The 72,089-nt window shown below is 41.1% G+C and overlaps 1 protein-coding gene across 5 annotated transcripts; it reads right to left on the bottom strand.

The window, feature by feature from the left end:
• Positions 1-38,997: 38,997 nt before the first annotated feature.
• tra2a (transformer 2 alpha homolog) lies at positions 38,998-59,550 on the bottom strand. Of its 5 annotated transcripts, XM_073024596.1 has the most exons (10): positions 59,365-59,543; positions 51,038-51,379; positions 50,598-50,731; positions 48,417-48,585; positions 47,596-47,745; positions 44,936-45,124; positions 44,151-44,266; positions 43,955-44,062; positions 42,865-42,938; positions 38,998-39,714 (listed from the first exon to the last, which is right to left on the bottom strand). In XM_073024596.1, the coding sequence occupies exons 2-10, from the start codon at positions 51,056-51,058 to the stop codon at positions 39,704-39,706; spliced, it is 972 nt and encodes a 323-aa protein (XP_072880697.1). In that variant the 5' UTR covers positions 51,059-51,379; positions 59,365-59,543; the 3' UTR covers positions 38,998-39,703. The 5 variants fall into 5 exon arrangements, with proteins under 5 accessions (XP_072880697.1, XP_072880693.1, XP_072880695.1 ...); XM_073024592.1 differs by lacking the exon at positions 51,038-51,379 and having other exon boundaries at positions 59,365-59,550; XM_073024594.1 differs by lacking the exon at positions 51,038-51,379 and having other exon boundaries at positions 42,865-42,935; positions 59,365-59,550.
• Between the last annotated feature and the right edge of the window lie 12,539 nt (positions 59,551-72,089).

Genomic DNA, 72,089 nt, shown 5'->3' with positions numbered 1-72,089 from the left:
CAGGTGCCAGAGGATTGGAGGATAGCTCATGTTGTTCCATGGTTTAAAAAAGGCTCAAAAAGTAAGCCGGGAAATTATAGGCCAGTAAGTTTGACATCGGTAGTAGGTAAATTATTGGAAGGAATACTAAGAGATAGGATCTACAAGTATTTGGATAGACAGGGACTTATTAGAAAAAGTCAGCATGGTTTTGTGCATGGTAGGTCATGTTTAACCAATCTATTAGAGTTTTTTGAGGAAGTTACCGGGAAAGTGGATGAAGGGAAGGCAGTGGATGTTGTCTACATGGACTTCAGTAAGGCCTTTGACAAGCATGGAAGGTTAGTTAGGAAGATTCAATTGCTAGGTATACATGGTGAGATAGTAAATTGGATTAGACAATGGCTCAATGGAAGAAGCCAGAGAGTGGTAGTGGAGGATTGCTACTTTGAGTGGAGGCCTGTGATGAGTGGTGTGCCACAGGGATCAGTGCTGGGTCCATTGTAATTTGTCATCTATATCAATGATCTGGATGATAATATGGCAAATTGGATCAGCAAATTTGCTGATGATACAAAGATTGGAGGTGTAGTGGACAGTGAGTAAGGTTTTCAAAGCTTGCAGAGGGATTTGGACCAGTTGGAGGAATGGGCTGAAAAATGGCAGATGGAGTTTAATGCGGACAAGTGTGAGGTATTGCACTTCGGAAGGTCAAACCAAGGTAGAACATACAAGGTAAATGGTAGGACACTGAAGAGTGCAATAGAACAGAGGGATCTGGGAGTACAGATACATAATTCCCTAAAAGTGGCGTCACAGGTGGATAGGGTCGTAAAGAGAGCTTTTGGTATATTGGCCTTTATAAATCAAAGTATTGTGTATAAGAGTTGGAATGTAATGGTGAGGTTATGTAAGACATTGGTGAGGCAGAATTTGGAGTATTGTGTGCAGTTTTGGTCACAGAATTACAGGAAGGATATTAATAAGGTTGAAAGAGTGCAGAGAAGGTTTACAAGGATGTTGCCGGGACTTGAGAAACTGAGTTACAGAGAAAGGTTGAATAGGTTAGGACTTTATTCCCCAGAGCGTAGGAGAATGAGGGGTGATTTGATAGAGGTGTATAAAATTATGATGGGTACAGATAGAGTGAATGCAAGCAGGCTTTTTCCACTGAGGCTAGGGGAGAAAAAAACAGAGGTCATGGGTTAAGGGTGAAGGGGAAAAGATTAAAGGGAACATGGGGGGGGGGCTTCTTCACGCAGAGAGTGGTGGGATTGTGGAATGAGCTGCCAGATGAAGTGGTGAATGCGGGCTCACTTTTGACATTTAAGAAAAACTTGGACAGGTATATGGATGAGAGGGGTTTGGAAGGATATGGCCCAGGTGCAGGTCAGTGGAACTAGGCAGAAAAATGGTTCAGCACAGCCAAGAAGGGCCAAAAGACCTGTTTCTGTGCTGTAATATTCTCTGGTTCTATGGTTCTACGGCTGATCTGGCCATAGACTCCCCTGTCCATGTCAATACATACAATACCTGCTTACCAGTATACCCTTAACTAGTACAGTAATTTTTATATCACACCACATCAAATGCCCTCTGGAGTTTCAAATACACTTCATTTATTGCTTACACTTCCTCCACCCTTTGTATTATATTCCCAAAAACCTTGAGAAAATACTTGTCAAATGTGATTTCACTCTCATAAATCCATGTTAATGTACAGTCAAATAAACTTCTTCAGAGGAAAGAGCATCAGGCAATTGTGTGTCTAATTCAAGGAATTATTCTTTAAAACAGTTATTAGTAGTTGTTTTGAAATATTGTTATTATTCCTACCCAATATTATTTCTAGAAAACTTATTCGATGAAACCACACATGAAAGTTGAAATTCAAAGTAAATTTATTATCAGCATACATATATGTCACAATATACGACCCTGAGATTTGTTTTCTTGCAGGCATTCACAGTAAAACAAAGAAATACAATAGAATCAATGAAAAACTACATGCAAAGACAGACAAACAAAAGAATGTGTGAAAGAAGACAAACTGGGCACATACAATAAAAACAGTGATTTAAACATTGGTTTAGAGAATCCTTGAAAGTGAGTCTGTAGGTTGTGGAATCAGCACCGAGTTTAGATGAGTGAAGTATCCAGGCTGGGTGAGGAGTACCTTTCACATGTTTGGTCTCCTGACACAAAACAGGACATGGTAACATTGGAGATTCAAGGAAATTCTCCTGGTTAATTCCTCCAATGGAAGGGTTGCCCTGTAGAGAGAGGCTGAACAGGTTGGGTCAATGTTCTTTTGAGGTTTGAAGAATGAGGACTGATCTTACTGAAATACTTACAACCTTTAAGGGGGCCATGACAGTGTAGATGTCTAGAATATTTCATTTCTGCAACAAAGTTGAACATGAGAACAGAATTTCAATATAAATGGATAAGGCATTTAAAACTGAGCTTCAGAGAAGATTCTTCCTGCATAAAATAGTAAACCTCTGGAAATCTCCACCCCTCAGGGTTTTGGATTCTCAATCATTACAGTATGTGAACTGGAAGAAGATAATATTTGAAAGATTAGGGGACTGTGGACCATGTGGATCTGACACAGATAATATGGAATAGAGGGACTGGTTAGGGGGCTCTGGACGGTGTGGATTTGAGACAGATCATATGGAATGAAGGGTCTGTTTAGGACTGTGGATGGTGGGAATCTGAGACAGATCATATGGAATGAAGGGACTGGCTAGGGAACTGTGGATGGTGGGGATCTGACACAGATAATATGGAATGAAGGAACTGTGGATGGTGGGAATCTGAGACAGATCATATGGAATGAAGGGACTGGCTAGGGAACTGTGGATGGTGGGGATCTGACACAGATCATGGAATGAAGGGACAGTTTTGGGAACTGTGGATAGGAAGATCTGACGTGGATCATATGGAATGAAGGGACTGGCTAGGGAACTGTGGATGGTGGGGATCTGACACAGATAATATGGAATGAAGGAACTGTGGACGGTGTGGATCTGACACAGATCATATGGAATGAAGGGACTGTTTAGGGGTCTGTGGATGGTGGGATCTGACACAGGTCATATGGAATGAAGGGACTGGTTACGGGACTGCGGATCGGAGGATCTGACACAGATCATATGGAATGAAGAGACTGGTTAGGGGACTATGGACAGTGGGATCTGACACAGATCATAAGGTATGAAGGAACTGTGGATGGTGGGGATCTGACTCAGATAATATGGAATGAAGGGACAGTTTTGGGAACTGTGGATAGGAAGATCTGACACAGATCATATGGAATGAAGAGACTGGTTAGGGGACTGTGGATGGGAGGATCTGACACAGATAATATGGAATGAAGGAACTGTGGACTGTTGGGATCTGACACAGATCATATAGAATGAAGGAACTATGGATGAAATGGAATTATGGCACATGGATGAAAGAAAAATGAAAGAAAAATGGAGGGTTATGGGGTAGTGTGGGTTTAGTACTTTTTTTAAAAGGATTATTTGGGTCAGCACAAAATGGAGGGCTGAAGGACCTATACTGTGCTGTAGTGTTCTATGGTTCTATGGACAGCGGTATCTGACACAGATCACATGGAATGAAGGGACCAGTTGACCTATTCCTGCTTCTGTTTTCTGGGTTTCATTCCTGTGGAGTTATTTTCTGGAAAATCTTGAATCTCTCTTTTATCACAGCATCAACATAACCAAGGGACTTCAGGAAGGCAAGATCAGCAGAATGTGCCCACGTCCTGATGGGGTGGTCAGCTGGAAATGGTGAGGAGCTTCATGCTTCTGAATACCAGCATCTCTGATGCTCAGTCCTGGGCCCAACTCATTGATGCAATCAGGAAGAAGGCAGGACAGAGGCTCTACTGCATTAGGACTTTGAGGAGATTTGGTCTGTCACCAACGACTGTTGTGAATTTCTACTGATATACCATGGAGAGCATTCTGACTGCTTCCTTTACCATCTCAAATGGAGGCACCAATACACAGGATCAGAAAATGCTGCTGAGAGTTGTAGACTCAACCATTTCTATCATGGGCACAACTCTCCAGACCATCAAGAACATCCTGAAGAGGCAGTGCCTACTAAAATGGCATCCAGGATGAAGGATCCTCACCACCTGGAACATTCTCTCTTCTTATTATTACTTCCAGGGAGGAGATACCTACACTCAACATTTTTGGAACAGCTTCTTCGCTTTCACCATCAGATTTCTGAATGGTCCATGAACAGGACCTCACTATTCCTTTATGGTCCATTAGATCTGCTGCACTAGCCTCTGCAGGGGGAGAAAAGAGGTTTGACTTGAGCCTGTGGAATCACTAACTGTAATTATTTGCCGATGGAACACTCCTCCGCCCCCTGTACATGAGCTACTCCGAGCAGAAGGGCTGTCACCTCAGCAAAGAGTTTCTCTTCTTAGAACAGAGATGAGGAGGCATTTCTTTAGCCAGAGGGTGGTAACGAATCAGATGAATTCATTGCCACAGAGACCTGTGAGGGCAAAGTCATTCAAAGTAAGAGGAGAGGGTAGTGCTGAGGAAACAGAGAGCATGCAGAAAGACTTAGATAGTTTAGGGGAAGTGGCAAATGAAATACAGTGTTGGAAAGTGTATGGTCATGCACTTTGGTGGAAGAAATAAATGGGTAGTCTATTATTTAGATGGAGAGAGAATTCAAAACGCAGAGATGCAAAGGGATTTGGGAGACCTTGTGCAGGATACCCTAAAGGTTAATCTCCAGGTTGAGTCGATGGTGAAGAAGGCGAATGTAATGTTGGCATTCATTTCTAGAGGTATAGAATACAAGAGCAGGGATGTGATGTTGAGGCTCTATAAGGCACTCGTGAGACCACACGGAGTATTGTGTGCAGTTCTGGGCTCCTTTTTTTTAGAAAGGATATTGAAGAGGGTTCAGAGAAGATTCATGAGAATAATTCCAGGAATGAAAGGGATACTGTATGAGGAATGTCTGGTAGCTCTTGGGCTGTATTCCTTGGAGTTCAGGAGAATGAGGGGGGGATTTCATAGAAACATTCCGAATGTTAAAAGGCCTTAACAGATTAGATATGGCAAAATTATTTCCCATGGTAGGGGAGTCTAAGACAAAAGAGCATGACTTCAGGATTGAAGGACGTCCATTTAGAATAGAGATGTGGAGAAATTACTTTAGTCAGAGGGTGGTAAATCTGTGGAATTTATTGCCACGAGTGGCTGTGGAAGCCTTGTCAACACATACAAACAAGCTGGATGAACTCAGCAGGTCGGGCAGCATCCATTGAAGTGAGCAGTCAACGTTTCAGGCTGAGACCCTTCGTCAGGACTGAAGAAAAAGGGGGCAGGGGCCCCATAAAGAAGGTGGGGGGAGGGTGGAAAACCAATCAGAGGAAAGATCAAAGGGTGGGGGAGGGGAAGCAGGGAGAGGATAGGCAGGAGAGGTGAAGAAGGAATGTAAGGGGAAAGCACTATGGGTAGTAGAAGAAGGCAGAATCATGAGAGAGGTGATAGGCAGCTAGAAGAGGAGACAGAGTGAAAGTGGGATGGGGAAGGGAGAGGGAGGGAATTACTGGAAGTTGGAGAATTCGATGTTCATACCAAGGGGCTGGAGACTACCCAGATGGTATATGAGGTGTTGCTCCTCCAACCTGAGTTTGGCCTCATCATTGCAGTAGAGGAGGCCACGTATGGACCTATCCAAATGGGAATGTGAAGCAGAGTTGAAGTGGGTGGCAACCGGGAGATCCTGTCTGTTGTGTCTGTTGTGAGGTGCTCGACGAAGCGGTCTCCCAATCTGTGTCGGGTCTTGCTGATGTAGAGGAGGCCACACCGGGAGCACCAGATACAATAGATTACCCCAACAGACTCACAAGTGAAGTGTTGCCTCACCTGGAAGGACTGTTTGGGGCCTGAATGGTGGTAAGAGAGGTGGTGTAGGGACAGGTGTAGCACTTGCACTTACAGGGATAAGTACCAGGTGGGAGATCTGTGGGGAGAGACGTGTGAACCAGGCAGTCATGGAGAGAACGATCCCTGCGAAAAGCAGAGAGGGGTAGAGAGGGAGAGATGTCCTTAGTGGTGGGGTTCTGTTGAAGGTGGCAGAAGTTATGGAGGATAATATGCTGGATCCGGAGGCTGGTGGGGTGGTAGGTGAGGACAAGGGGAACACGGTCCCTGTTGTGGTGACAGGAGGATGGGGTGAGGGCCGAAGTGTGGGAAATGGAGGAGATGCGGGTAAGGGCATCATTGAGAGGCCATGTCATTGGGTGCAATTAAGGCAGAGACAGATAGGTTCTTGATTAGCCAGGGCATCAAATGGTATGGGGAGAAGGTAGGGGAGTTGAGATGACTGGAAGAATTAGATCAGCCCATGATTGAATGGCAGAGCAGACTCGATGGGTCTTATGGTCTTGTGGTCTTACTCTCTGTTGTTCCCAGGTGGCACTCTGCCGACAGAGCTGTGTGTACCCTGCTTCAGGGCTGACCAGACCATCGCATTAAGGCTCAGTATCGCCTATTTGTATCTGGCTATCAAGTTCCTGAATCATATAAAGTTAACCTGAACCGTCCCCACCCGAACCATCTGGAGAAGAAGAGGCAGAGTTAGCAAATCCTGTAAGAGACTTGTACCCTTTATTTCGGATAAGAACTGCAGAGTTTCATGTGTAAGAAAGGGAGACTGGAGATCTGATCCATTTGGGGAAGAATTAACTTTTGTTTTTAAAGTATGACAAACATTTTGTATCAAATTAACAAGTTGAGGTTTGATGTTACATTTTTGTTTACAAACAGCATGAAACTATTGTACCATTGTTTTACAAAAGCATGGTAATTAAGTTCATAAGAACATAAGAAATAGAAGCAGGAGTAGGCCATATCACCTGTCGAGCCTGCTCCACCATTCAATAAAATCATGGCTGATCTGATCATGGATTCATCTCCACCTACCTGCCTTTTCCCCATGACCCTTAATTCCCCCACTATGCAAAGACCTTCTCTTAAATACATTTACTGAGGTAGCCTCCACTGCTTCATTGGGCAGAGAATTCCATAGGTTCACCATTCTCTTTGGGAAAAGCAGTTCCTCCTCATCACCATCTTAAATTTACTCCCCTAAATCTTGAGGCCATGTCTCCTAGTTCTAGACTCACGTATTAGTCCTGCCTCTATCTTATCTAGCCCTTTCATAATTTTATGTTTCTATAAGATCTCCTCTCATCTTTCTGAATTCCAGTGAGTACAGTCCCAGGAGACTCAATCTCTCCTCATAGACTAACCCCCTCATTCTGGAGTCAACCTGGTGAACCTCCTCTGCACCATCTCCAAAGCCATTATATCCTTCCTCAAGTAAGAAGACCAGAACTGCACGTAGTACTCCAGGTGTGGCCTCACCAGTACACTGTACAGTTGCAGCATAACCTCCCTGCTCTTAAATTCAATTCCTCTAGCAATGAAGGCCAACATTCCATTTGCCTTCTTGATAGCCTGCTGCACCCGCACTCCCAAGTCCCTCAGCACAGCAGCATGCTGCAATCTTTTACTATGTGAAGAGAAAGAAGATAGTTAAGAACAATGTTGGGCACTTGAAGAATGAATTGGGTGAAATTGTTATGGGAAACAGAGAAATGGCAGAAGAATTTAATGAGTACTTTAGATCTGTTTTCACTAAGGAAGACACAAGCAATCTCCCAGATGTATGGATGGGCCAAGGACTGAAGGCTGACAAATCCCCAGGTCCAGATGGTCTGCAACCTAGGGTACTAAAGGAGGTGGCCCTGGAAATTGCAGATGCATTGGTAATCATTTTCCAATGTTCCTTAGATTCAGGATCAGTTCCTGAGGATTGGAGAATGGCTAATGTTATCCCACTTTTTAAGAAAGGAGGGAGGGAGAAAACAGAGAACTATCGACCTGTCAGCCTGACATCGGTGGTGGGAAAGATGCTAGAGTCCATTATTAAGGATGAAATAGTGGCATATCTAGATAGCAGTGATAGGATTGGGCCGAGCCAGCATGGATTTACCAAGGGTAAATCATGCTTGACTAATCTGTTGGAGTTTTTCGAGGATGTAACCAGGAAGTTAGACGGGGGCGATCCAGTGGATGTAGTGCACCTCAATTTTCAGAAGGCATTTGATAAGGTCCCACATAGAAGATTGGTGGGTAAAATCAAAGCTCAGGGCATCGGGGGGAGGGCATTGACATGGATAGAAAACTGGTTGGCAGATAGAAAGCAAAGGGTAGCGGTGAATGGGTGTTTCTCGGAATGGCAGGTGGTGAGTAGTGGGGTGCCACAGGGCTCGGTATTGGGACCACAGCTGTTTACAATTTACGTCAACGATTTAGATGAAGGCATTGAGAATAACATCAGCAAATTTGCTGATGGTACTAAGCTGGGTGGCAGTGTGACATGTGATGAGGATGTTAGGAGAATTCAGGGTGACTTGGATAGGCTGGGTGAGTGGGCAGATACTTGGCAGATGACGTTTAATGTGAATAAGTGTGAGGTTATCCACTTTGGGAGTAAGAACAGGAAGGCAGATTATTATCTGAACGGTGTAGAGTTAGGTAAGGGAGAAATACAAAGAGATCTAGGAGTCCTTGTTCATCAGTCACTGAAGGTGAATGAGCAAGTGCAGCAGGCAGTGAAGAAGGCTAATGGAATGTTGGCCTTTATTACAAAGGGAATTGAGTACAAGAGCAAGGAAATCCTCTTGCATTTGTACAGAGCCCTGGTGAGACCACACCTGGAGTATTGTGTACAGTTTTGGTCTCCAGGGTTAAGGAAGGACATCCTGGCTGTAGAGGAAGTGCAGCGTAGATTCACGAGGTTAATTCCTGGGATGTCTGGACTGTCTTACGCAGAGAGGTTAGAGAGACTGGGCTTGTACACACTGGAATTAAGGAGATTGAGAGGGGATCTGATTGAAACATATAAGATTATTAAGGGATTGGACAAGATAGAGGCAGGAAATATGTTCCAGATGCTGGGAGAGTCCAGTACCAGAGGGCATGGTTTGAGAATAAGGGGTAGGTCATTTAGGACAGAGTTAAGGAAAAACTTCTTCTCCCAGAGAGTTGTGGGGGTCTGGAATGCACTGCCTCGGAAGGTAGTGGAGGCCAATTCTCTGGATGCTTTCAAGAAGGAGCTAGATAGGTATCTTATGGATAGGGGAATCAAGGGATATGGGGACAAGGCAGGAACCGGGTATTGATAGTAGATGATCAGCCATGATCTCAAAATGGCAGTGCAGTCTTGAAGGGCCGAATGGTCTACTTCTGCACCTATTGTCTATTGTCTATTGTCTATATTTGTAGTAAGCACAGGGTTGAGATTGTGGGAGATTTTAATTTTCTACATATAGACTGGGAAGCCCATATTGTAAAAGCGAGTTTGTAAAATGTGTGCAGGATAGTTTTTTGCAGCAATACATAGAGGTACCAACTAGAGAAGGGGCAGTGTTGGATCTTCTGCTAGGGAATGAAATAGGTCAGGTGACGGAGGTATGTGTTGTGGAGCACTTCGGGTCCAGTGATCACAATGCCATTAGTTTCAATATAATTATGGAGAAGGATAGAACTGGACCCAGGGTTGAGATTTTTGTTTGGAGAAAGGCTAACTTTGAAGCGATGCAAAAGGATTTAGAAGGAGTGGATTGGGACAATTTGTTTTATGGGAAGGATGTAATAGTGTTATGAAACCAGTAACTGGTTTCACTTACCAGCAAAGATAGATATGTCAGTTGAAGTCCAATGGTACTATTTTCAAAAGTTTTATTAATAAAGGGGCACAAAAATTAAGGTTAATACAAACATTCAGATAACATGCGTCAATACTCAATCTAAAACGCAGGTACATTAATAATCACTCAGAAATAAGCTCTTTCGTTGTCTAGGGTATAATACTGAGTCCAATTGGAAATATAAAGAGTCACTCTGAAGTCTGCAGGCTTTTCCCTTTTGGTTTCACGTGTTGGAGAGAGAGAGAGATAAACGGAAAAACTTGCCCAAAACATCCGTGGAATCAGGGGAGCGATCTTCCCCGTTGTTAGTTACAAGCGATCTTCCGTTGGTTCTAGCCACAAACTCCGCATTCGGAATTTAACGCACGTGGCTTCCTTCAAAATGGCTTCCCGTTCCCACGGGAAGCGGTATCGTGCTTCTTGGTGTCTCCTTGGTGCGTCTGAGGGTCGTCCTCTTTCAGACCCTTCTTTATACTGCCTCACGGGATCTCAGGTGTCAATCAGGTTGCAGGTGATGCAATCTCTCTCTCAACCAGCCCACTTTACCCGAGGGCTTTACAATGTCCCTGCGAGTTGGCACGTCTGCAGTTCCCAGGTGTCTCCTGAGAACAATGCCACAGTCACCAGCTTTTGTCCCAGTGGAATGCGGTATCCAGCACGTCGCTGTCTTTCCATTTCCTGTGTCCATTCAGCATGTCTCTCTCTCTCTCTTGCTCTCTCTCGGGTCATTGACCCCCCTTACACTAGGGCTCTTGCAATTCTCACAAAGGAGGGGGCTGGTATCATAACAATAGAGAAATGGCGGTCATTTAGAGGTGAAATTTTGAGGGTACAGAATCTTTATGTTCCTATTAGGTTGAAAGGAAAGGTTAAAAGTTCGAGAGAGCCATGGTTTTCAAGAGATATTGGAAATTTGGCTAGGAAAAAGAGAGATATCTACAATAAATATAGGCAGCATGGAGTAAATGAGGTGCTCAAGGAATATAAAGAATGTAAGAAGAACCTTAAGAAAGAAATTAGAAAAGCTAAAAGAAGATACGAGGTTGCTTTGGAAAGTAAGGTGAAAATAAATCCAAAGGGTTTCTACAGTTATATTAATAGCAAAAGGATAGTGAGGGAAAAAATTGGTCCCTTAAAGAATCAGAGTGGACAGCTATGTGTGAAGCCGGAAGAGATGGGGGAGATTTTGAACAATTTCTTTTCCTCGGTATTCACTAAGGAGAAGGATATTGAATTGTGTAAGGTAAGGGAAACAAGTAGGGAAGTTATGGAAACTATGACAATTAAAGAGGAGGAAGTACTGGCGCTTTTAAGGAATATAAAAATAGATAAATCTCCGAATCCTGACAGGATATTCCCTAGGACCTTGAGGGAAGTTAGTGTAGAAATAGCAGGGGCTCTGACAGAAATATTTCAAATGTCATTAGAAACGGGGATGGTGCCGGAGGATTGGCTCATGTGGTTCTATTGTTTAAAAAGGGTTCTAAGAGTAAACCTAGCAATTATAGGCCTGTCAGTATGACGTCAGTGATGGGTAAATTAATGGAAAGTATTCTTAGAGATGGTATATATAATTATCTGGATAGACAGGGTCTGATTAGGAACAGTCAATATGGATGTGTGTGTGTGGAAGGTCATGTTTGACAATTCTTATTGAATTTTTTGAAGAGGTTACGAGGAAAGTTGACAAGGGTAAAGCAGTGGATGTTGTCTATATGGATTTCAGTAAGGCCTTTGACAAGGTTCCACATGGAAGGTTAGTTAGGAAGGTTCAATCGTTAGGTATTAATATTGAAGTACTAAAATGGATTCAACAGTGGCTGGATGGGAGATGCCAGAGAGTAGTGGTGGATAACTGTTTGTCAGGTTGGAGGCCAGTGACTAGTGGTGTGCCTGAGGGATCTGAACTGGGTCCAATGTTGTTTGTCATATACATTAATGATCTGGATGATGGGGTGGTAAATTGGATTAGTAAGTATGCAGATGATACTAAGGGAGGTGGCATTGTGGATAATGAAGTAGGTTTTCAAAGATTGCAGAGAGATTTAGGCCAGTTAGAAGAGTGGGCTGAGCGATGGCAGATGGAGTTTAATGCTGATAAGTGTGAGGTGCTACATTTCGGTAGGAATAATCCAAATAGGACATACATGGTAGATGGTAGGGCATTGAAGAATGCAGTAGAACAGAGTGATCTAGGAATAATGGTGCATAGTTCCCTGAAGGTGGAATCTCATGTGGATATGGTGGTGAAGAAATCTTTTGGTATGTTGGCCTTTATAAATCAGAGCATTGAGTATAGGAGTTGGGATGTAATGTTAAAATTGTACAAGGCATTGGTGAGGCTGAATTTGGAGTATTGTGTACAGTTCTGGTCACCGAATTATAGGAAAGAAGTCAACAAAATAGAGAGAGAACAGAGAAGATTTACTAGGATATTACCTGGGTTTCAGTACCTAAGTTACAGGGAAAGATTGAACAAGTTAGGTCTTTATTCTTTGGAGCGTAGAAGGTTGAGGGGGGACTTGATAGAGCTATTTAAAATTATGAGGGGGATAGATAGAGTTGACATGGATAGGCTTTTTCCATTGAGAGTAGGGAAGATTCAAACAAGAGGACATGAGTTGAGACTTTGGGGGCAAAAGTTTAAGGGTAACATGAGGGGGAATTTCTTTACTCAGAGAGTGGTAGCTGTGTGGAATGAGCTTCCCGTAGAAGTGGTAGAGGCAAGTCTGGTATTGTCATTTAAAGCAAATTGGATAGGTGTATGGACAGGAAAGGAATGGAGGGTTACGGGCTGAGTGCGGGTCAGTGGGATTAAGTGAGAGTAAGTGTTCCGCATGGACTAGAAGGGCCGAGATGGCCTGTTTCCATGCTGTAATTGTTATATGGTTATATAATCAAGTCTCCTCTCAATCTTCTACATTCTAAAGAATACAGTTGTAAGCTATTCAATCTTTATTTATAACTCAGGTCCTCCAGACCTGGAAAAATCCTTGTACATTTTCTGTGTACTCTTTCAACTTTACTTACATTTTTCCTATAGGTAGGTAACCAAATCTGCACACAATGCTCCAAATTAGGCCTCACCAATGTCTTACACAACTTCAACATAAAATCCCAACTCCTGCACTCAGTACTTTGATTTACGAGGCCAACGTGCCAAAAGATTTCTTTATGACCATATTTAACAGTGACACTACTTTCAATGAATTATGGACCTGTATGCTCAGATCCTTTTGTTCTACCACACTCCTTAGTGTCTGACTGTTCACTGTGTAAGACCCATCCTGGTTGGTCCTACTGAAATGCAAAACCTTACCAATATTTTTATTAGTTTCTACATAGAAGAATAAAGAGTACAAGAAAGTGTATATAAAAGGTCAAAAAAAATTTTTAAACTACCAATTATGTTTTATCTTTTCACAATAATAATCTTGTTACTCTGTATTCATAGAAGTTAATCAATAGTTATATTGAACTATACTAATATATTACAAGAAAAAGAATCTAACCCCTACCAAGACCAAAGCTGTTCATTAAGGAGAAAAGAAGGTAAAATACCTTCTCATATAGTAAAAATTAATAATAGCCAACATCTGAGTTTAAACAACGAATTGACGGTTTTGAAAATAATTCAGAAAAGGTCCCCACGGTGTTTGAAAGTCTTGATGAGATTCATAAATTGAACAACAAATCTCTAAATCTAAACATGACATAATGTCACAAAACCATTGACCATGAGTAGGAGGAAAAACATCTTTCCATTTAAACAAAAGCGTCCTCCTAGCTGTAAGAGAAATAAAGACCAAAATATGCAGATCAGATGCACTCAGCTTAATATCTTGTCCTGCAACAATACCGAATAGAGCGGACAGAGGGTTAGGCTTAAAATTGACTTTAAAAAGTAAGGAAAAAGTTTGAAAAACTTCCTTCCAATATTTTTCAAGATTCGGACAAATCCAGAACATATGAATTAATGAAGTTTCTCCATTATTACATCTGTCACAGTAGGGAGATATATCCAAATAAAAATGAGATAGCTTATCCTTTGTCATATGAGCTCTATGTACCACCTTAAGTTGTATGAGGGAATGACGAGCACATAGCGATGAAGTATTAACCAGTTTAAAAATTTCATTCCAAGTTTCCTCAGATATTAATGTCTGTAAATCTTGTTCCCAGAGATTCTTAATTTTGTCTAAAGGAACATTCCTCGTCTCCAGGAACATACCATAAATATTAGATATTGAACCATTATGAAAAGTTGTCAAACTAAAAATTACATCTAGTAAGCTTATCTGAGATTATAGGAAATGTGCATAATTGAGATCTTAAAAAGTCTCTGATTTGTAAATATCTAAAAAAGTGAGTTTTGGGTAAGCTATATTTAGCTGACAATTGCTGAAATGAAAAAAGGTTAATACCCAACCTATCCCATTCTTTAAAAACTAAATCAGTCATGGAGGGTTTAAAAAAAATAGAATAAATGGGACTTGAAGGGAAAATCTCAATTAACCAAAGTGTTTTCTAAATTGTATCCAGATCCTCAAGAGTATGCTTAACTATTAAAGATTAGTATTAATTGATACCAAATTATTTAAAGGAATTAATTCACTCTTATGTTGGTTCAATTTATATCATGAAAACTGGCTAAAACAGGAAAGTAAAGAAAGTACGCAAGGTAATGAGGTCTCCACATTAGAGATAAACAGCAATATAGCATCAGTGTAAAACAAAATTTTGTGAGTAATACCTCTCCTTAAAATACCACAGATATCATTAGATTCTCGAAAAGCAATGGCAAGAGGTTCTAAAGCTAGATCAAAGAGCAAAGGGCTCAATGGACAGCCTTGTCTAGTTCCGTGATGAAGTTTAAATGGTTTGGAATTTTGAAAATTACTAACAACCCGAGCAGGAGATAGATAAAGTAATTTAATCCATTGAATAAAATCTGGTCCAAAATTAAATTTTTCTAAGGTTTTAAATAAATAATTCCATTCAACCCAATCGAAGGCCTTCTCAGCATCTAAGGATATCACACATTCCAATATCTCCTGGGAGGGAGAGTAAATAACATTTAATACACAGCATATATTAAAATAGGATTTAATAAATCCAGTCTGATCATCAGAAATAATAGAAGGTAGAATATTTTCAATCCTATGAGCCAGAACTTTAGAAAGGATTTTAGTATCAACACTGAGTAATGAAATTGGCCTATATGGAGAGCATTCAGTTGGGTCCTTATTCTTCTTTAGGATAAGCGAAATAGAGGCTTCATAGAAAGATTGAGGCAAGCCAGTTTGAAAGAATCCAAAAAGACTAAGTGTAACTGCAGTATAACTAATGAAGAAAAAGCCTCATAAAATTCTCCAGAAAATCCATCTGGCCCCAAAGCCTTCCCTAAGTGTAATGAACGTATAGCCTCGACAATTTCCTCATAAGAAATGGGTTGATCCATCTGTTTGCAATTATCTGCAGAAAGTTCTGGGATATGTAATTGATCTAGAAAATTATTAATTACAGTATTATCTTTAGGGGAATCAAAACTATAAAGTTTAGAATAGAATTATCTAAAGGTATCATTTATTTCAGAGTGATCAGTTGTCTTATCAACATTAGCTTTGCAAATTTCTTTAATTTGTCATTTAACTACAGAATTTTTTAATTGGTTGGCCAATACTTTGCCTGATTTAATTCTGTGAATGTAAACTTGAGTTTTATCTTTAAGAAGTTGAGTTTCAATTGGATACGTTAACAGAAGATCATATTTAGTTTTAACTTCAACATGTCTTTTATATAAAACAGGATCTGAAGCTATAGCATATTTTTGATCTAATTGTTTCAATTGATTTGCTAATTCAATTCTTTCTTTATTAGCTTTATTCTTAACACTCGCAGTATAGGAAATAATTTGTCCTCTAATATAGGCCTTGAAAGTATCCCATACAATAAGATTAGAAGTCTCTTCCTTTTCATTCTCTTCAAAAAACAAAATAATATGCCTCTCTTTAAATTTTAGAAATTCCTTATCAGATAACAACTTTGTATTAAAATGCCAAATACTGTTTGTTTCAGGAAGACCAGGGATATTTAAAGATAGAAATACAGGAGCATGATCTGAAACAGCAATCTTTTTATATTCACAGGAACGAACTGATGAACAGACAGACAGACAGACATACTCTATTGATCCCGAGAGAAATTGGGTTTCATTACAGTCGCACCAACCAAGAATAGTGTAGAAATATAGCAATATAAAACCATAAATAATTAAATAATAATAAGCAAGTTATGCCAAGTGGAAATAAGTCCAGGACCAGCCTATCGGCTCAGGGTGTCTGACACTCCAAGGGAGGAGTTGTAAGGTTTGATGGCCACAGGCAGGAATGACTTCCTATGACGCTCAGTGTTGCATCTCGGTGGAATGAGTCTCTGGCTGAATGAACTCCTGTGCCTAACCAGTACATTATGGAGTGGATGGGAGACATTGTCCAAGATTCTGAGAAAAAAAACCACCCACCTCTCCCCTGCCCACCTCCCAAAGAAAGAGAACCGACAAATAGAAAGTCAGCATCTACAACTACGGACAACCCCCAAAAAAACCTGGTGATCGCTCCAATTAGTTTCAAGTTTGTTTATATTCCAACCTAGACTAAACAATATCCAAACAAGAAATTCAATTCTTGTATATCAAAAATACAGTATTAAAAATATGAAAGAAAATTAGTTACAAAGGTTTACCAAAAGTAAAAGATACCATTATTCATACAGAAGGACATTAAACATTTAATCTTATATCTTCATGAAAAAACAGGCTAAGCAGTTAGCTTTCAAACTTTAAAAAATCTTTATGCTTCAGCATTCAAACAAAACCATTTGAAGGGTCCATCTTTAATGAGATTTTTGGTCAAATTGGGTAGCCAAAGGATGGGTTAAAACCCTTGATAAAAAAATTCCAACAAAGCTTGTTTGAACTTAGCACATTCCTCCATAACCTCAAGCAAATAGTCTTTGAAAATCTTAATATTCCACCCTATAACAAATCATGCCCCTTTGATGGGATTTGCGAATTAAAAGTTTTTCATTTAATCTTGTGTTTTTATGTAAGGACAGACTAAACAGCTAGCCTTCAGTAGTCGAATGAAACCATTCGAAAGAGCCATTTTTATGTGTGATTCTGAGACAAGCTGGATGGCGAAGGGAGGGTTTAAAACCCTTGTTAAAAAACTCGGGCATAATTCTTTGAACTTAGCATGTTTCTGCATAACCTCAGGCGAGTAATCTTCAACAATTCTGATCTTGCCACCATGATAATCAATCATGCCTCTTCGACGAGATTCGTGTATTAACAGTTCCTTTGTTTTAAATTCATGAAAACAAATTATTACTGATCTTGGTCTATCTCTGTTAGGAGGTCTAAACATGGGAGACCTGTGAACTTGATCAATCATAGGCAAAGACACCAAAATTTCCGGAAATAATTCTTGCAGAAAGTTTGCAAAGAATTCCATAGGATGATTACCTTTGATTAATTCTTTGAGACCCAGAACCCGTAGGTTGTTCGTTCTAGTTTTATTTTCTATGTTGATAATCTTCTGTCTTAACTTTTCATTGGGCTTCAATTGCTATTCACAAAGCTTTTGCAGTTCATCCACTTCCGTTTCCAGAGACAACAACATTGCTTCATTTTTTATACGTTTATCATGTTCATTAAGAGTTTGCTGAATAGAATCCAATTTACCATCTATTTATTTAAATTCAGAGCTGAATTGTTGAAACTTCTCAGAGGCTTTTCATGTATGACTTTGCAGCAAATCCATAATAGAATCCAAAGAAGCAGGGCAAAGAAGCATCCTTTTTAGTACCTCTGCCACTCCTTGATGTAGCCATAATGAAAAAATATCACACTTAAAAAGGAAGTTTCAAGACAGGTTGGAAATAGTAAGATAGTTAGAGTTAGAGCAACGGGAGATTGCTGCTACTCCATCAGTCACCACCAGAAAATCTCTAAATGCAAAACCTCATACTTGTCTGCATCTGCCATTTTTCAGTCCATTTTTCCTTCTGATGCAGATCCCTCTCCAAGCCATGATAGTCTTCCTTACTGCCCACTACATCCCCACTTTTGGTGTCATCTGCAAATTTGCTGATCCAGTTAACCACATTATCATTATATAGATGACAGACAACAATGGACCCAGCACCAATCCCTGTGGCACTCCACTAGTCACAGGCCTCCGGTTAGAGAGGCAACCATCTACTACTACTCTCTGACTTCTCCCACAAAACCAATGTCTAATCGAATTTACTACCTCATCTTGAATGCCAAGCAACTGAACCTTCTTGACCAACCTCTCATGCGGGACCTTGTCAAGTGCCTTCCAAAGTCCATGTAGACAACATCCACTGCCTTGTCTTCATCCACTTTCTTGGCAATTTCCTTTAAAAGCTCTATAAGATTGGTTAGACATGACCTACCATGCACAAAGCCATGCTGACTATCCCTACTCAGTCCGTATCCATTCAAATTCTTATACTGTATATCCAGTCTCTTAGAATAACTTCCAATAACTTCCCCGCAAATGATGTCAGACTCACTGGCCTATAATTTTCTGGTTTATTTTTAGAGCCTTTCTTAAACAGTGAAACAACATTGACTATCCTCCAATCCACTGGTACCTCATCTGTTACTAAGGATGATTTAAATGTCTCTGGTAGGGCATCAGCAATTTCCACATTTGCCTCCCCTTAGGGTCCGAGGGAACACCTAGTCAGGCTCTGAAGATTTATCCACCCTGATTTGCCTCAGGATAGCAAACACCTCCTCCTCTGTAATCTGCACAGGCTCCATGAAGTTGATGCCACTTTGCCTCACTTCTATAGACTCTGTGTTCGTCTCCTGAGTAAATGCAGACGCAAAAACATTATTTAAGATCTCACCCCTCTGTCTCTTTTGACTCGTCACCTGAATTACCATTCTGATCCTCCAGAGATTCATTTTTGTCCCTTGCAATCCTTTTGCTCTTAACATATCTGTAGAATCCCTTAGGATTCTCCTTCACCTTAACTGCTAGAGCAACTTAATGCCTTCTTTTAGACCCCCTGATTTCTTTGAAGTGTTCTTTTGCAGTTGTCTGTAGATGTTAGGGTCCGGTCTGGAGCCCGCCTTCCGGGTCTTGCTCCGGTCTGCGGACTCCGGACTCCGGGCCTTGCAGCTAGCCCTCCTGTCACCCAGAGCCATTGGATCATCTTGGCTTAAGGAGGTATACCTGTCACCTATTAGGGGGCAGGTGTTTATAAGGGGCTCGGGGACTAAGCCTAGTTTGGGGGTTGTCCTGCTCCAAAGCTGGTTTAACCTGCTCCGCACCTGGTCCGCCGGCTCTGAACCCTGCTCTGCTCTGGTTGCCGGCCTGCTCTGTATCTGTTCTGTCTGGTTGGTCTTGTTCCCCTGCTTCTCTCATGTGCGCTGGTCCTGCTGTTCTGCCTTATTCGCCTTGCCCATGCTGTCACGCTGTCGGTTGCCTTTCCCAATTTACCAGTGTATCACGGTAGTCCTGCTGCTCACCCTGGACCCAGCTCCCTTCTGTTCCCTCGCCTCCATCGGGTAAGCCAGGCCATCACCGTTACCCCTTGGGTGGTTCTGTCCCTTCCTGTCCCTTGCACCTGTCGGGTAAGCCAGGCTGTTGCCATTACCCTATAGGTGGTTCTGCCCCTTCCTGCCTCTTGCCTCCGTCGGGGAAGCCAGGCCGTCTGCCGTTGCCCGGTGGAGGGACTCTGTTCCCTTCCTACCCCTCACCTCAGATGGGTTGTGCCCCGCACCTGCCCAGGTGTCCGTGCCTTGTCCAGGCCTCCGTGTCTCCGCCTGGGAGGCGGTCCTGCCCAGGATGCGGCCCGCCCTGAGGACTCCTACCCTTTTCTCCCCTCATTCCAATGGGTTGTGCCCCGCACCTGCCCAGGGTTCCGCGTCTTGCCCAGTCCTCCGTGTTCCTGCCTGGGAGGCGGCCCTGCCCAGGAGTTATGCGCCCGCCCCAGGGGCCTCTTCTGCCTGCCTGAACTCTGGGATCCTCCTGCCCTGCCACGAACTCTGGGATCCTCTTGCCCTACCACGAACTCTGGGATCCTGCTCTGCCTCGTCTGAACTCTGGGATCCTGCTCTGCCTCACCGGAACTCTGGGATCCTGCTCTGCTTGCCTGACCTCCGGGATCCAGCCTCACCTGCGTTACCCCTTGCATGCCATGCCATCCCCATCCTGTCCTACCCCTAGTACTTCAGTGCCTGTGTCCTGCATTTGGGTCCATTCCATGTCTGCCCTTGACAGTAGAAATGAATTCCACAGATTCACTACCCTCTGGTTAAAGTAATGTTTCCTCTTCTCTGTTCTAAATGGATGTCCCTCAATTCTGAGGCTGTGCCCTCTGGTTCTAGACTCCCTCACTAGTGGAAGTATCCTCTCCACATTCACTCCATCTAGACTTTTCAATATTTGATAGGTTTCAAAGAGATGCCCCAACATTCTTCTAAACTCCAGGAAGTACAGGCCTAGTGTCATCAAATGCTCCTTATGTTAACCCTTTCATTCCTGTGATTATTCTCATGAACATCCCTTGAAATCTGCCTAATGCCAGCACATCTTTTCTTAGATAAGGGTCCCAAAACTGTTCACAACACTTCAATACTTCCTTACCACTGACTCAACCTACAAGTTAATCTTGAGGGAATCCTGCACAAGAGCTCCTAAGACCCTCTGCACCTCTGATTTTTGAATTTTCTCCCCACAGTGCATGACCATAAATTTCCTTATAGTACAATCCATCTGCCACTACTTTACATTTATCCCTATTCTGTCTAAGCTTTTCTGCAGACATCCTGCTTCTTCAACACTACCCGCCTATCCATCTATCTTCATATCATCCGTAAACATGGCCACAAAGCCATCAATTCCGTCATCCAAACTATGGACGTACAAAGTGAAAAGGAGCAGTTGCAACACTAACCCCTACAGAACAACCGAAAAAGGCCTCCTTTATTCCCTCTCTTTGCTTCCTGCCAGTCAGCCAATCTGCTGTCCATGCTAATGCCTTTCTTGTAATACCATGGGCTCTTATCTTGTCAAGCAGCCTCATTTGCGGCACCTTGTCAAAGGCCTTCTGAAAATCCAGATAGACTACATCCACTGACTCTCCTTTGTCTAACCTACCTGGTATTTCTCAAAGAATTCCAACAGATTTATCAGGCAAGGTTTTCCAGTTGGAGAACAATGCTGACTTTGGCCTATTTTATCATGTGCCTCCAAGTACTCTGAAACCTCTCCTTAATAATAGGCTTCAACATCTTTCCAACCACTAAAGTTAGGCTAAATGGTCTATAATTCCCTTTCTTCTGCCTCCCTCCCTTCTTAAAGAGTGGAGTGAAATTTGCAATTTTCTAGTCCTCAGGAACCTCTTTAGAATCTAGTGATTCTTAGAAGATCATTACTAATGTCTCCACAATCTCTTAGCAACCTGTTTCAGAACCTTGGGGTGTGTCCATCTTGTCCAGGTGACTTATCTACCTTCAGACATTCCAGCTTCCCAAGCATTTCTCCTTAGTAATACCAACAACAATCACTTCTGTCCCCTGATACTCTCACCTTTCTGGCATTCTACTAATGTCTTTCAAAGTGAAGGGTGATGCAAAATACTTAAGTTCCTCTGTCATTTTGTTGTCCCCCATTACTACTTCTCCAGCATCAGTTTCCAGCAGTACAATATCCACTCTCATCTCTCTTCTAATCATTTTATATCTGAAAAAAACTCTGTGTCCTCTTTTATATTATTGACTAGTTTCCCTTTATATTTCATCTTTTCTCTCTGGTTTTTCTTCTTATGCCTTCAGTTTGTTTTTAAAAACTTCCCAATCTTCTAACTTCTCACTAATTTTTGCTATATTATATGCCCTCTCTTTTGCTTTTATGCTTTCTTTGACTTCCCTTGTCAGTCATGGTTGCCTCATTCTTCTTTTAGAATACTTCTTCATCTTTGGGATGTATCTATTCTGTGCCTTGTGAATTTTTCCCACGAACACCAGCCTTTACTGTTCTGCCATCATCCCTTTAGGTGTCCCCTTCCAATCAACTTTGGCCAGCTCCTCGCTGCTCTGCATTTCTCTTTACTCCATTGTAATACTGATACATCTGACTTTAGCTTCTCCCTCTCAAATTACAGGGTGAATTCTATCACTACTTCCTAAGGATTCCTTCACCTTAATCTTCTTAATCCAATTCAAAACTGCCTGGCTCAACCAGAAACTGCTCTGAAAAGCCATCTTGCAGGCATTCTACAAATTTCCTTAGGAATCTGGCACCAACCTAATTTTCCCAATCTATCTGCATATTGAAATCCTCCATGATTATCATAACATTGCCCTTCTGACATGCCTTTTCTATCTCTTTTGTGATTTATTTTCCACGTAAGACCATAACATACAGGAGCAGAATTAAGTCATTTGGCCCATCAACCCGCTCCGCCATTTCATGGCTGATCCAATTTTCCTCTCAGCCCAAATCTCCTGCCTTTTCCCCATATCCCTTCATTCCCTGACCAATCAAGAATCTATCAACCCCTGCCTTAAATATCCATAAAGACTTGGCCTCCACAGCTGCCTCTGGCTAAATAAATTCCTCTTAATCTCTGTTCCAAAAGGATGCCCGTCTATTCTGAGGCTGTGTTCTCTGGTCTTAGACTCTCCCATCATAGGAAATGTCCTCTCAACATGCACTCTATCAAGGCCTTTCACCATTCGATGGGTTTCAATGAGGTCACCCCCTCATTCTTCTGAATTCTAGTGAATACAGGCTCAGAGCCATCAAATGTTCTTCATATGACAAGCCATTCATTCCTGGAATCACTTTTGTGAACCTCCTTTGAACCCTCTCCAGTTTCAGCACATCCATTCTAAGATAAAGGGTTCAAAACAGCTCATAATCCTCCAAGTGAGGCCTCTTTACCAATGCCTCCACAAGCTCTTCAGCTACCTCTTTCAGAATCCTAGGATGTACACCATCTGGTCCAGGTGACTTGTCTATCTTCAGACTTTTCAGTTTCCCAAAAATCTTCTCTCTAGTAATGGTAACTTCACACACTTCATGACCCCTGAAACCCAGAAATTCCACAATACTGCTAGTGTCTTCTACAAGGAACACTGATGCAAATGACTTATTCAGTTCATCTGCTATTTCATTGTCCCCCCATTACTATCTCTCCAGCATCATTTTCCAGCAGTCCAATATCCACTCCTGGCTCTCTTTTACACTTTATGTATCTGAAGGAACTTTTGGTATCCTCTTTAACATTATTGGCTAGCTTACTTTCGTATTCATCTTTACCTTTTTACTGACCTTTTTATTTCTCTTCTGTTGGTTTTTAAAAGCTTCCCATCCTCAAACTTCCCACTAATTTTTGCTCTATTATATGTCTTCTCTTTAGCTTTTATATTGGTCTTGATAGCCAAGGTTATGTCATATTTCTTTTAGAATACTTAATCCTATTTTGGGATGATACTACTTCCTATTTGATATATCCTGTGCCTTCCGAATTGTTTCCAGAAATTCCAGACATTGCTGCTCTGCCATCATCCCTGCCAGTGTTCTTTTCCAATCAATTCTGGCAAACTCCTCTCATGCCTCTGTAATTCCATTTTACACCACTGTAATACTAATACATCTGACTTTAGCTTCTCCTCAAATTTCCAGGTGAATTGGATCATATTTTGTTCACCTTTCTCTTAAGGTTTCTTTTACCTTAAGCACTCTAATCAATTCTGGTTCCTTGGACAACACCCAATCCAGAATAGCTGACCCTTAGTGGGCTCAACCATGAACTGCTCTAAAAAGCCATCTCATAGGCATTCTGGAAACTCCCCCTCTTGAGATCCAGCACAACCTGATTTTCTTAATTTACCTGCATATTGAAATCCCCTATGACTATTATAACATTGCCTTTTACATGCATTTTCTATCTCCCATTGTAATTTGTAGACCACATCTGTACTACTGTTTGGGAGTATATATATACAGCTCCCATCAGTGTCTTTTTACCCTTGCAGTTCCTTAGCTTTTTCCACAATTATTCAACACCTTCCAACTTTATATCAATTCGTTCTAGTGATTTGATTTCATTTTTGCCAGCAAAGCAGCTCTGCCCCTGCAAGTCCTTTTGATACCATGTGTAACTTTGGACATTAAACTCCCAGCTATAGTCCTCTTTCATTCATGGTTCAGTGACGCCTACATCATACATGCCAATCTGAAACTGTTCTCCAAGTTTATCTACCTTGTTTTGTATACTGTGTGCATTCAAATATAACACCTTCAATCCTGTATTCAACACTCTTTTTGATTTTGGCCCCCTGTTACACTTTAACTCATCCCACTGACTGCAGTTTTACTCTGGACATTTGCCTCTACTTCCTCAGTCTCACTACACACTGTATCTGCTTGTATACCAACTGCCCTATGCTCAACTGTATCACTCCAGTTTTCACCCCCCTACTAAATTAGTTTAAACCCTCCTCAACAGCTCTAGCAAACCTACCTGCAAGGATATTGCCCTCCCCCCACCCCACTCAGGTTCAGGTGTAACCCTTCCTGTTTGTATCATATCTTCCTATGTTAGAGATCTCAAGTATCCAGAAATCTGAAACCCTGCCCCCTGCACCATTTCCTTAGCCACACATTCATCTGCCAAATTATCCTATTCTTACCCTCAGTGAGGCATGGCAAAGGCAGCAATTCAAAGATTGCTACCCTGGAGATCCTGCTTTTCTGCTTTCTACCTAATTCTTTAAAATCTCTCTTCAGGATCTCTTCCCTTTTCCTACCTATGTTGTTCATACAACAACACCAACTATTGCTGTGAACCTAGTTTGAGACATCCCTGATCCTGACACCTGTGAGGCAACATACCATCTGGGTATCTCTTTCATATTCACAGAATCTTGTGTCTACTCCTCTAATTACAGAATCCACTATGACTACTGCAGTCCTAGACCTTAAGACCCTTATGGTACTCTTCTCCCCACAGAGCCAGAATCAGTGCCAGAGACCTGGTTGCTGTGACTCCCCTTGGTAGGTCAATCCCCACACCCAGTATCCAAAACAGTATACTTATTGTTGAGGGGAATGGCCACAGGAGTACTCTGCACTGGTTATTTATTTCCTTTCCCTCTCCTGACAGTCATCCAGTACCCATCTCCAGTACCTTCCTGTAGCTTCTATCTACCACCTCCTCCGTTTGAGTTGAAGGTCATGCAGCTGCAGCTCCAGTTCCTTAACATAGTCTTTAAGGAGCAGCAGCTTGGTGCACTTTGTGCAGATGCAGTTATCTGGGAGACTGAAGGTCTCCCAACGTTCCACAACTTATACAAAGAACATACCACTACCTCAGGATCCATCCTCAGTGCACTAACTATGCACTAACAAAAAGAAACTTGCTAGAAACTCTCTTACTTACTTACTTCGAACCTTTGCCTGTGTTTTCTCATGCCTGTTCTCTAGCTCAAATCAAGGTAAGCAACAAAATACATACGTCATTGGTACGTATTGGTACCAACGACATAGGTAGGAAAAAGGAGGAGGTCCTGAAAACAGACTACAGGGAGTTAGGAAGGAAGTTGAGAAGCAGGACCACAAAGGTAGTAATCTCAGGATTACTGCCTGTGCCACGTGGCAGTGAGTATAGGAATAGAATGAGGTGGAGGATAAATGTGTGGCTGAGGGGTTGGAGCAGATTTCAGATTTCTGGATCATTGGGACCTCTTTTGAGGCAGGTGTGACCTGTACAAAAAGGATGGGTTGCACTTGAATCCCAAGGGGACCAATATCCTGGTGGGGAGGTTTGCAAAGTCTATTGGGGAGAGTTTAAACTAGAATTGCTAAGGGGTGGGAACAGAACTGAAGAGACAGAGGAAGGAGTGGTTGGCTCACAAATAGAGAAAGCTTGGAGACAGTGTGAGAGGGAGGATAGGCAGGTGATAGAGAAGGAATGCACTCAGACTGATGGTTTGAGATATGTCTATCTTAATGAAAGGAGTATTATGAACAAAGCGGATGAGCTTAGAGCATGGATCAGTACTTGGAGCTATGATACTGTAGCCATTACAGAGACTTGGATGTTTCAGGAGCAGGAATGGTTACTTCAAGTGCCAGGCTTTAAATATTTCAGAAAGGACAGGGAGGGAGGCAAAAGAGGTGGGGTGTGGCACTATTTATCAGAGATAGTGTCACAGCTGCAGAAAAGGAGGAAGTCATGGAGGGATTGTCTACTGAGACTCTGTGGGTGGAAGTTAGAAACAGGAAGGGGTCAATAGCTCTACTCGTTTTTTTTTATAGACCACCCAATTGTAACAGGGACATTGAGGAGCAGATAGGGAGACAGATTCTGGAAAGGTGTAATAATAACAGGGTTGTTGTGGTGGGAGATTTTAATTTCCCTAATATCAATTGGCATCTCTCTAGAGCGAGGGGTTTAGATGGGGTAGAGTTTGTTAGGTGTGTTCAGGAAGGTTTCTTGACACAATATGTAGATAAGCCTACAAGAGGAGAGACTGTATTTGATTTGGTATTGGGAAATGAATCTGGTCAGGTGTCATATCTCTTAGTGGGAGAGCATTTTGGAGATAGTGATCACAATTCTCCTTTACTTTAGCCTTGGAGAGGGATAAGAACAAACAAGTTGGGAAAGTGTTTAATTGGAGTAAGGGGAAATATCAGGCTATCAGGCAGGAAACACACACAAAATGTTGGTGGAATGCAGCAGGCCAGGCAGCATCTATAGGAAGAAGTACAGTCAACGTTTTGGGCCAAGACTGTTCGTCAGGACTAACTGAAAGAAAAGATATTAAGAGATTTGAAAGTGAGAGGAGGAGGGGGAAATCTGAAATGATAGGAGTAGACAGGAGGGGGAGGAGCTGGAAAGTTGATTGGCAAAAAGGATACACGGCTGGAGAAGGGAAAGGATCATGGGATGAGAGGCCAAGGGAGAAAGAAATGGGGAGGGGAGCACCAGAGGGAGATGGAGAACAGGCAAGGAGTGATTGTGAGCGGGGCAGAGAGAGAGAGAGAGAGAAAAAAGGGGGGATAATGAATGAATGAATGAATGAATAAATAAGGGATGGGGTAAAAAGGGGAGGAGGGGCATTAATGGAAGTTAGAGAAATCAATGTTCATGCCAGCAGGTTGGAGGCTACCAAGATGCAATATAAGGTGTTGTTCCTCCAATCTGAGTGTGACTTCATCTTGACAGTAGAGGCCTACTATCAGGCAGGAACTTGGAAGCATAAATTGGAAACAGACGTTCTCAGGGAAACGTACGGAAGAAATGTGGCAAATGTTCAGGGGATAATTGTGTGGGGTTCTGCATATGTACATTCCAATGAGACAGGGAAAGGATGGTAGGGTACAGGAACTGTGGTGTACAAAGGCTGTTGTGAATCTAGTCAAGAAGAAAAGAAGAGCTTGCAAAAGGTTAAAAAAAAAGGTAATGATAGAGATCTAGAAGATTATAAGGTTAGCAGGAAGGAGCTTAAGAATGAAGTTAGGAGAGCCAAATGGGGCCATGAAGGTCTTGGCGGACAGGATTAAGTAAAACCCCAAGGCACTCTACAAGTATGTGAAGAGCAAGAGGATAAGATGTGAGAGAATAGGTCCAATCAAGTGTGACCGTGGAAAAGTGTGTATGGAACCAGAGGGTCTTAATGAATACTTTGCTTCAGTATTCACTACAGAAAAGGATCTTGGCGATTGTAGGGACAACTTACAGTGGACTGAAAAGCTTGAGCATGTAAATATTAAGGAAGAGGATGTACTGGAGCTTTTGGAAAGCATCAAGTTGGATTATGTCACCGGAACCAGACGAGAAGTACCCCAGGCTACTGTGGGACGCGAGGAAAGATTGCTGAGCCTCTGGCAATGATCTTTGCATCATCCATGGGGGACAGGAGAGGTTCCAGAGGATTGGAGGGTTGCAGATGTTGTTCCCTTATTCAAGATAGGGAGTAGAGGTAGCCCAGGAAATTATAGACCAGTGAGTCTTACTTCAGTGGTTGGTAAGCTGATGGAGAAGATGCTGAGAGGCAGAATTTATGAATATTTGGAGAGGCATAATATGATTAGGAATAGTCAGCATGGCTTTGTCAAAGGTAGATCATGCCTTAATAGCCCGAATGAATTTTTTGAGGATGTGACTAAGTACATTGATGAAGGTAGAGTAGTAGATGTAGTGTATATGGATTTCAGCAAGGCATTTGATAAGGTACCTCATGCAAGCCTTATTGAGAAACTAAGGAGGCATGGGATCCAAGGGGACATTGCTTTGTGGATCCAGAACTGGCTTGCCCACAGAAGGCAAAGGGTAATTGTAGACGGGTCATATTCTGCATGGAGGTTGGTGACCAGTAGTGTGCCTCAGGGATCTGTTCTGGGACCCTTAACTCTTTGGGATTTTTATAAATGACCTGGATGAGGAAGTGGAGAGATGGAATAGTAAACTTGCTGATGACACAAGTGGAGGGCTGTCAGAGGTTACAGTGAGATATTGATAGGATGCAAAACTGGGCTGAGAAGTGGCAGATGGAGTTCAACCCAGATAAGTGTGAGGTGGTTCATTTTGGTAGGTCAAATATGATGTCAGAATATAGTATTAATGGATCAGAGGGATTTTAGGGTCTGAGTCCATAGGACGCTAAAGCAGCTGCCCAGGTTAACTCTGTGAGGTAATGTTGCTGCTATATAGGACCCTGGTCAGACCCCACTTGGAGTATTGTGCTCAGTTCTGATCGCCTCACTACAGGAAGGATGTGGAAGCCATTGAAAGGGTGCCGAGGAGATTTACCAAGTTGTTGCCTGGATTGGGGAGCATGCTCTATGAGAATAGGTTGAGTGAATTCTGCCTTTTCTCCTTGGAGCAACGGAAGATGAGAGGTGACCTGTTAGATGTGGAAAGATGATGAGAGGCATTGATTGTGTGGATAGTCAGAGGCTTCTTCCCAGGGCTGAAATGGTTGCTACAAGAGGACATAGGTTTAAGGTGCCGGGGAGTAGGTACAGAGGAGATGTCAGGGGTAAGTTTTTACTCAGAGTGGTGAGTGTGTGGAATGGGCTGCCAGCAACGGTGGCGGAGACAGATACAATAGGGTCTTTTAAGAGACTTTTGGATTGGTACATGGAGCTTAGAAAAATAGAGGGCTATAGGTAAGCCTAGTAATTTCTAAGGTAGGGACATGTTCGGCACAACTTTGTGGGCCGAAGGGCCTGTATTGTGCTGTAGGTTTTCTATGTTTCTAAATAATTTTCATCTGTTCCCTTCTGCGCTCGTTATATCCTCAAAGATCCAGTAAGTTTGTCAAAAAGGACCTGCCTTTGCTGAATCCAAGCTGCGCCTGCCTGATGGATCCATTTCTTTCCAGATACTTCGCTATTTCTTCTTTACTGATAGCTTCAAGCATTTTCCTAATTATAGCTGTTAAACTGGCCTATAGTTAACTGCCTTTTGCCTACATCCTTTTTTGAACAGTGCAATAACATTTGCCATGTTCCAATCCACCAGGATCTGCTCAGAGTCCAGAGAATTTTGTTAAATTATCTCCAAAGCCTCTACTATTTCTCTCAGTACTCTCAGATACATTCCATCAGGACCAGAGGACTTGTCTATCTTCAGGCCCACAAGTTTGTTCAGCACTACCTCTTTAGTGATAGTTATTGTATCAAGGTCCTCACCTCCCATTGCATCCATTAACCTCTCTTTGGCATGTTAGACGTGTCCTCCATCATGAAGACTAACCCAAAATAGTCACTCAAAGCCACTGCCATTTCCTCATTATCCAATATCAATACCCCCTTCTCATCTTATCCAAGGGACCTATGTTCACTATAGCCACCCTCTTCTGCTTTACATAATTATAAAAACTTTTACTATTTATATGTATGGTGCTAGTTTATTTTCATAATCTAACTTCCCTTTCTTTATTGCTCGCTTAGTGATTTGTTGTTTTTTAAAGTTTTCTCAATCTTCCAGTTTCCCACTACTCTTGGTGACTTTGTATGCACGAGCTTTTAGTTTCTTCCATGTCCTTAGTTATCCAAGGCTGGCTCTCCCCACCCTTACTGCTCTTGCTTTTAACTGGAATATACTTTTGGAGTATAGTCAACAGTTCTGGGTCCCATATCTCAGAAAGGATGTGCTGTCATTGGAGAGTCCAAAGGAGGTTCACGAGGATGATTCCGGGAATGAAGGGGCTAATATTTAAGGAGCATTTGGCAGCTATGAGCCTGTACTCACTGGAATTGAGAAGAATACGTGGTGATCTCATTGAAACCTACCAAATGTTGAAAGGACAAGATAAGGTGGATGTGGATAGGTTGTTTTCTATGATGGAGGAATCCAGAACTAGAGGGTACAGCCTCAAAATTGAGGGGCGACCTTTTAGAACAGAGGTAAGGAGGAATTTTCATAGCCAGAGGGTAGTGAATCTGTGGAATGCTCTGCCACAGACTGCAGTGGAACCCAAGTCCGTGGGTATATTTAAGATGGAAGTTGATCGTTTTCTGACTCGATGGGCAGAATGGGCTATTCTGCTCCTATGTCTTATGGTCTGATATGCATTTATTATCAAAGTATGCAATGCTATATACAACCTTGAGAGTTGTCTCCTCACAGGCAGCCACAAAAAAAAACCCAACAGAACCCATTTCAAAAAAAGACATCAAACACCCAATGCACAGAAAAAAAGCAAATCATACAATCATGTAAGCAAATAACATTTGGAACGGAAATTCACAAGTGAGTCCAGAGACATGAAGTCAATCATCACTACAGCTAATCAAGGAGTAGCCTGTGTTACAAATTGTAACGTTTTAGAAACAGATCAGCAGCAAGAGATTTCACACGGAGTCCGGTGTTAATGTTAAAACCACTATCTTTATTTGTATCCACTTATAATATAGTAACTCAACCAAGATACTGTAAACAAAAGTTAACAGTGTTATGTGTATATATGTGTGTAAATATAGCACCCAAACTTGAGGGAACAAGGCTTAGAGTCTTGAGATGGTGAAGTAGGAAAGTTCATAATAAATGATGAGAGATATTTGCAATCCACATTGTAATGGAGAGAAAAGTACGAAGTATTCCACAGGTTCCACGCTGGAAACAAGATAACAGTCGCTGTAGATCTTGTCTGTCGGTGTCGTTCCAAATCCACATACGAATTATCTCCGAAAGTGACCTGTCACAGGAATATTGTCTTGTATGTTACCACACAACATCCTCAGGCAAGGGATACACAAGTGGTCCCACAAGATATCCCCAAAATCCACTCCTTTGTACTATCCGAAGTGACAGTCACACATTCTGGAGCAAACTTGCCCCGGCAGTTCGTTGTTCCAAGTCTTGCGAAGACTGCGAGAGTAGCTGTTCTCTCTCTCTATTTTAATCGGCACAGATCACGAAAGCCTGTGACTGACGTCATAGTCCCGCCTCACTTAGGCGCTCTTAAAGTGACCGTCCACAGTGTGAGACCACAGGCTCCTAACACTTGTTATTTGCAGGTTACAGTCTCAGTTCAGTGCAGAGACGAGTAAACCACACGGAGCAGTGAGCCGAACACTGTTCATCCCTTGCCTCCAGCCCGAAAGCTTAAACTTTTCCATCTGGCCCAGCACGCAAGTCGGTCAAACCTTAACTTGCTCTCAGGCATGGGCCCTGTCTTGCTTCTGCTGCTTTGAATCATCTCAAACAGCCAAACATTGTCTCGCTCGGCCTGTACACATCATGGCACAACCATCCTGTACTTTCAAAATTCCAGTTCACACCGCAAAAATGCCAGGTCATAGAGGCAATTCAAAAGTTGGACCCTGAAAGTGAACTTAAGCGGGATTGCAGTGATTGTCTGATACATCTGACTTTATTTTCTCCCTCTCAAATTGCAGGGTGAATTATATTTTACCATGATCACTGCCTCCTCAGGGTTCCTTTACCTTGAGCCCCATAAGGATCAGGCAGCCATCAGGGGAGGCAAACGATCCAAGTCAATGTTTTCAGAAGGACTTACAAATATATACTACCACTTTGGGGGATTTATAAAAGTCAAGCAAACATCATGTTATTGCCTGGCTGGGTATTTACACTGAGATATTTGTCTAAGAACCAATCTGCAGAAAGCTGTAACTCAACCAGCTCCATCGTGGGCACTTCCCTCCCCAGCATCAAAGACATCTTCAAAAGGTGGCATCCATCATTAAACACCTCCTACACCCAGGACATGCCCTCTTATCATTGCTGCCATCAAGAAGCAGGTACAGGAGCCTGAGGATACAGAATAAGTGTTTCAGGAACAGATTCACCCCCTCCATCATCAGATACCTGAACTGACAATGAAACCATGTACAGTACCTCAATATACTTTTTAATTTTACTTTTTTTTTAACAAATTTAATTTTTATAAAATATTTTTATTGTAATTTAGTTTTTTTATTATGCATTGCAATATACTGCTGCTGCATAACATCAAATTTCATGATATATGTCAGTAATGGAACAGCAGGGTGGAGATACATCTCTATAAATAAGGCACTCCTTCCCTCCATTAGCCTGTGGCTCAGCCTTGGGCAAGATGTGGCACCTGCTTAGTCCCTGAATCATGCTCATGTGATGCCATGGGAGGTGGCTGGTGGCCATATGAGCAGCTAGTGCATTTCACATCCTAGTTATGTGATCACTGATGTCAGGCATACAATCTCTGAAGAGTATTAGTACATGGAACAGAACAGTACAGCAACAGATTATTAAGTCCATAATGTGCCGAATCAGCTAAAAAGCAAATCAAATGCGTTAATCCCTCCTAACCGCTCCTACCTATACAACATCCATATCTCTCATATCCATGTGCCTATCTAAGCACCTCTTAAAAACCTGACGAAGGGTCTCGGCCCAAAACGTCAACAGTGCTTCTTATAGATGCTGCCTGGCCTGCTGTGTTCCACCAGCATTTTGTGTGTGTTGTTGTTTCTTAAAAACCTCTTATGCTTTTACTTCTACAACCATACCAGGCAGCACAGTCTAGGCATCCACCACTCTGAGTAAAAAAAAAACCCCTTTCTTCAATGCATGTCCTCTGGTATTAGACATTTTAACCCTGGGAAACAGATGCTCCCGGTCTATGCCTCTGAATCTTATAAATCTGTCAGATCTCTCTTCAGTCTCAGGCAGTCTAGAGAAAACAACTCACATTTATCCAGCTTCGCAAGATAGCACATGCCCTCTGAACCAGACAGGACCCTAGTAAACCTTCTGCACCCTCTCCAAAGCTTCAACATCCTACCTATAGTGGGGCAACAAGAACTGTAGGTAATGCTCCAGGTGTGGCTAAACCAGTTTTATAAAGTTGCAACATAACCTCTTGACTTTTGAACTCAATGCCTTAGTTAGTAAAAGTAAGCATTCCATAAGCCTTCTTAACCACCTTTTGGACTTCAGAAGCCTCTTTCAAGGAGCTATGAACTTTAAATCCCAAGATCACTCTGCTCACCAACACTTGATCATGGTTGGAGTCACCTGTCTTGAGAACACTGTCCTGAAGGTAGGAATGGCAAACGATTGTCGAAAAATTTGCCAAGAACAATCATGGTTAGTAGTTGGAAGACCATGGTCACCCACATCATATGACACAGCACATGATGATGATGTCAGTGATATTAAACCTGATTGTGATGGAGGTTTAAATAGGAAGAATCTCTCTTGGTTACCTCTTTGAATTCTCAAAGCTCTTTGTAAATGACGTATTTATCTTGTATGGTGTAGCTAAAGAAGTAATTCCCAAGTGACACTAAAATTTCAGGGATCCAGTCAAGTGTATTGGATTTTACCGAAGCATTTGTCAAAATTCCAGTTTGACCAATAAAGGAAAAGCCCAATGAGATCCACTCAAAAATGGCACGTTGTGTTAAAACTATATGAGTATTGCAACACAAGGACAATGGTCAATGCAAATTTCAATGACAAGAGGGCAAAAAAACATCCAGTGATAGGCAGCTCTGTGGGTGAGAATGCCTTGTTAACGAGAGGTCAGAGAAGAATGGCCAGACTGGTTTAAGCCAACAGGAAGGTGACTAACTCAAATAACCACGTTACAACGGTGTGCAGAAGAGCATCTCCGAACACACGTTAACCCTTTAAATGGATGGGCCACAAGAGCAGAAAACCACACTGGATTACACTGCTCTAATAAAATGGCCATTGAGTGTATGTTGGCATCTTTCAGTTTTGTTACCTTCCAAATTCTTTAGAGCTGGAATGTTATTTTTATAAAGTCACTTGTAATAGCAGTTATTCAAAGCACATAAAACAAACTTCGATTGGTAAGAATGTTCCAACAATGAGGAATATATGCCAAAGACCAAAACAAAAATCTAATGAACAATTAATCACAAAGGTGGCCAGTTACCTGTATCAATGAGAATCCAAATGTGTTCTAGATGTATAAATAGCTAAATGTGACAGGATAAAAATATGAACCTGTACATTGAAACACTGCTTGGTACTAAGTATCTTGCATCTGTACAAGGGAAGAGGTACTTCATGAAGGAGAGCAGAGCTGTCATACAAAATAAGAGCAAAAGTTGGCTGAACTTAAGTCGGTAGAACCATGAAGGGGGTACATCACAAGAAATGGAGGCATGTCTCGGAGATACTGACAGTCTTTCAAAGGCATATTGATTCAGGGCTGGTACAGGGAAGTAGAGAACGGTAAATACCATTCCTTTATTTAAAAAGTGACAGATGCTCCTTGGTTTAGACCGTATGCCTTAGGTAGGTATTTTCTCTTTGGAGAAGAGGAAGAGGTGACTTGAAAGGTGTTCAAGAGGCATGGAGGGACAGTAGTATTTTTCCCAGGCATATACATATACATACACACACAGAATCATAGATGCATGAAATGCACTACCCAATGGTGATGGCAGAGAGAGTAAAAATGAACTTAAGAGTAGGTTAAAAGGTCAGCAAAGAGCCTGCTGTTCTGTGTTTCAAGTCAGCACAGATTTGTCAATGGTAAACTATATTTAAACAGGAATTGTTTTGATGAGGTGCAATTAGTGGTGTAAATAACAAACTTAGCAGTAATGATGAAGCACATGGCTTAAGAGAAACATTTTCTAGCATGGATGAGATTTGCTCAGCAATGTAACAGGTACTTGCGGAGTAGCTCCATACAGCATATTTTCAAAAGGAGAAACAAGACTGGTAGCGGGTTGCTGGTGGGTTCCAGGATAGGAGTTTGGTGCAGGCAAGAGGTTTGAGGGTCAGTGACCCCTAGGTAATTGAGTTGGTGAGACAGATGTTAAAAGTCTAGTGTTCAGGGTCCTGTCATCAGCACTTTCCACATGGAAACAATGGACAATGTGGCCTCAATATGTACCATTTCTAAACAATGGAAATTATACTATTAGATGCATTTCCCCAGACTGCTTCATAGAACATTACAGCACAGAAACAGGCCTTTTGGCCCTTCTTGGCTGTGCCGAACCATTTTTCTGCCTAGTCCCACTGACCCGCACCTGGGCCATATCCCTCCAAACCCCTCTCATCCATATACCTGTCCAAGTTTTTCTTAAATGTCAAAAGTGAGCCCGCATTCACTTCATCTGGCAGCTCATTCCACACTCCCACCACTATGTGAAGAAGCCCTCCAATGTTCCCTTTAAACTTTTCCCCCTTCACCCATGTCCTCTGGTTTTTCTCTTTCCTAGCCTCTGGAAAAAGCCTGCTTGCATTCTTTATCTATACCCATCATAATTTTATATAACTCTATCAAGTCTCCCCTCATTCTTCTACACTCCAAGGAATAAAGTCCTAACCTATTCAACCTTTCTCTGTAACTCAGTTTCTCAAGTCCCGGCAACATCCTTGTAAACCTTCTCTGCACTCTTTCAACCTTATTAATATCCTTCCTGTAATTGTGACCAAAACTGCACACAATACTCCAAATTCTGCCTCACCAATGTCTTACACAACCTCACCATTACATTCCAACTCTTATACTCAATACTTTGATTTATAAAGGCCAATGTACCAAAAGCTCTCTTTACTACCCTATCCACTTGTGACACCACTTTTAGGGAATTTTCTATCTGTATCCCCAGATTCCTCTGTTCTACTGCACTCCTCAGTGCCCTACCATTTGCCTTGTATGTTCTACCTTGGTTTGTCCTTCCAAAGTGCAATATCTCACACTTGTTTGTCTGTATTAAACTCCATCTGCCATTTTTCAGCCCATTTTTCCAGCTGATCCAGATCCCTCTGCAAGCTTTGAAAACCTTCCTCACTGTCCACTACACCTCTAATCCTTTTATCATCAGCTGATTTGCTGATCCTATTTACCACATTATCATCCAAATCATTGATATAGATGAGAAATAACAATGGACCCAGCACTGATCCCTGTGGCACACCACTAGTCACAGGCCTCCACTCAGAGAAGCAATCCTCCACTACCACTCTCTGGCTTCCCCCATTGAGCCAATGTCTAATCCAATTTACTACCTCACCATGTATACCTAGCAACTGAATCTTTTTAACTAACCTCCCATGTGGGACCTTGTCAAAGGCCTTACTGAAGTCCATGTAGACAACATCCACTGCCTTCCCTTCATCCTCCTGGTAACCTCCTCGAAAAACTAATAGATTTGTTAAACATGACCTACCACGCACAAAGCCGTATTGACATTCCCTAATAAATCCCTGTCTATCTAAATACTTGTAAATCCTATTTCTTAGTACTCCTTCCAATAATTTACCTACTACCGACGTCAAACTTATAACCATATAACAATCACAGCACGGAAACAGGCCATTCCGGCCCTCCTAGTCCGTGCCGAACTCTTAATCTCACCTAGTCCCACCTACCCGCACTCAGCCCATAACCCTCCACTCCTTTCCTATCCATATACCTATCCAATTTTACCTTAAATGACACAACTGATCTGGCCTCTACTACTTCTACAGGAAGCTCATTCCACACAGCTATCACTCTCTGAGTAAAGAAATACCCCCTCGTGTTTCCCTTAAACTTTTGCCCCCTAACTCTCAAATCATGTCCTCTCGTTTGAATCTCCCCTACTCTCAATGGAAACAGCCTATTCACGTCAACTCTATCTATCCCTCTCAACATTTTAAATACCTCGATCAAATCCCCCCTCAACCTTCTACGCTCCAATGAATAGAGACCTAACTTGTTCAACCTTTCTCTGTAACTTAAGTGCTGAAACCCTGGTAACATCCTAGTAAATCGTCTCTGCACTCTCTCTAATTTATTGATATCTTTCCTATAATTCGGTGACCAGAACTGTACACAATATTCCAAATTTGGCCTTACCAATGCCTTGTACAATTTTAACATTACATCCCAACTTCTGTACTCAATGCTCTGATTTATAAAGGCCAGCGTTCCAAAAGCCTTCTTCACCACCCTATCTACATGAGACTCCACCTTCAGGGAACTATGCACTGTTATTCCTAGATCTCTCTGTTCCACTGCATTCCTCAATGCCCTACCATTTACCCTGTATGTTCTATTTGGATTATTCCTGCCAAAATGTAGAACCTCACACTTCTCAGCATTAAACTCCATCTGCCAACGTTCAGCCCATTCTTCTAACCGGCATAAATCTCCCTGCAAGCTTTGAAAACCCACCTCATTATCCACAACACCTCCTACCTTAGTATCATCAGCATACTTACTAATCCAATTTACCACCCCATCATCCAGATCATTTATGTATATTACAAACAACATTGGGCCCAAAACAGATCCCTGAGGCACCCCGCTAGTCACCGGCCTCCATCCCGATAAACAATTATCCACCACTACTCTCTGGCATCTCCCATCTAGCCACTGTTGAATCCATTTTATTACTCCAGCACTAATACCTAACGACTGAACCTTCTTAACTAACCTTCCATGTGGAACTTTGTCAAAGGCCTTACTGGCCTATAATTTCCCGGATTACTTTTAGAGCCTTTTTTAAACAATGGAACAACATGAGCTATCCTCCAATCCTCCGGCACTTCACCCGTAGATACCGACCTTTTAAATATATCTGCCAGGGCCCCTGCAATTTCAATATTAGTCTCCCTCAAGGTCCGAGGGAATACCCTGTCAGGTCCTGGGGATTTATCTACTCTGATTTGCCTCAAGACAGCAAGCACCTCCTCCACTTTAATCTGTATAAGTTCCATGAACTCCTTGTTTGCTTTGTTTCCATAGACTCCATTCCAGTTTCCTTAGTAAATACAGACGCAAAAAAAACATTTAAGATCTCCCCCATTTCTTTTGTGTTCCATACATAGCCAACCACTCTGAACTTCAAGAGGGCCTATTTTATCCCTTACTATCCTTTTGCTCTTAATATACCTGTAGAAGCTCTTTGGATTATCCTTCACCTTGACTGCCAAAGCTACCTCATATCTTCTTTTAGCTCTCCTGATTTCTCTAAGTTTTTTTTTGCACTTTTTATACTCAAGTACCTTATTTGCTCTGTTTCCTATACATGTCAAACATCTCTCTCTTCTTCATCAGAGTTCCAATATCCCTTGAGAACCAAGGTTCCTTATTCTTATTCACATTGCCTTTAATCCTGACAGGAACATACAAACTCTGCACTCTCAAAATATCTCCTTTGAAGGCCTTCCACTTACCAATGACATCCTTGCCAAGGAACAACCTGTCCCAATCTACGCTTTTTAGATCCTTTCTCATTTCTTCAAATTTGGCCTTTTTCCAGTTTAGAACCTCAACCCGAGGACCAGATCTATCTTTATCCATGATCAAGTTGAAACTAATGGTGTTATGATCACTGGAACCAAAATGTTCCCCTACACACACTTCAGTCACCTGTCCTAACTCGTTTCCTAATAGATCTAATATTGCATCCCCTCTAGTCAGTACCTCTATATATTGATTTAGAAAACTTTCCTGAACACATTTTACAAACTCTAACCTCTCTAGACCTTAACAATATGGGTGTCCCAATCAATACTTGGAAAATTAAAATCCCCTACCATCACAACTGTATGTTTCCTGCAGTTTTAGGGTATCTCTGGAAGATAGATAGCACCATCATGCATATGGTGTCTGGAGTCTAACTATTTCTAGAAAGGTTCCCTTGTATCAAATAGTTACAAATCAGACTATCCAAAAACAAATAAATGATCCTTCCTACCTCCCATTCAGGAGGCATTTTTAATATTCAGTAAAGTGTTGTACATTATAGCAGTTGGTCAATGCAGGGACTATATTGCAGGTCAAAACATAGACACCATTAACTAAAAAACAATTTAATTCATATAATCCTTTACAACTGTGAAGACAATTCTCACATCATACTTTCAATCCAGGGCAGAAATGCAATTTTCCACTATTACCCAGTCAGATCAGTAGGCTCCAAACTTGAATCTTAAAGTATCTTCCAAAAACGACATTCTAACAATCCACTGTTTTGTACATTTTCAAGTTATTTTGTAAAATGTATATACTGATCTTTGAAAGGATTATAAAAAAACAGAACTTAGGACAGCTTTAAACAGTAAACACAATTGAATGACAAAGTCAAACAACATGACAAAACTATTGAATATTGGCATTTGCATGTTCAAAAAACAACCTGCAGCTGGTAATGAAAAGATTACCAACCATTAAATTCCAGCCAGAGTCTTTACATCGAGTTATGAACTTACATAAATCAGTTCCAGCAAGTAGCTTTTAGAATGGCTTTCCAAAGTAGTTATATAGCCACAGAAACTATCATGCACAACTACCAAAATCTTAACCCCACCCCACCCTCAAAAAAAAGTTGCTGTAACACGTAGATTAAAAATCTTTTAGACAGTTGTCCAGCAAGCAGTAGAGTCTGATCAGTAACGACCTGCAAAACAAATATATACAACAATGAACCTTACAAATATACAACATGGTTAATAGTTATTGTAGCATAGAATGCACAAGTTTTGCAGGGTACTGAATATGAAATTTGTTAATTCTCACACACTCAAGACAAGAGACCCTAGGTTAGAGAAGTACATTTTAAGGTACTAGCAACAAGCCAAGACTGATATCACAGGAAGGTCAGCTTTTTCAATCCCACCCTGATCATGGAAGGGTTAGCTCTAAACTATACTGTAGGATAAAATCAGTTTTAAAACTGGTACCTTGATTAACTGCAGTAAATATAATTACAAACAGCACATAAAGTATTAATTACTAATTAAAGGAAGTGATCAGTCGTGAGGTGATGCATTGTGCTTGTTATATGTGAAATCTCCTGGGGATCATAAACCTTCAAATACACAAAGGTATTTGCCCAAATCTGGTGAGCTGGAGTGTAAGCTTTTGACATTATTATGCATCTGCAAATGAAAAAATTACCTACAAGCTACAATCTAGAACCTTTAGATTAAATGGAGTGAGTAAAATAGAAGCAGATACAAGGATCTGGAACTCAGTGCTGGGAAAGCCAGAGCAGTTGCAGATGCGATCAGAGGCCGCAGGGATTGGTGAACAAATCGATCAATCTCCACATGCATGGGTCTCGAAGACTACTGCATGTTTGTCAGGGTAAAGAGGAAAAATGAGAAAGAATGAGAAGCTAATGCCTTCACTGAACAGTTGCAAAAAGGTCAAAAACTTGTAACCATGATAACATGCAAATTGGCTTAGTGTGCTGTTAAGATGAAGAGTTGAATATATGATTAAAGTTAGTTTCAACTTGCAAAACTCTGGCAAAGTAGTATAAACAAAAAATCTGCAAAAGGGATAAAAGGTATGTCAAAAGACAAAGCAAGAACTCGTCAAATGCATAATGATGGGAATTGTATTACTCATTTTGGTAGGAAGAAAAGCAAAACACTTTAAATGGAGAGATTACAGGGACAGTATTCTACAAACCCCATTTCCAGAAAAGTTGGGATATTTTCCAAAATGCAATAAAAACAAAAATCTGTGATGTTAATTCACATGAACCTTTATTTAACTGACAGAAGTACAAAGAAAAGATTTTCAATAGTTTTACTGACCAACTTAATTGTATATTGTAAATATACACAAATTAGAATTCGATGGCTGCAACAAAAGTTGGGACAGAGGCACGTTTACCATTATGTTACATCACCTTTCCTTTTAATAACACTTTTTAATCGTTTTGGAACTGAGGATACTAACTGTAGATTTGCAATTCGAAATTTTGTCCATTCTTGCTTGATACAAGACTTCAGCTGCACAACAATCCGTGGTCTCGTTGTCTGATTCTCCTCTTCATGATGCGCCATATATTTTCAACAGGAGATAGATCTGGACTGGCAGCAGGCCAGTCAAGCACACGCACTTTGTGTCTACAAAGACACGCTGTTGTAGCCCGTGCGGAATCTGGTCTGGCATTGTCCTGCTGAAATAAGCATGGACGTCCTGGGAAGAGACGTCACCTTGATGGCAACATATGTCTCTCTAAAATCCTAAATCTCTAAAATATTTTATACCCAGTCATGATACCTCACCTGCTACCAATTAGCCTGCTTAATATGGAGTCTTCCAAACCGGTGTTACTTGAATATTCTGTGCACTTTTCAATCTTATTTTAACTCTGTCCCAACTTTTGTTGAGTGTGTTGCAGCCATCAAATTCTAAATTTGTGTATATTTACAAAATACAATTAAGTTGGTCAGTAAAACTATTGAAAATCTTTTCTTTGTACTTTTGCCAGTTAGATAAAGGTTCACGTGAATTGACATACCACAGATTTTTGTTTTTATTGCATTTTGGAAAATATCCCAACTTTTCTGGAAATGGGGTTTGTACATTAGCATACAGGCATATGAAGTTGAAGAGAGAATACAAATGAGACAAATTCTTGCAGCCTGCAGAGAATCAGCATACAAGAGGGAGACTGAAAACTTGGCTGAGTGGTGTAATCACCACCTCTCATTCAATGTCAGTAACTCCAAAGAACTGATTGTAGACTTCAGCAGAGGAAACCAGAGGTCCATGAACCAGCAATCATCGGAAGATCAGAGGTGGAGAGAGTCAGTAACTGTAAATTCCTGGGTGGCACCATCTCAGAGGACCTGTCCTGGACCCATCATATAATTATTACTGCGAAGAAAGCACGACAGCGCCTCTACTTAAGATTCTACACAGGTTCGGCATGTCATTGAAAATCCTGGCTAACTTCTCTAGAAGTGTGGCGGAAAGTGTGCTGACTGTATTATGTCCTGGTACGGAAACACTAATGCATTTGAGCAGAAAATCCTGCAAAAGATAGTGGATTCAGCCCAGTAAATCATGGTAAAACCCTCCCAACCATTGAGCACATCTACATGAAATGTTGCATCAATCAAAGATCTTCTCCAGCCAGGCCAGGCTCTTTCCTTGTTGCTTCCATTGGGTAGAAGGTACAGGTGCCTCAGGACTTGCACCACCAGGTTCAAGAACAGTTACTACCTCTCAACCATAAGGCTCTTTAAAGGGAAGAGCTACACTCATTTAAGGACTCTTATATTATGCTAATTATTTATTGCTATTTATTTATATCTGCATTTGCAGTTCTTTCCCCCTTACACTTAACAGTTCCCGATGTTTACAGTTCAGTTAACTGTTCTATAGATTTGCTAAGTATGTCTGCAGAAAAAGAATCTCTGAAACAGTACAGGACGTTGAACAACTTTTATCCCATGAGGAATATATTTAGATTGGAGTTAGTTTGAGAAGGTTTTCTGGGTTCATTCCTTCTATCAGAACAGTTAAATTGGGATAAATACATGGAGCTCAGAACAATGAAAGCTAATCTTAATGCAATGCAAGATTCTCTTCACGAGGACACCTGCATTGAGGAGCAATTTCAGAAAAACAGACTGTCCAATTGCAACAAATACAACAGAACTTCCTAGTTAGAGAGCCAGGGAATGGGGTATAATTGTGACATTAATTAATAACAATATGATTTACTAAAATTTATCATGCCCAGCTTTTTAATTCAATTTGCGTAGGCACATATTAGACAAGTTAATTCAATTGTAGTACTTACGAGGTGAATAAGAACGAGACCTTGAGCGTGATCGGTATCCTCTGCTATAGTAAGGTGATGGAGATCGTCGTCTACTGTAATGAAATAAGGTTGAACTACCATAAGATTTTAATTTTGGTAGACACCCAATATATTTGTATGCAGAATTCTTACATGGTTATGTGAAAATTCTCATTAAAGAAGTGAATTAAATAATGAGCATTGCAACTTTGAGTAAAATAACTTCATTATTATCAATGCCAAAGCAAAAGGTGAGTATTCATTGTAAGACCAGTTGATTAGTCATCTCCGGGACAGTCATGACAATTTTAAGGTGGTGTGAAGAAAGCAGAGTAATACCCCAATTGATTTTACACAAACTTTTACAATCTAGATGCCTGGATTATAAAAATATCCAATACATGGTTTCCTTTAAGCAATGCTGCTTTATTAGAGAACCCCATGTCCTCCAACAGCAAATTAAAAAGGAAAAGATGTTAAATAAGTAAACTTAGCATTCAACTCCTTTTATTTTATTTCGTAAGTAACAGACCCTTCTGGCCCAATGAACCTGCCCCACCCAGTAACACCTTTGCGACCAATTATTACTAACCTGTAGGTCTTTGGAACAAGGGAGGAAACCAGAGCACCCAGAGGAAACCCATGTGGTCAGAAATTGAAGAGTTAGCTAGCTGCTAGACTACTGTGTCTACAAAAAACTCCTATTGACATCTAGCGTGATTACCTACCCATAGCCCAGCTGTAGGAGACTCCCATGGAATTAAAAAAATATACAATTGCTAAATTAACACATTTACCTCAGAAACAATAAGTTATAAGTTATTAACAAATTGTATTTGATGGCAACAAAATAATAGGCTGAATGAGAAGTTTGTATTTTTGACAGGATGCACAGGAAAAGTTGACTCGAGGTGAAAAAACAAGCTGAAGTAAGGGTGCCCTAACACAACAGTATTTGCAGAAAGTAAACTAGCATTTCAGGTCAAATCCTTTACCAGAACTGGGAAAAATATTTTAAAAAAAATAATTGAGATAAATACGGCAAGGGAGGGATGGATATGATAAAATATTAAATTATAGAATACTTTACCTGTATCGATAATCATAATCCCGATCATCATATCGATCATATTTATCATAGCCTCGATCATAGTAAGAATCCCGACGACGCCCTCCACCACCACCACCTCCACTGCTGCTAATAATGGGAATCAGAAAACTCTTAATTACAAAAAATCCACAATGGAACACAAGAGTTTTAAAATCATTAAAGTCTTCTTCCTTACTGAGTTGGCCTTCCCATATAGATTCCAGGAGTAGGAGTGTGGGGCCTCTTTGTAATAGAATAATCTACACGAATCCGTCTACCATCCAATTCCATCCCATTAGCACGTTCCATTGCCTGCAGAGTTAACACAAAACAAAATTACGAGTCCCAGTGATAAAACCTTCTCAGCATTGCAATGAATACCAGAATTAGAACATGACATGTATGAAAATACAGTGAAAAATATTTTCAAAAGGTTTGCATGTCACCCATACAATTTCAAAACATCAGTACAAGGTAGAACAAGGGAAAAGCAATAACAGAATGCACAATACAGTGTAACAGAGTAAGTGCAGTGCAGGTGGATATTAAGGTGCTAATATCATGGAGACAGATTACCATAGAGTTCATCTTTAATGTAAAGGAGGTCTGTTCAAGTGGGACAAAAGCTGTGCTTGAGCCTGGTTGTACACACTTTCAAGCTTTTGTACCTCCTGCCTGATGAGAGGGAGACGAGAGAATGTCCAGAGTGGGAGGGATGCTTTACTGAAGCTGCAGAAAAGTATCGCTGACAGGGCTACATCTAACTGCCTCAAAAGGCAGCAGTCCCCCCCCCCCCCCCCTTTGTGCTGCAGGGTAATATTCCGGTATTACTAATCAATGATCAAGGGAAAGCTATTATATTTTGAACGATGATCAATAAAACAGTTGATTCATAGATGTAATTGTACAGAATTCACAACACTTTATTATCAACTTTCTTAAAAGTGTGACAATATAAGTAACTATTAACACCCTGATTACCTCTTTAGCATCCTCGAGCCTTTCAAAATAAACAAAGGCAAATCCTCTTGAACGACCAGTCCGCTGATCATAGACGACATTGACACCTGCCAAAGGCCCATAGCGAGAAAACACTTCACGAAGATCCCGCTCAGTTGTGTACAAACTGAGCCCAAAAACACCAAGGCAGGTGTTTGGGTCTGGATTAGCCTGGAAAATCAATATTAGAAATATGTAAAACTACACCACAGGAACTATCTTTGAAGTCAATTCCCCAAGGATGAAAGTACTCAGTAGGTCTGTAACAAGGTCACAAGACCAAACTTTGCTTTAAGTCAGTTTCGGCTTGTAGTAAAAGGTACAGTACAAACTGCAGCCTCCATTTTCCAAGAGCGTTTGTGGCATTGCACAACCTCACTTTAGCCCTTCAAGGATACTGCAGGAAACCGTCCACTTTTTTTCCCCCTCAATCTCCAATTTCAAAGAAAGGTGGTCTTCTGTCTCTGGTTTATTGAAGTCAAAATCTATCAACTCCATGTCAAAAAAATTAATTGAGTTGAGTTTACAGGTTCATCTAGTAATAGTTGCAGTATTGATTATGACTGGAACTAATGCAGCAATGAAGATTTAGTGAGAACCTGCAGTGCTTTACCCAGTTAGACCTACATAACGAAGTCTGAAAGCAACTGCTCTTTAGAATGGCCTAGAAAGCCACTCAGATGTATCAAAACAATCTTAAAAATTATTTCTGATCTTTAATTAGAACCACTTTATAAAAGCTAAGCCACTACAGAGAACTGGATAAGCAGGATTGGATAATGTCCAGTGCTCTAGTATTTGTAATTATCTTATCAGACCAGTGTATTTGAAGAATACATTTAAAATCTAAAAACAAGTGAAAAACAGTAACATAATTACACCTGTGTAATATTAACTACTGGCTTTCAAATGCCAAGGAATCACAAAAATAAATTAGCATAGAGATAAAGGCAGCTACTGCACACCAGAATGAAGAGCAGCAGGCCTCCATAACATCAGTCTACACCTCTGAGACAAGGCTCCACACAATTGGCTAGTGTCTCCTGATGTGCAACTATCATTTTATACATCAGAAGACAATAACCTATAGGATTTCAATCTGCAATACAGACAGCCAGGAGGTAATGAAAACTAACTAAGCAGTACCTCAGCCTCAAAATGCATCAAAACCATCTAATCAAAGTACAAACACAAGACTGCTTACCACCATTTCTCCTGTAATGACAGGAACCTCGCTGCTGCCAGTGCATTGAAGGAAGACTAAACTTGAGATATGCACTAGGTTTATATTCTGATAACTCACTTCCCTCACTAAATTGTCTAGTTACTGCAGGTTCAAAGAATTTAGATTGTGTTCTAAGTTTCCTAGTAGCCACCAATTATCAGGCCTGATTCAATACACCATGAAGATTGTTTTTATTACGATGTAACCTTACAATGTAGATAATTAGATAATCAGTACCTGCATTTTAAATTTAAAGAATTTTTATTGAAAAAAATTCAACCATCTCTGCAGTTTTGACCAGGAACCAAACACATTAGATACACTTACATGCAGAGGCACACAGTAAACCATCAGCATTCACATTACCAAAACATCAGACATTCAAGACCTTCCATGTGCTCCTTCAATAAAGAAATCATCCTTCTACTCAATGTACATATACAATGAACCATCCAAAGATTAAACTGGACTTCATTTTACACATCCACACAACTAATCTGGAACCAAGCCCCAGTATTACAAATTAAAATTCTCCAAAGTTTCTTCTGTAGTTCCAAACCATGTCAAGCCCCCAGGTTTTGTAACATCTCCAGATGCAGCACACCAAATACAGGGCAGGCAGCTGCACATCACATCAAATATTTTAGTATTATGACATCTGTAAAAGTGCTATCACAAAATGTCTACAACTTCAATTGTGATTTTTAACAGTAATATGGATGCCTAATAACTGAACAGATTTTCTCCCCGTTGTTAATGGTTAATCCTGTAACAATCAGCAATCTACATGACCTCAGTTCATGTTGATATTTTTTCAGTTCAAATCAGCAGACAATAACATTCCCCTGTACTATTGTTCAATGTTCACTGTCCACTTTATAACTAGCTCCAGTTTACTTCCTATAAAACACCACAAATCACGTAACTATACAATACTTGGGGGTAAAGCAGAAGATGTGAGAACATGGGTGGATGTGAAGTGCAAACTCAATTTACACTGGATAGTGGGATAGTGATTGTGCTGGGTAAATGAATGTAAGCAGAATGCAAGGCAGCTTGGCTGGCATTTAATTAGTCAGGAAAAAAATTATTCATAGGTGGTTGAAGGAAATAAAATGATATGGTGAACTGCAGTAGTAATATTGTATACAGATGAGAGTTCTCCTGCTTTGGTTCACAGCCATGATTGGTTATATACTGACTTAAACGCCAGTTATTTTTAAAAGGCTTAACACCATGTCACTCTGCACCCCATAAACTCATTCTTGACCTCTGGCTATGATCTTCAAGCCAAAATTATGCTCCCATGATTAACCTTATTCAATCAAACATGTTATTATAAAGAGACTGAATGCACAACACATCCATTAGATATCTGGAAACAATCAATTTGTTTGAAAGTAAGTTTTTAATTTACGTTTTGAGAACCGAGTTTGCCTTCTTTCTTCCCATATGCTGCTCGCCTCCAGGAATCATCCTTCATCTGGGATGACGGGGCAGTCCTGGCAGCGGACTTCTCCACATCTACTATCAATGCTCCTCCGTGTTTCGCCGACACATGGCCCGTCTGTAGGACAAGATGGACGGGATGAGTTTTCCCCCTCCCATAAAGGTGGAGTGCTCCACTATCAGGTGGCATACTGCCTATCAACTCAGACAAGACTGACAAAACGCTTCACAACAGTGGCTGGAGGGTCAGATTCTCAAACAGCTCATGAAAAAAAAATCTAAAACCAGAGGGTTGTGAAGATAATGTCAACAGTAGCCAAGCCAGTAGTCCAAAAATTTCCCAAAAAACCCAGCACAAGAAAAAAAAACATTAATAACTCACTTTTCAGGACTAGATTTCACAGCATTAATGCTGAAGTCTCAGAACTTCATACATCCTAACAAAATTAACTCAATTTAAATTCTACAAATGCACATAATTTCTTGCTCAAATGGCCACTCACTTGTGTGAATCATCACTAAAGTCACAAGAGCTAGCATAGAGTTCCAAACTGAAACCACTGCTCAAGGAAAAAAAAGCACACTTCAGCTGATCACACCAGTATTCAAAAATATATTTGCTTCATTAAAGCATCTGAATGAGGTGGGGGGGGGGGCAGTTATTGCCAGGTATTCTTTCATTCCCCTGAAAAAGAAAAAGTCAGCCACATAAAACCAATGCACTGCTGAGGGAATGCATCAATCACCCCTTCTCAATGAGATTGCTTGTACTGCAGTACAATAACCTACTCTACTTCCTGCATGGCGCCTTCGGCTAGACATTGGTGAATGACTGCGGCTCCTTCTCCGTGACCGATACTCAGGCGTGTAAGATCTGCTGCGGGACCGCCTTCGGTGTGAATGGGATCGTGATCGGGAGCGTGAATACCTGCGGTGTGAATGTCTCCGCGAGTGTGATCTGGTAAAAAGACAAATACATTTCTATTATGTTCACACATCAGCTTATCTTTTAAAAGACAAACATATTTAAATAATTCAAAGCAACAACTTTAACCTTCATCGTCAATAAATGCACCAATAACAAATTCTAGCAAGAAATTCCAGTGAACACATGGAGGTATTCACCACTGGCCCAAAATGATTTAAATTATGATTATAATTTACATTTTTATTATATTTACTTCGATTTGTACTTCAGGGAGCACGAAGCGCAGAAACAACTATCACTGTGATGATTGTACACTCTAGTATCAATTGTTTGGTGACAATAAAGTATTTGTATTTGTAAATGATATAGGCACTCGTGGATTAACTTCTGCATTCTATTCTATTGCAATGGAACTTTTGAAAAGTTAGTGTAGGCCAAGTATCTGCAAATCAATAATGCACATTTTTCAGTAAAGTATAATCGTGAGCTGTGCCTTTAACATAAATAGACTAAAGTAATTAAGACATTGAAAATGCACCCAATTAATGCACTGATCAGGCAATGTTGCAGCAATTACCACCTAAAAGCACCTAACAGGGCAAGCTTGCAGTAGTCTAGCCACCCACCCATTGTTCAGAGGAAAACATTACCTCAGCTAACTTGTTCGAAAATTTAGTTTATTACATTTTCTAGTCAAAATAAAATTACAGAGAAACACAATATGGAAGCCAAGCCACCTACCCTGTTTCTGTAAACACTGAAATAGAAAAATCTTTCCAACCTCGTTTAGATGACTCTTCCCAACAATGCATGACAAGAACAGATATTTGAAAATGCATCATCTAGTTTCTACCACAGTAAGATAAAATAAACAAAGTACAGTGATAAATTTCAGAACAAATGTTTGCTGAATACTATCCATGTTTCTTTATTTTCTACTCTGCTTCATAAAATAACTTGCATCAAAAACATTATTCCTTTAATCTCCATCTCAGGGGATATCTTTGGAATCAGTAACTATCACAAACCCTTAGACACTCAACTGTTGACTACATCTCACCTCACTGTTTTCAGTAACTTCTTCAGCTCCATGGTATGTGCTATTCATGACATTTCCCTCAACTGTGTGATCCATGCATCAAAACTATAGCAAGCGAAGCAACAATTCATTTCCATTGGTCCAAGAACTGGAGAAACTGAATGCAGATTTAGCAACCCGCTTTGTAGAACACCCAGTTTAGTCTGCAAAGGTGACCTAAGGCTTCCATTTGCCAGTCACTCATTTCTCAACTCACTAACCTGGAACTTGGACTGTTATGCATCCTTACATTTAGGCAAGCTTCAGCTCAACATCCAATTCAATAATTTCAGATAACCAACCTTTCCAGTTTGTATTGTGCCTCACATGCATACTACACTTGATTTTAATTTCCAAATTCCAGCAACTGTTTTGTTCACTGCAGTTACAAGAATTGAGGCTTGGAGATGCCAGAAATGGCTCAAGAGTGAAAATGATATTATTTCACTACTTCACTTTAAGAACTACAAAGAATTTTAGAGTTTGATAATTTTACAACTACAATCATCTTAAATGTTACAATGAAAATGATTTGGAGGATGCAATTGGCAAAAGCACTGTATGAATACAGTCCATTATCTACACAATGTGCGCTGATTTTGTTCATTTAGTCAAGATGGCAGAGTTTACTGGACGAACTCCTCCATCAATAACCATTAGGAACTATCCAGTTTTACAGTATCGTAGTAGTATTGGTAGTGTTCTAATTTGTTCTGTATTTCATTTAAATACATAATTTATTACTCAGCCTTTTTGACTATTTCCATGAAACTTTGACTAATTGGGACAGCTGCTTAATTGGGCCAAAATGTACTGGCTTCCATGTCCCAATTAACCGAGATTCACTGTAATACTCGTCATTAGCATACACACAACAATCAGCAATACTTACAGCACTCTTCATATGTGCACTCAAGCACTTTAAAGGACATGTATCAATCACTTACACCTGCTAAATACATACCTAGATTTAGATCTTGATCGTGAGCGAGATTCTGAACGCTTTGAGGCTCTCGATGGACTGCGAGATGCAGAGCGACTTTCAGATTTTGCACGACCAGCACTTCCACTTGGAGATTTTGATGGTGAGCGGGAGTCCTGGTATGACAAAGTTATTTATTGTACAACAATTATTATGAAACTTTTAAACCTCATAGCGAACATTTATAATTCAGTTATTGTCGCAGGTAGTAGCAGAGGGGCAAAAAGGTATCCTTCACTACTGTCATTTTGGCCCCTGATAAAGCACAGAAGACTTCAACCCATAGTAAGTATTGCACATTCCTAAAGAATACACATTCCCTACAAATATACCTAATCACCAACATTCTATGAAACTTTCTTAAATAATCATGCATTTTATGCTAAAACTTGAGCATACAGACACGTGAACATAAACCATACTTTACTTAACCTAGGACACATTCAATCTTCCAGATTCTTTTAATTTTCCAGATTCTTAATTTTCCAGATTCTTTTAATTTTAGTTCACTCTTGCTTTCTATTTTCTTCATTTCTTCATTTTCAGAGTTTTCATACTCCGTGTATTCTTCCCAATTCAAACAATTCATTAATGCCTTATAAATGCAAGCTCTTCTATCTGACCAATCTTCTGTTCATTTCCCATTCAATTTTTTTCTGATTTCTCAAATTTTTCTGATCTGCAATACTTGTGATTAGCCTTCTGTTATCTTGATTATTCTTCCACATTCTTGGAAAATACTCTTCCATTTCTTCAATATTAACCTTAATGAAAAAAGAACATTCAGTAGGATGAAGCACGGGATTACAATCTGCTGGATTTGTACTATAGCCTATCATCTTTCTAACTAAACTCCAGCAGGTGTAATAATTCCATTACTTTTAATTTTTTAAAATCCTTTCATAAAATTTCTTCAATAAATATGTACTCGTTGATGTGTGTTTAACTTTTTAAAATCTGTTACGATGAGGAGTATTTGATTAAAATCAGGAAACTGCCTCGAGTTTGGTGCTCTCCCTCTTCCTTAATCAATAGGCAAAAGGTCTACGTCAAAAAATCTAAATTGTCTTGGACAGAAAGTATTTCAAAGCATTTTCTGGACATCAGTTAATACTGATCAACACTGAATATTTGTGCCTTGAAATTATAATATTTTAATTGCCCAAGAACATGGTAACAATTCTTTGACCCTTAATTAGCAAGCAAATTTATTCCCCTTACCAAACAGCTGTTTAAATAATTACACCACTGGAAGACAAACTTCAGTCCATGCTAAATCCCAATACATTTCCGTCCCTTAGATAAATGTAGAGTTTGAAAATTCAATCTAGCCTTGCAACTCAAGATGAATTAGTTGAATTCGAGCTCCCCCGCCACTAATTCCTGAAATAGTAACTGGAATGATCTGAAATAGAGACAGGAAAAATATGTTTTCCAAAGCCTGCTTATATAAATCATACAACAGGTAATACTTGTCTCCTGTATATCTTTATTGTTAAATGTGCTTTGTTGAATATTACTAAGTATATCAAGAAAAATGTTTAAATGTGATGCAGCGAAGTGAGCTAATGCTACTCTGAAAGATGAGTTCAGTTCATATGTCAAACTTTGACAACAACATGACAGAATTCCTCTCCAGCTAACCTTTGCACCTACAAGGCTAGTGATACAATAGTACTAAGGACTATTGGGTAGACAGTTCAGCTAGATATAGGATAAAAACTTCTATTACACTACCTTGATACTTGTCAGAAATAATAACAATGCAGCCTGTCAACCCCCTAGATTCTTTCTTATAAATAAAATTTTAAAAAGCTTTCACTTCATTTGATTTGAACCTGAAATGACACCAATCACTTAAATCTCAGCTAAACATCACATCCAGGCATCGACAACAACCGTTTCAAATCATTTACATTAAGAGCTACTCAATGTATTCAAAACAATAGTCTGACAATGTAAGCTTTGTATAAGTTGGAAATTCACAATTTTCACTCTCAATTCTGATAACACTTAGATCATTTATCTCACATTTGAAATATTAAAAAATCAAAATTCATTAGCTTGCTGTTTACTTCCAATCCCCTTTGAAGGCAAACAAATCTAATGCTAAGGGCAGCAGGAAGTCAGACCATACAATCACAAGTAAACAATAAATGAAATATTCAGGGTGATGTGATTTGAGGCTATTGAAAGAGTGATGAGGTACTGTGAACTGGAGGATCAGGGATGTACTCATTTTTAATCTATGTAGCTATTCACACCTCTGGTTATTCTGTAACAGATTTGGGAATTAAGAAACAAATCCTAAAATGTCTTAATAGAGCCTTTCACACATCATAAAACGGACAGTGGTTTCATAATGACCTCAAAGATATCTATTTAAACTATTAAAGGTTCAAAAGCACAGATATACATGCCTTTTAATGCTAATTTTTCATTCCTTACTGATGTTCTCCAAGATGCTCTGCTAAGCACTCAACACCAAAGTAACAACTGGCCTAGCCAGCCACTTTGGTGCTTTACCTACAATTGCCTTAAAATAAACTCTGGTCATGTTCATTACCTCTACATTTGTCTATCAAGCTATTTTACATATTAAAAAATGTCCACGGAATTGATGGAAATTTTTCATATTTCATTTTAAACCCAGAAGCTCCAAAATTCCCACATAAAAGATTTGAATTTGCTCTTGGTAACTGCAAAATGTAGGAGATAAATAAATCACAAAATGTCTTAACAGAATCTTTCACATAACATAAAACTGAAAATTTTCCATCAGTAACTAATCTCAAAATAAATCATAAGCTAAAAACAAGAGAACATTACTCACCTTTTAGAAGCTTCTTTTTGCAAAAGCCTTACTCAGAACCTTAGTATATGCCAGTTCCTGACCAAAACAGAAAAAGCATTTCCCTTCCCAGCAAACCTTTAGTGAAATGCAAAATAATGGCCAAATAGTTACCCACTTGGTCAATAAGAGTAGTTTCAAATGATGAAATAGGTAACTATTTGATTATTTCTCAAATACAAGTATCTGTTGACTAAGCAATGACACCAGCATAATAGATTCTAGTTGTAATATTAGTCCTGCAAGCTAGGGGAAAACAAAAGTATTTCAAAGATATAACCTTATACAAGTAGAGGGCTCTTCTATTCCATTGCATGCATTTCTGAATACAATGCTGACCTTCAGTGCTGATTTAAAATTTGAAGAAATGGCCTCTCCATATGGGAGAAAGGAATTTACCAACTACTATCACACCTTGTTTCAGGCACTCCCTATTCTGTTTTACAACCAATATTTTAATTATGGACATGTATGCTGAAAGAATTTTTCCAGATTTAATTACCCTTAGAAGGGAGCTACTGATCCACTCTGGCATACTATTCAGCTGGAGCAGGGGCTCCCAACCTGAGATCCACAGACCCTGTGGTTAATGGTAGAGGTTCATGGCTTAAAAAAGGTTGGAAACCCCTGACCCAGGGCATTATTTCAGAAAAACTTGAACAGAAATTGATTTATCCCCGCCATTTTGTAAGTGCAGCAAAAGTTCACAGCTGCACTCCTTCAATGATTTTCAAACAGCTGGAAGGATAAATAGAACCTTCTCCCATATTGAATATTTCAATATTCAAAAGAACCATCAACAAATCTAAAATTACAAAGGAGGAACTCAGAAGGTCAGGCTGCTTCTATGAAAATGAATAAACTGTCAATATTTCAAGCTGAGACGCTTACTTGGGACTGAAAAAAGGGAGAGAAGCCAGAATAAAAAGATGGGGTGAGGGTAAGGAGGCTAACTGGAAGGTGCTAAGTGAAGCCAAGTAGCTTCAAAAGGTAAAGGCTGGATATGAAAGAATCTGATAGGAGAGGAGAGTGGACTATAAGAGAAAGAGAAAGATGGGCTCTCGGACAAATAATGGACAGGTGAAAAGTAAAAGGTCTAAGTGGGGATAAAAAGGGGGGGAGATTTGTTTTCTGAAAGGAAAAATCAATATTCATGCAACCAGGTTGGCGATGGAAGAGAGAAGGTGTTTCCTCCATCCGGAGGGTGACCTCATCTTAGCACAAGAGGCAGCTGCGGTACAGGAATGGGAATTGGAATTAAAATGGTTGGCTTTTGCCAGATGGAGCAGAGGCACTTGATGAAGTATCCCCCAATTTACAACAACAAGTCTCACCAGTGTAAAAGAGGCCACTAGTGAGCGTTGGACACAACAGATGACCCCAGCAGATTCACAAGTTGCCTCAGCTGGAAGGAATGTTTGGTGCCTTGAATGGAAGTGAGGGAAGAGATGAATGGGCAAGTGTAGCACTTAGGCCACTTGCAGGGATAAACAGACAAGAGAATCACAGAGAAAGGATCCCTGCAGAAAGCAAGGTGTGTGGGGAGGGGAGTTGGAGGTAAAGATATGTTTGGTGGTAGGATCCCTTTGGAGTTGTCATAAGTTGCAGAGAATGATACGTTATATGTGGAAGCTCAAGTGGCTGGTAACTCTTGCCACCACTCAGGTGGGTGGGAAGATGCAAGGAAGGGAAACCCCGTTCTTTAAAGGAGGACATCTCTGATGTCTGGAAAGGAAAGCCACACCCTGGGAACGGAGTTGATTAAACTGATGAGCTCAGCATGGGTCCATGAAGCAGCACCAATGTAGTTGTCAATGTAGCAGAAGAGTTGGGGAGTATACTGGGAAAGGCTCTGAACATGACAGTTGTACATGAACAAAGAGGCAGGGATAGTTGGGGCCCAAGCAGATGCTCATGGCTACCCTTGAGTCTGGAAAAAGTGGGAGGAGCCAAAGGAAAAATTGTCGAGGGTGAGGACCAATTCTGTCAGAAAAGAGTGGTTGTGGAGGGAAATAGGATGACTCTTTTATTAAAAAAGCGGTGAGCTTTGAGACCTTCTTGATAGGGGAAAGAAGTGCATAAGGACTGAACATCCATGGTGAAAATGAACTCATCAGAGCCAGGGAATTGAAAAATCGTGAGATTGAATGCACAAGCAACGTCATGGATATAGGGAGGAAGGGACAGAACCGAGGGAGATAGAACAGAACTGAGGTAGGAGTTCAGTGGGGCAGGAGCAGGCAGAGACAACAGGCCTACCCAGTCAGGGTTGTGAAAATTACATGGTGACATTCACTTGAATATCCCAAGCCAACTTTTCTCTGCTTCTACCATGCACCTTGATTAACAACTAAAAACATGGACAACTGATCGGATTCAAAGGAAAAGTGGTGATTTGACTGATTTATGAGCAAATTTCAGTTATTAAGGATGGATGTATCCTCAACTTTCTTAACCTTCTACTGTCCCTAAATTGTGAGATTTCTTGTCCAGCACTAGAAAACAGGAATTGAGAAATATAATACTCGCCTGTTCCTATCACAAACCTCATTTGGACGCCACTGAAATCATCCCTTTCTGGCAATTATCCAAAATCAAAGCATTCAAACTATTGAACACTAGCTCAGTGCTTGCCTCAGCCCATTTACTGCCTAAGGCTTCATAGATACTCGTTAACATTAACATTGCCTGCAACTGTCACGTCCTATTATTTGAAAAACTCTGCAGTTCTAAATCACAAGTTCTGCTCAACAATCATATTAAGTATTATCCTACAATGAGGTACCATTTCCAAACTGCCATAATCATGACTCTCACTGCTGAGATATGTATGCGGGTAGCTGTACTCATCCCAACTTTAAAATGGCTCCATTAGTTCTGGCCATGCCTTCATCCACCAGGGCTCAAGCAGTGAAAATACAAAATCTTACCCCACCCCCTGAAATTGGTCTTCTGCCCTAATATCATTATCTGACTTAATTACATTTAAATGTGCTTCTGTGAAGAAACAAGGCAAATGTTATTTAAAAATTGATCTATAAACTATTACGCCCAAAAGGGCAAATGGAAACAATCCATGTATTACAATGCTTTCTTATTAATCATATTACACTAACAGATCAAACATTAATCAGAAATATTGAATAAATATTAAATTAATTTTTGCATTAGACACAACCTACAATTCCTGTACTGCTCCAATTCTACATTCACAATTCAGAATGTGCTGTGGACTCTTGCTTAACTTTTATCAGTTGATAAGAAAATGAAATACACTTAGATGTTCCCTTAGAACTAAAAGATAAACTCTTTGAAGGACATAGAAGAAATGGGAAAACAATCTTGCACTCTCAAATTTATCCCAAAGACAGCAATTAATTTCATTTCAAATTAATTTTATTTCTCTCAATGAGAATGCTTTCAACATAAATGTAGGTGTAATCTCAAAGATGCACACTGTAGTCAAGAGCTATTAATTACAATTGAAGTTTTAACATTAACTGAAAATATGTATTTCAACACTAAAGTATATCTCCCTCACCACTGAATTCTGCTATAAAATACATGCAATGTGGTGCTTCACATTCAAGTAGTATATCAATGGGCACCTGTTGTTTAATCTGTCTCAATGTTTCAGATTATACATAAAAGCACTTCTCAAGTGTGCTCCACCTAACTTTATAAATTCAATTTTTGAAATCTAGGATTAGACCTGCAAATCTAACTAGGGGTTAGATTCAGTAGAACAGAGTGATCTAGGAATAATGGTGCACAGTTAGTTCCCTGAAGATGGAATCTCATGTGGATAGGGTGGTGAAGAAAGCTTTTGGTATGTTGGCCTTTATAAATCAGAGCATTGAGTATAGGAGTTGGGATGTAATGTTAAATTTGTACAAGGCACTGGTGAGGCCGAATTTGGAGTATTGTGTACAGGTCTGGTCACTGAATTATAGGAAAGATGTCAACAAAATAGAGGGAGTATAGAGAAGATTTACTAGAATGTTACCTGGGTTTCAGCACCTAAGTTACAGAGAAAGGCTGAACAAGTTAGGTCTTTATTCTTTGCAGTGTAGAAGGTTGAGGGGGGACTTGATAGAGGTATTTAAAATTATGAGGGGGATAGATAGAGTTGACGTGGATTGGCTTTTTCCATTGAGAGTAGGGGCGATTCAAACAAGAGGACACGAGTTGAGAGTTGGGGGCAAAAGTTTAGGCGTAACACGAGGGGGAATTTCTTTACTCAGAGCTGTGTGTAATAAGCTTCCAGTAGAAGTGGTAGAGGCAGGTTCGGTATTGTCATTTGAAGTAAAATTGGCTAGGTATATGGACAGGAAAGGAATGGATGGTTATGGGCTGAGTGCGGGTCAGTTGGACTAGGTGAGAGTATGCGTTCGGCACGGACTAGAAGGGCCGAGATGGCCTGTTTCCGTGCTGTAAATGTTATATGGTTAATGCCTGAACAAATTCTTTGAAGACTCAACTGCTTTCAATCATTTTCCCAGATCTATCCGGAAGACTCCAACCTTACTACCATAAAATATCTCAGCTCTGGAACCCACCCGTAGTCATAAAGTAGTGGCAATCCACACAAGCAGAAATAAACGTCAGTGTTACCATCCTAGGGGAAACCTATCAAATGGGATGTAATGAGATTTGTGGCACAACTCTAATGCTGGATTAAAACAAAATTTGATTTTCTTGTAGAAAGAGAAGTCAATAGTAAGTACACCTTGTCTTCACAGAAGCAACTGCCAACAATGAGAATTTAAATCCACAAGCAAGCCTCACTTTTTAAAAAAAGCACAGATGACCCACTAAAAATTTTAATGTATAAGGATTCTTTGTAAGTCATAGAAAAGTACAGCACAGAAACAGGCCCTTTTGGCCCATCTAGTCCCTATGTAACATCTAAACTGGTATTCCCATCCACCTGTACAAGAACCGTAGCCCTCCATATCCCTACCATCCATGAGATATTTCCACTGTGTGCTGAAATGGCACAACAATTCACGATTTTTCCCTTTTTTGCACTAGTTGCTTAATTTATATATTAAACTTGATTTTGATATAAAAGTCTTGCATTAAATTACTACGCTACTAAACGTCACTAGATTTCAAGAAATATAATCAAAGGACAATTAAAAGCTAGTAGTATTTACGCTGTAATACTTTTCTTCCCTGATAGCTCATATATTAAATACCCTATTTCCTGCTCCAGCTACCAGAAAGTAGTCCATACTTTTACTTCTATCGTCAGTTAACATTAATCATCATGGAATCATAAGCATTAACTATGTGCAGGATAAGCAGGAAATATACCCAACCCCTCCACAAAAAAACAAGTATTTTCAAAACCTTTGAGGCTAATTTTGAGATAAAGATGGTGCTTGAGTTGGTCTTCGAGAGGCTGAGAAAACGCGTGCTTCCTGCTTTGCTTCCGTGAACAGTAACTAGTTCAACGGACACGGGTCTCGGAGACCGGGCGCCACAAGGCCGGAGCTCTTTCGGGACGGGTTTGATGATCAAACCGCGCGTGGCGGAGAAGGGAAAGCAGCCGACACGATCAAAAAGGCCGGCGAGAATGGGGAGAGTGATCGGCGTAGACAAAAGACAGAGATGGCGGCTCGCTCTCCGCTTACCTTTTACCACGGACGGTCTCGGCCCTGTTCCCAGGCCAGCCGCTCAGGCACTCCTCCTACCCGCCCGCCCGCCCAACCGTCGAGGGAACTCAGGGCCACCGTCTCCCCTCCCTCGAGGCCTGTGACCTCATTCAGGCAAAGCCCCGGCCGGACTCTGTCTCAATACCATTTCTCCATTTTGTTTCAGAAACAGTTACACTAAACCCCCCCCCCCCCCGGTTTCGTTCCGTTTATTCCCTCCCCGGTTCGCTCCACTCACCCTCCCTTCGTAGGCTGCCTCGTCGATATCGCTCATCGTTGCTGGTGAGAATTATGAAAATAGGTGCGTGTGTATGTACTAGATATATCTGTAATGTTGGCTGGTGATGTGATCCACTGCGACTCCTCGTCCGCGATCCCCTTCAATATGGCGGTGGCGCCCTCCTCTCCCCGTCGAGCCCGCCTGTGTGACGTCACCGAGTAACCGCCTGTCTCCATGGGAGCCCGCGCTCAACGGTTTCGGATTTTCTTAATCTTACCGCTTTCCCGTAAATTCAATATTCGCTGACGACTACTTAGAAAAACAGAATCAATGAGTTGATGTATAAAAATTTATTTTTATTTTTTTAACTTTGCTAACCATCTCTTCCTCCATGCCATGGAGATGACGTCAGAGACGCGCGTGGCGCTTGTTCGATGGCGGCTGCCGGTCATGGTGGTGTGATAAAGAATTCCGTCTTCTCCCGTCCTTCCTCATCTACCGTACCTGCTGAGTTTCTCCAGCGTTCCTACAGATCCTTAGCACCTGCACTCTTTTTTTTCTGTCTCAATTTTAGAGCTATCCCACTTTCCTCAATCAAGCTGGCCTGGAAATCGAAAATTAAAATTTTACAGCCTGTGCCGTTGGTTTTCATGAAATTCCTATTTCACCAACCTTGCTATTCTCCATGAAATACATTTTCCTAATCAATTCAAGTAGTCTGTGTGTTCGTCAGTCATTGTTTACGAGCTTCAGCCAAGATTTCCTCGTGGATCCTCAGGAGGATATATTTCTCACACGGGAAGTATTTTTTTACTCCTATGACACAAATTTAATTCTCAGTTCTGAACTCTGGAAAATGTTCCACCATCAAAAATCACTATTTCTCCTGCTAGGGCGCAATATATCTTATTCTTAGAACATGTTATAATGTTAAGATTTGTAACACGTTCTTTATATTCATGTGTGCACAGAGGTGCTGAATAGAGTCAGAAAGGGTTTTGGAGAGGCTAAGCAACTTTAAAAACCTAGATGTTATTTCTGAGGACCTGTCCTGGGCCCAGTATATAAGTGCAATACAAAGAGAACATGGCAGCACCTCTACTCTTGAAGAAGTCTAGGAACATTTAGCATGACATCGAAAACTTTGAAAAGCTATAGATGTATAGTGGAGATGATATTGACTGTTTCACAGCCTGGTATGGAAACACCAATGCCCCTGAATGGAAATTCCAACAAAAAGTGGTGGAGTCAGCCCAGTCCATCGTGGGTGGGTAAAGCCCTCCCCATCATTGAGCACATCTACATGAAACACTGTTGAAGGAAAGCTGCATCCATCATCAGGGATCCCCACTACTCATGTCATACTCTTTTCATGCTCATACCAGCAGGTTCAAGAACAGAACCCCTCAACCACCAGGCTCTTGGACCAGAGGCCGTAACTTCACTTGCCCCATTACTGAACAGTTCCTACAACCAATGGAGTCACTTTTAAGGATTATTCCTCCCATGTTCTCAATATTTATTGCTTTGTTTTTGTATTTGCACATTTTGTTGTTTTTTTCCTGATTGGTTGATACTGGTACAGCCTTTTATTGACTATTATTGTTATTGGATTTATTGAGTATGCCTGCAAGAAAATGAATTGCAGGGTTGTATATGATGACATATATGTACTTTGATAATAAATTTACTTTGAACGTGGGTGAAAGGAGCAAGCGCAAAGGGGGAAAAGGATTAGTGGTAGAATATAAGAAATAGGAGTAGGAGTAGGCCAACTGGCCCATTCAGCCTGCTCTGCCATTCAGTAAGATCATGGCTGATCTGGCCATGGACTCATCTCCACCTACCTGCCTTTTCCCCATAACTCTTAATTCCCCTACTATGCAACCTTGTCTTAAATATATTTACTGAGGAGCCTCCACAGCTTCATTGGGCAGAGAATTCCACAGATTCACCACTCTCTGGGAAAAGCAGATCCTCCTCATCTCCACCTTAAATCTACTCCCCCAAATATTGAGGCTATGTCCCATAGTTCCAGTCTCACCTTCCAGTGGAAACAACTTTCCTGCCTCTATTTTAGAAACATAGAAAACCTACATTACAATACAGGCCCACAAAGCTGTGCTGAACTTGTCCTTACCTTAGAAATTACCAAGGGTTACCAATAGCCCTCTATTTTTCTAAGCTCTATTACCTATCCAGAAGTCTCTTAAAAGACCCTATCATATCTGCCTCCACCACTGTTGCCAGGAGCCCATTCCATGCATTAACCACTCTCTGTGTAAAAAACTTACCACTGACATCTTCTCTGTACCTACTTCCAATCACCTTAAAACTGCCCTCTTATGTTAGTCATCTCAGCCCTGGGAAAAAGCCTCTGACTGTCCACACGATCAATGCCTCTCATCATCTTATACACCTCTATCAGGTCATCTCTCATCCTCTGCTGCTCCAAGGAGAAAAGACCGAGTTCACTCAACCTATTCTCATAAGACATGCTCCCCAATCCAGGCAACATCCTTGTAAATCTCCTCTGCACGCTTTCTATGGTTTCCAAATCCTTCCTGTAGTAAGGCGATCAGAACTGAGCACAATACTCCAAGTGGGGTCTGACCAGGGTCCTATATAGCTGCAACATTTCTTCTCAGCTCTTAAACTCAATCCCATGATTGATGAAGGCCAATGCATCATATGCCTTCTTAACCACAGAGTCAACCTGCATTATACACTACATCTACGGCTCTACCTTCATCAATGTGTTTAGTCACATCCTCAATAAATTCAATCAGGCTTGTAAGGCAGTGGTTCAATGCAATACATAATCTAGCAGAGAAAAAAATAATAAATAAGCAAGTAAATCAATTATGTATATTGGATAGTTTTTTTTAAATGTGCAAAAACAGAAATATTGTATATTAAAAAAGGTGAGGTAGTGTCCAAAGATTCAATGTCCATTTAGGAATCAGATGGCAGAGGGGAAGAAGCTGTTTCTGAATCACTGAATGTGTGCCTTCAGGCTTCTGTACCTCCTACCTGATGGTAACAGTGAGAAACGGGCAAGCCCTGGGTACTGGAGGTCCTTATTAATGGACGCTGCCTTTCTGAAACACTGCTCCTTAAAAATCTCCAGGGTACTTTGTAGGCTAGTACCCAAGATGGAGCAGACTAGATTTACAACCTTCTGCAGCTTCTTTTGGTCCTGTGCAGAAGCCCCTCCATACCAGACAGTGATGCAGCCTGTCAGAATGCTCTCCATGGTACAAATACAATAGTTTATGAGTGTATATGTTGACATGCCAAATCTCTTCAAACTCCTAATAAAGTATAGCCACCGCCTTGCCTGCTTTATAACTACATATGTTGGGACCAGGTTAGATCCTTAGAGATCTTGACACCCAGGAACTTGAAGCTGCTCACTCTCTCCACTTCTGATCCCTCTATGAGGATTGGTATGTGTTCCTTCATCTTACCCTTCCTGAAGTCCACAATCAGTTCTTTCTTCTTACTTTACTTTATTGTCACCAAACAATTGATACTAGAGCGTACAATCATCACAGCAATATTTGATTCTGCACTTCGTGCTTCCTGGAGTACAAACTGAAGTAAATATAATAAAAGTTTAAATTATAAATCATAATTAGGAAATGGAAAAGGGAAAGTAAGGTAGTGCAAGTCAGGTCTGGATATTTGGAAGGTACGGCCCAGATCCAGGTCAGGATCCATTCAGCAGTCTTATCACAGTTGGAAAGAAGCTGTTCCCAAATCTGGCCATATGAATCTTTAAGCTCCTGAACCTTCTCCCGGAGGGAAGAGGGATAAAAAGTGTGTTGGCTGGGTGGGTCGTGTCCTTGATAATCCTGGCTGCACTGCTCCGACAGCATGCGGTGTAAAGTGAGTCCAAGGATGGAAGATTGGTTTGTGTGATGTGCTGGCTATGTTCATGATCTTCTGCAGCTTCTTCCGGTCTTGGACAGGACAACTTCCATACCAGGTTGTGATGCACTCTAGAGAATGCTTTCTACTGTGCATCTATAAAAATTAGTGAGGGTTTTAGGGGACAGGCCAAATTTCTTCAGCTTTCTCAGGAAGTAAAGCTGCTGGTGGGCCTTCTTGGCAGTGGACTCTGCTTGGTTAGACCAAGTCAGGTCATTTGTGATATTCACACCGAGGAACTTAAAGCTTTTGACCTGTTCCACCTGTGCACCACTGGCATATCTCACTCCTGTATGCCCTCTCATCGCTACCTGAGATTCTACCAACAATGGTTGTATCATTAGCAAATTTATAGGTGGTACTTGAGCTATACCTAGCCGCACAGTCATGAGTATATAGAGAGTAGAGCAGTGGGCTAAGCACACACCCAAGGTGCACCAGTGTTGGTCGTCAGCGAGGAGGATATGTTATCACCAATCCACACTGATTATGGTCTTCCGGATAGGAAGTTGAGAATCCATTTGTAGAGGGAGATACAGAGCCCTAGGTTCTCCAACTTCTCAATCAGGATTGTGGGAATAATGGTATTAAATGCTGAGCTATAGTCGATGAACAGCATCCTGACGTAGGTGTTTGTGTTGTCCAGGTGGACTAAAGCTGTGTGGAGAGCCAATGAGATTGCATCTGCCGTTGACCTTTTGTGGCAATAGGCAAGTTGCAATAGGTCCAGGTCCTTGCTGAGGCAAGTCTAGTCATGACCAACCTCTCAAAGCATTTCATCACTGTCAATGTGAGTGCATTTCTAGAGGTATAGAATATAAGAGCAGTGATGTGATGTTGAGGCTCTATGAGGCACTCGTGAGACCACACTTGGAGTATTGTGTGCAGTTTTGGGCTTTTTACTTTAGAAAGGATGTACTGATATTGGAGAGGGTTCAGAGAAGATTCATGAGAATGATTCCAGGAATGAAAGGGTTATTGTATGAGAGACATCTGGCAGCTCTTGGGCTGTATTCCCTGGAGTTCAGGAGAATGAGGGGGGGACTTCATAGAAACATTCCGAATGTTAAAAGACATGAACAGATTAGATATGGTAAAGTTATTTCCCATGGTAGGGGAGTTTAGGACAAGAGGGCATGACTTCAGGATTGAAGGACATCCATTTAGAACAGGGATGTGGAGAAATTACTTTGGTCAGATGGTGGCAAATCTGTGGAATTTGTTGCCATGAGTGGTTGTGGAGGCCAAGTCATTAGGTGCATTTAAGGAAAAGATAGATAAGTTCTTGATTAGCCAGGGCATCAAAGGATATGGGGAGAGGGTATGGGAGGGGAGAGGACTGGAAGAATTGGATCAGCCCATGATTGAATGGCAGAGCACACTTGATAGGCTGAATGGCCTAATTCTGCTCCTGTATCTTATGGTTTTATAATTGCAGGCCCAGCACCGACCCCTGTGGCACACTGCTCACCACTGATTGCCAGTAAAAGTAACACCCATGTATCCCAACTTCCAGCTTTCTATTGGTTAACTAATCCTCTATCCATGTTAATACATCACCCCAAACTATATACATCCTTATCTTATGGATAAGTCTTTTATGTGGCACCTTATCGAATATCTTCTGGAAACCCAAGTAAATAATATATTCATCTATTCCCCTCTATCCACTGCATCCGTTATATCCTCAAAGAACTCCAGTAAGTTTGTCAAACAGGACCTGCCTTTGCTGAATCCATACTTTGTCTGTCTGATTGATCCATTTCATTCCAGATGCCTCGCTATTTCTTTTTTTAATGATAGCTTCAAGCATTTTCCCAAATACAGATGTTAAACTAACTGGCCTATAGTTACCTGCCTTTTGCCTACATCGTTTTTTGAACAGTGGAGTGACATTCACCTCCTTCGAATCTGCTGGGAATTGTCCAGAGTCCAGAGAATTTTGGTAAATTATCACCAAAGCTTCAACTATAACTTCTGCCATTTCTTTCAGTACCCTGGGATGCATTCCATATGAACTAGGGGAAGTATCTATCTTCAGGCCCACAAGTTTGCTCAGCACTACTCTTTAGTGATAGCTATTGTATCGAAGTCCTCACCTCCCATTGCATCCATAACATCTCTCTTTGGCATGTTAGATGCATTCTCCACCTTGAAGACCAACCCAAAATGGTCATTTAAAGCCTTTGCCATTTCCTCATTACCCAATATCAATACCTCCTTCTCATTCTCCAAGCATCCTACATTCACTTTAGCCACTCATATCTGCTTTATATAATTATAAGAACTGTTGCTATCTATTTTTATATTTTGTACTACTTATTTTCATAATCTAGCTTCCCTTTCTTTATTGCTCGCTTAGTGGTACTTTGTTGCTTTTTAAAGTTTTCCCAGTTGTCCAGTTTCCCACAACTCTTGGCGACTTTGTTTGCACGAACTTTTAGTTTGGTGCTTTCTTTTATTTCCTGAGTTATCCAAGGCTGGCTCTCCCCACCCTTACTGTAATTGCTTTTTAACTGGAATATACTTTTGTTGAGCACCCAGAAAAATCTCTTTGAGAGTCTTCCACTGTTCCTCAACTGTCCCATCAAATAGCCTGTGTTCCCAGTCTGCCCTATCCAGCTCCTCCCTCATCCCATTGTAGTCTCCCTTATTTAAGCATAATACACTGGTTTTAGATTGAACTATTGAACCCTCCACTTGTATGAGAAATTCAATCATACTCTGATCACTCTTTCCAAGAGGATTCCTAGCTACAAGATCACTAATTTTACATGTTTCATTGCACAGGACTAGATCTAAGATAGCACATTCCACATGTAGGTTCAGTAACATGCTGTTCAAGAAAGCCATCACAGATGCATTCTCTGAAGTCCTTCTCAAGACTGACTCAACCAGCTTGATTCACCCAATCTATGTGCAAGTTAAAGTTCCCCATGATAACTACTGTTCCATTGTTATGTTCCTCAGATATTTCTCTGTTTATTGCCTGTGCCTCTGTAATGTTATTATTTGGTGGCTGATAGACAACTCCCACCAGCAATTTTTCCCCCTTTACTATTCCTAATCTCTACCCAGATGGATTTAACATTCTACTTCTTAGATCATATATCATCTCACTATCACCCTGATCTCATCTTTAATTAAGAGTGCTACCCCACTTCCCTTACAGACAGACAGACAGACAGACAGACAGAAATACTTTATTGATCCTGAGGGAAATTGGGTTTCGTTACAGCTGCACCAACCAAGAATAGTGAAGAAATATAGCAATATAAAACCATAAGTAATTAAATAATAATAATTTAATCATGCCAAGTGGAAATAAGTCCAGGACCAGCCTACTGGCTCAGGGTGTCTGACACTCAGAGGGAGGAGTTGTAAAGTTTGATGGCCACAGGTAGGAATGACTTCCTATGATGCTCAGTGTTACATCTCGGTGGAATGAGTCTCTGGCTGAATGTACTCCTGTGCCTAACCAGTACATTATGGAGTGGATGGGAGACATTGTCCAAGATGGCATGCAACTTGGACAGCATTCTCTTTTCAGACACCACCGTCAGAGAGTCCAGTTCCATCCGAGATAAACTAGCAGCCTTACGACAGGCCCCTGTGGATAAAATTAAAATGGCCTGGGAGCAGTATTTAAATATCTCCTTATCTGAGGAGAGCTGGGACTCAGTTCTCAAATCGGTTAACTCAACCTCCCTTTGTGCTCGCCATTGCCTCTTACAGTTTAAGATTGTTCATAGAGCCCATATGTCTAAATCTAAACTATCTCGATTCTACCCTGGCATTAGTCCGCTCTGTGATAAATGCAAGAGGGGCGTGGCCTCTCTCATCCATATGTACTGGTTCTGTCCTAGCTTGGAGAAATTCTGGAAAGATGTCTTCACTACATTATCAAGTATTCTGAATCAGCACCTAGAACCTAACCCTTTAATTGCTCTGTTCGGTTTTTGGGGCGAGACAGATTTATGTCTGGGTCCGACCAAATGCCGAATACTATCCTTTGCCTCTCTCCTGGCGAGACGCTTGATCCTCCTTAGATGGAGAGATGTTGCCCCGCCCACTCATGCGCAATGGCTTAACGACATTATGGCCTGCTTGGACCTCGAAAAAATTCATTATTCAGTTCTTAATTCGGATCTAAAATTCCATAAGGTCTGGGGACCTTTTATCGAGTACTTTCATAACCTTCTTCTTGACTAGGGTTTTTTTTCTTCTTTTTTTTTCTCTTCTTTTCGGTCCCTTCCTTTCAGCTCCCTTTTTTTTTGGTAGTAGGCATTATTATCCTCTGTTGCTAAGTGTATTCACAATCTGGGAGTTTGACTGTCCGGACTTATACTCTTTATACTGTGTGGTGGTTGGTCTGGAGTTGTTGTTGTTTTTTTCTTGTGTTGTGGGGCTTGGGGAGGACACTAAGTTCACTTGTCTTTAATTTAGGTGCTTTTTTGTTAAATTCTCTTCCTTTGTAGCATATGGTTATTGTATGCTTAATCTTGCACTGTATTAATGCTCCTCATTGGGATTTGGGGTTTTTAATTTTGTAAAATGTTTTGAAAAACTAATTAAAAAAATTAAAAAAAAGAGTCCAGTTCCACCCCCACAACATCACTGGCCTTACAAATAAGTTTGTTGATTCTGTTGGTGTCTGCTGCCCCAGCACACAACAGCAAACATGATAGCACTGGCCACCATAGCCTCATAGAACATCCTCAGCATCTTCCAGCAGATGTTAAAGGACCTCAGTCTCCTCAAGAAATAGAGATGGCTGTGACCCTTCTTGTAGACAGCCTCAGTGTTCTTTGACCAGTCCAGTTTATTGTCAATTCATATCCCCAGGTATTTATAATCCTCCACCATGTCCAAACTGACCCCTTGGATGGAAACAGGGGTCACCGGTGGTTTAGCCCTCCTTAGGTCCACCACCAGCTCCTTAGTCTTTTTCACATTGAGCTGCAGATGATTCTGCTCGCACCATGTGACAAAGTTTCCCACCGTAGCCCTGTACTCAGCCTCATCTCCCTTGCTGATGCATCCAACTTTGGCAGAGTCATCAGAAAACTTCTGGAGATGGCAAGACTGTGTTGTAGCTGACGTCCGAGGTGTAGATGGTGAAGAGAAAGGGAGACAGGACAGTCCCCTGTGGAGCCCCAGTGCTGCTGACCACTCTGTCTGACACACAGTGTTGCAAGCGCATGTACCGTGGTCTGCCAGTCAGGTAATCAATAATCCATAACACCAGGGAAGCATCCACCTGCATCACTGTCAGCTTCTCACCCAGCAGAGCAGGGCGGATGGTGTTGAACGCACTGGAGAATTCAAAAAACATGATCCTCACAGTGCTCGCCGGCTTGTCCAGGTGGGTGTAGACACGGTTCAGCAGGTAGACGATGGCATCCTCAACTCTTAGTCAGGGCTGATAGGCGAACTGGAGGGGTTCTAAGTGTGGCCTAACCATAGGCCGGAGCTGCTCTAGAACAAGTCTCTCCAGGGTCTTCATGATGTGGGAGGTCAATGCCACCGATCTGTAGTCATTGGAGCCACTGGGGTGCGGTGTCTTCGGTACAGGAACGAGGCAGGACATCTTCCACAGCACAGGAACCCTCTGGAGACTCAGGCTCAGGTTGGAGACATGGTGAAGTACTCCACATAGCTGGGGGGGGGGGGGCACAGGCTTTGAGCACCCTGGGGCTGACACCATCCGGGCCTGCAGCCTTGCTTGGGTGGAGACGTTTCAGCTGTCTTCTCACCTGTTCAGCTGTGAAGCCCACCGTGGTGGTTTCAGATGTGGGAGCGGTGTAGTCACAAGAGCAGGGTGGGGGGGGGGCTGTGAGGAGGGGTAGGAGGGGAGAGTGGAGTATGTGTTGATTGGGGGTCGACAACAGATGAATCATGTGGGGGATGGGCAGGGGCCACAGTGTCAAATCTGTTGATAACAGGTTAATTTTGTTGGCCCTGTCCACACTGCCCATCCTTCCTACCTATCCTTCTGTATTACCTGATATCCTTGGATATTTAATTCCCAGTCCTCTCCACCCTGCAACCACATCTCTAAATCAAACCTCTTTGTACTGATTTGAGCCACAAGTTCACTGAGCTTGTTTAGAATACTATGTGCACTTACACTCATTGTGCTTTTAAAATCTTATAATCTTTTACTCTTTTGCACTTGACTTGTCACCACTCTTAATTTTCTCTTTTTTATCTTTTGATTTTTCTTTATCTTTATCCACACTTTTCTTTTTTACTTTGTCCATACTTCTCCAATCTGTTGAATGCACCCCCCACTATTTAGTTTAAAGCCCTATCCACTGCCCTAGTTATACGATTTGCTGGGATCCAGGTCCCATCGCGGTTCAGGTGGAGCCTGTTCCATTGGTACAGTTCCCTCCTTCCGCAATATTGGTGCCAATTTTCCATCAATTCAAACTCACTTTTCCCACATCAATCCTTGAGCCACTTATTTAACTCTCTAATCATCTTGATCCTATGCCAATTTCCAGAGATTACTACCTTTTTAGTTCTGCTCTTTAATTTAGTCCCTAGCTGCTCAAATTCCCTCAGCAGAATCTCTTCCCTCATTCTATGCCGTTGGTACCCACGTGGACCACGACAACTGGTTCTTTCCCCTCCCCCCGCAAATTCCTCTGCAGGTCAGATAAGATGTCCCAAACCCGGTCACCAGGCAGGCAACACAGCTTTTGGGACGTTCTATCCTCATGACAGAGAACTCTCCTTTCCCCCTGACTATACTATCCCCAATTACCACTACATTTCTCTTCTTTCTCCCCTCTTGAGTGGCTCCCTGAACTACAGTGCCAGAGTTAAGTTGCTCATCTTTCCTATGGCTCCACTCTCATTTGCACAAGGAGCAAGAATCTTAGACCTGTTGGACAAGCTCAAGGCTGAAGCTCCTCCAAAACTTCATCAGAAGTTTTCTGATGACTCTGCCATAGTTGGATGCATCAGCAAGGGAGATGAGGCTGAGTACAGGGCTATGGTGGGAAACTTTGTCACATGGTGTGAGCAGAATCATCTGCAGCTTAATGTGAAAAAGACTAAGGAGCTGGTGGTGAACCTGAGGAGGGCTAAGGCACCAGTGACCCCTGTTTCCATCCAAGGGGTCAGTGTGGACATGGTGGAGGATTACAAATACCTGGGGATACGAATGGACAATAAACTGGACTGGTCAAAGAACACTGAGGCTGTCTACAAGAAGGGTCACAGCTGTCCCTATTTCCTGAGGAGACTCAGGTCCTTTAACATCTGCTGGAAGATGCTGAGGATGTTCTACAAGGCTGTGGTGGCCAGTGTTATCATGTTTGCTGTTGTGTGCTGGGGCAGCAGGCTGAGGGTAGCAGACACCAACAGAATCAACAAACTCATTCGTAAGGCCAGTGATGTTGTGGGGTGGAACTGGACTCTCTGACGGTGGTGTCTGAAAAGAGGATGCTGTCCAAGTTGCATGCCATCTTGGACAATGACTCCCATCCACTCCATAATGTACTGGTTAGGCACAGGAGTACATTCAGCCAGAGACTCATTCCACCGAGATGCAACACTGAGCGTCATAGGAAGTCATTCCTACCTGTGGCCATCAAACTTTACAACTCCTTCCTAGGAGTGTCAGACACTCTGAGCCAATAGGCTGGTCCTGGACTTACTTCCAGTGGTCATGATTAACTTATTATTCTTTAATTATTTATGGTTTTATATTGCTATACTTCTTCACTATTCTTGGTTGGTGCGGTTGTAACGAAACCCAATTTCCCTCGGGATCAATAAAGTATGTCTGTCTGTCTCTCTTGGATCCCATTACCCACCCTAGTCGCAGTCACAAAATCCAGGACACCAAAAAGTTCTTATTTGTTATTCATCTGAAAATACTAAAATTAAAAATGTAATGATCAATAACATAAAAGGCATTCAAATTGTATGTAATAGTCATTGTCTAGCATTTCCCTGGTGCAAATGTTACTTCCTATTTATTGTCCCTGCCTGAATACATTCATTGGGAAAAATGAACATGAGGACAGCATTAAAACTCAGAAATATTCCAGAGATCAGTCAAGTTGATAACTTTTCAGCAAAATACACAGAGAGTCTATAAATTATTAAATATGCTTTTCCCACCATAAATGCTACCTGATCTGTTAGGTAATTCCAGCAATATCCCACTCATTCCACTTTGCTTAATCTTTCTTCATAGGATATAGGACAACACTTTCAATTGCCTATCACCTCCCTCTGGGTCCTTAACCAATAGCTTTGTGTCTTCTCTAGCCACAGGTGAGGTCTCGGAGGACTGGCAAGTAGCTAATGTTGTTTCATTAATCAAGAAGGAAATAGGGATAATCCTGGAGAGAATTCTTAGGGATAGGATTTATCAGCATTTGGAAAGCCATGGCCTAATTCGGAATGCTTTGTGTGGGGCAAATATCTTACTAATTTGAGTAAGTTTTTTGAAGAAGTGACAAGGGTGATTATGAAGATAGAGCTGTGGATGTTATCTACATGGATTTGATAAGTCATTTGACAAGGTCCCACATGGGATGCTCATCCAGAAGATCAAGGTGCATGGATCCATGGTGAGTTAGCTGTTGGTGGTGGTGGTTTATGGGACTTATTCTAGCTGGAGTTCTATGATGAGTGGTGTTCCGCAGGGATCTGTACTGGGATCACTGCTGTTTGTGATGTATATAAACAGCCTGGAAGAAAATGTAGATTGGTGGGCTAGTAAGTTTGCAGATGATATGAAGATTGGTGGTGTTGTGGATAACATAGAAGACTGGCAAAGAATACAG

The sequence above is a fragment of the Hemitrygon akajei genome, chromosome 20, assembly GCF_048418815.1.
Source record: "Hemitrygon akajei chromosome 20, sHemAka1.3, whole genome shotgun sequence".
Lineage (NCBI taxonomy): Eukaryota > Metazoa > Chordata > Chondrichthyes > Myliobatiformes > Dasyatidae > Hemitrygon > Hemitrygon akajei.
This window is presented reverse-complemented; position numbering and strand designations above follow the sequence as displayed.

Excerpts from the sequence above, each read along its gene's own strand:
- tra2a (XM_073024592.1), bottom strand. The coding sequence starts at position 59,400 with ATGAGCGATATCGACGAGGCAGCCTACGAAGGGAGG. Across the intron at positions 50,732-59,364 it reads AGGCAGCCTACGAAGGGAGG|GACTCCCGCTCACCATCAAA; the intron begins GTGAGTGGAGCG and ends TTGTCATACCAG. Across the intron at positions 45,125-47,595 it reads GCAAACTCGGTTCTCAAAAC|GCTAATCCAGACCCAAACAC; the intron begins GTAAATTAAAAA and ends TTGATTTTCCAG.